The sequence below is a fragment of the Solanum lycopersicum genome, chromosome 7, assembly GCF_036512215.1.
Source record: "Solanum lycopersicum chromosome 7, SLM_r2.1".
Lineage (NCBI taxonomy): Eukaryota > Viridiplantae > Streptophyta > Magnoliopsida > Solanales > Solanaceae > Solanum > Solanum lycopersicum.
This window is the reverse complement of record NC_090806.1, coordinates 31,592,028-31,664,116: the sequence shown is the minus strand read 5'-3', so window position 1 is coordinate 31,664,116 and position 72,089 is coordinate 31,592,028. Positions and strand designations below refer to the sequence as shown.

At 34.5% G+C, this 72,089-nt stretch overlaps 1 protein-coding gene across 1 annotated transcript; it reads left to right on the top strand.

Moving 5' to 3' along the window:
* The first annotated feature begins 20,876 nt into the window (after nucleotides 1-20,876).
* Nucleotides 20,877-33,543, top strand: LOC101255311 (homeobox-leucine zipper protein HDG11-like). The gene is made up of 10 exons (XM_026031941.2): nucleotides 20,877-21,023; nucleotides 22,009-22,126; nucleotides 23,837-24,028; nucleotides 28,625-29,149; nucleotides 29,559-29,651; nucleotides 29,750-29,959; nucleotides 30,703-30,886; nucleotides 31,560-31,828; nucleotides 32,451-32,540; nucleotides 33,027-33,543. The coding sequence occupies exons 1-10, from the start codon at nucleotides 20,920-20,922 to the stop codon at nucleotides 33,393-33,395; spliced, it is 2,154 nt and encodes a 717-aa protein (XP_025887726.1). The 5' UTR covers nucleotides 20,877-20,919; the 3' UTR covers nucleotides 33,396-33,543.
* The last annotated feature ends 38,546 nt before the right edge of the window (nucleotides 33,544-72,089 follow it).

The following is a 72,089-nucleotide window of genomic DNA, read 5'->3' as shown; positions in this document are numbered from 1 at the left end:
ACCAAACAAGACCTATATACTTTTTCAACTATCACAGACTCACCCACCGGAGTAGACACACGAATAGGTATGTCAAGCAATTCACAATGTAAATTAGTACCAGTAGCAAATGAGGAAGATACATATGAAAATGTGAAGCCAGGATCAAATAATACAGAAGTCATACAATCACAAACCAAAAGATTACTTGTGATAACAACATCTGATGTCGCCGCTTTCGACCGCCCAGGAAAAGCGTAACAATGAGCCCTATCACATGTTTGCCCGTTGCCCCTACCATGTTGCGCTGCAGTAGTTCCCATTTGTCCGTCACCCCGGCCGTTTTGGTGACCACCATTACCTCGGCCACCACGTCCTCCAGAATAACGGCCTCTACCATGACCACCTCTACCTCTAGCTATTGGGGGTCTATAACTCTGTTTTGGACATTTCTCCTAATATGTCCAGTCTCCCCACATCCATAACACTCTCTGGAGTCAAGCATAGGTCTCTCAGAGAAGTGTTGACCGGTCTGAGGTGGACCCCTAACTACAGTCTGTAGTGAAGACTGAATTGGTCGGACTGAGTAACCTCCTGAACCCTGTCCTCTAGAGTAAGAACCATTAAACTCACCTCCCTTTCAAAACTTTTTGATGTCGATGCCATGGTGAAGTCATCTGGCTGCACTCCTTCCACCTCTATCACGAAGTCTACCACTTCTTGAAAGGATTTTGCCGTAGCCGCTACCTGTAAGGCTGAAATCCGCAATTCTGACCTCAACCCCTTCACAAAATGGCGAATCCGCTCTTGTGGACTGAAACAAAGTTGGGTGGCATACCTGGATGATGCACGAAACTTAGCCTCATATGCAGTAACCGACATCCTACCTTGCTCTAGGCTCAAGAACTCATCTCTTTTCCTATCCCTCAAAGTCCGGGGGATATACTTCTCCATAAACAAGCTAGAGAATGATGCCCAAGTCATAGGTGGTGCCTCTGTTGGTTGACACTCAACATGTGACCGCCACCATATTATGGCGTTTCCTTGAAACTGATAAGTCACAAACTCAACACCAAACCGTTCTAGTATACCCATCTTGTGTAGTAGCGCATGACAGTCAACCAGAAAATCATAGGCATCCTCAAATTCAGCACCCTTGAAGAATGGAGGTTTCAATTTCATGAACTTACTGAAAATTTTATGCTGATCATTTGTCATTATAGGCCCTGTATTCAGACGAGGAAACGTGCCTATTTCCAATGAGGCATCCATGCGGGGAGCCACAGTGGCTGCATGTTGTACCTCCGGAACCGGAGGTGTTGGTGCAGAAAACACTGGAGGTGTCTGGCCCTGATCAGATAACCCGCTGAGATAAGCAAGAACCTGATTGATCATCTCGGGGGTAGGTTGGGGTGGCAATTCCTCATTCTGCACTTGTTCATTCTCCCCATCCTCACCCTCTCTTACCAGTTACTCACTCGGTGGAGAAGTCACCGCCCTAGTACCAGTTGGGCTAGGTGCTCGTCCTCTTCCCCTAGAGGGCGTCCTCCTACGACCTCTTCCACGGCCTCTTGTCACTATTCCTCTTCGAGCTACAGCCCCAGTGGCTGGCTCAGACGCTTCTTGTCTTGCCGGTGTTGGTGTTTGCGCGGTGTGTGCTCTAGTTCTAACCATCTACGAAATAGAGTGAAGATGGTCAGATACAAATTTTTATCACCTAGATACCAATTGGATTCAAGTAATAGCACGAAAGAAAGAAAGAATGGAATTTTCCTAAAGTCTTATAGCCTCTCTAAGAAAAGTAAACGCGCCCCCCTACCGTTCCTTAAGACACTACTAGACTCGTCCTTGTGTGATGAGAACAATGAACCTAATTCTCTGATACCAAGTTTGTCATGACCCAAAACATGTCGTGAGTGGCACCCACATTTATCCTCCTATGTGAGCAAACCAACCAATCTAAACTCCAACATTTCAAACATAATAAATAGTAAACAATGCGGAAGACTTAAGACTTATCATTATTGAAAATCGATAATCAACTTCTAAAACTCAAACACTTATTATTATTCCTAAAATCTGGAAGTCATCATCACAAGAACATCTATCCTCAAATTACTAATTCTAAGAGTATCTTAAAAGCTAGAATAAATAAAAAGCTAGTCCATGCCGGAACTTCAAGGCATCAAGACAGGAAGAAGAAGATCCAGTCCAAGCTAGAAGCGTTAGCTCACCCTGAAATCCGGTATAATGAAGACTGGCTAGAGTTGCGGTTGAATTGAAGACGACGGTACGTTTGCTGCACTCCACAAAGAACAAAAGGAAAACATACAAGTAGGGGTCAGTACAAACACAAGTACTGAGTAGATATCATCGGCCAACTCAAAATAGAAAACATTATATAGCAGATAATATCATAAAATCAACTACAATACTCAACATGCGGCATTTACAATTACCATAACCCTTGGTCACAACACCAAGCACATCGATGAGGACTCACGTCTCCCCATCATACTCATTTGGGAATTAGGTTCATTAAATTGAGTTTATAACATCTTTCAAGATTCATTATCTTTATTCCTCTTGTGTCGGTACGTGACACTCCGATCCCCTAATTCTACGTGTCGGTTCGTGACACCCGATCCCCTAATTCTACGTGTCGATTCGTGACACCCGATCCCTTAATTCTACGTGTCGGTTCATGACACCCGATCCCCTAATTCTACGTGTCGGTTCGTGACACCCGATCCCCTAATTCTATGTGTCGGTTCGTGACACCCAATCCCCTAATTCTACGTGTCGGTTCGTGACACCCGCTCCACTAATCTCATTCTATTAATTCATCAAGCCTTCTTTTATACCAAGGCATCATAAATCTCATCACTTTAGTTCATCAAGCCTTCTCTTATACCAAGGCATCATCAATCTCAAGGTAAATTTATGATTAGTGATTCAATATACTTATCAAGCTTATTCATCACAATTTTATAATCACATTCATGCAAGCATACAATTAAGCATATAGAAGGGTTTACAACAACACCCAATACATATCGTTCGCTATTAAGAGTTTACTACGAATAGCATAAAAAACCATAACCTACCTCCACCGAAGAATTGTGATCAAGCAAGCTAATCCTCAAAATCTTTTCTTTCTTCTTCGTTTCTCCTCTCTCTCGATCGTTTCTCCTTCTCTTTCTGTTCTTTTCTTTTTCTTATTCAAACCCTCTTTCTTTTACCCTAATTAGCATATAATTAAGTATAAAAGATGGTGAATTAACCCATTAATTAATTCAAGGTTATCTCTTTTAACCCTCAAGTAGTTAAATTATTAACATTAACCCACTAAATTTATAATTATAGCAGGAATAGTCCAAAACGTCCCTTAAAACATTTAAAGAAATCCGACCCCGCCTGGGATTACGCAGCCTGTGACGGACCGTCGTGCCTGCGAAGGTCCGTCCTACTGAGTCGTCGTAAAGTTCAGAGACTGAAATTTACTGAAGGGCCAGTGACGGTCCGTCATGCCTGTGACGGTCCGTCCTGCCACTTCGTCACGAAGTTCAGAGAGTCGATTTCAGTACCCAAATTTCAGAATTCTAAGTGTTTTGGAACGAGACCCCCTCGACAGTCCGTCGTGCCCATGACGGTCCATCGTGGGATCCGTCGTCTCAGCCAGTTTTTTCAGAAATAAAATCTGCTGCTCAAAAAGACTAAATAGGTCGTTAAATTTAGTATCTCTTCAACACACATGATGACACCTCTTGTTGCATCGAAATTCAGTATCTCTTCAACACCTTTATATGAAGTATCAATGCATAGAGGATACGTTCTGAATCCAACCTCATGTTTTTTATTTCTATGTACAATTTTAAACCCATATCAGTTCGAATACACAATGGAGACGAATTACCTTCAACAACATATCTAATATCGATATTTTTTTCGATTAATCAATACCCAGCTCATGCTGAAAATTACTGAAATAAGATTCATGAACGAAATGTTTTCCCCAACCACTATCCAATCACTTTTGTATGCTCATATATAACAACATTTTCCCATATTCCAAAATGTCGTAACAAGATCGAAGTATTCTTTTTTGAATTTTCACACATTGCGTTCTTGATTTGTGTGAACACCTAATTTTTTACCAAAATATAAAAATTTAACACCAATTATAAAAAAAAAGTTATATTGAAAATAAAATAAAAATAAATAAATTGTGTAAATTACTTTAATAATAAAAAATTATGAATTTATGATATTTGTTTTAAATCTTCAACTTTTAATTAGTTTAAAAAATAATGGTAGAAAAAAAAAAGAAAAAGAAAAATCCTAAATATTTAAATTACCTCCTCCTTATCTTAATTAACCTCAAACTCCCAAAAAACTATTTTACTATTATTGTGATTTAGTAGGATAATTATTTAATTATTTTTCAACCATAATTCCCTCAACAATACTTTAAATTATATCCTAATCCCACTCTATTACGTTCCTTTTAATTAGCACCTTACTCTCAACCAAAAATATTTAAAAAAAATACGTTCAGTTGAGAAGAAAAAATATAGAGAGAGATGCAAAAAGAGAGAGAGGAGAACACACAGATGTAAAGAGATAAAGAGAAATACAGAGAGAAAATATATGAAAAAAAGTGAGTCATTCTTTTGAAAATTAGGTCAGAGTTAGAGTTTTTTTGTCGTGGTTCCAAATTCGTGGCTCAAATCAATAGATCATAGAAGTTATTTTTCATGATATCCATCTTCACAGCGAGGTGATTCTAAACTCTCGCATTATTTAAATGTAATGTTGTATGAAAATTTGAATCTAATAATATGAAATTCTTTGAATCGTATTTATTATTATGCAATATCAATATGTGATGTATGTTAAGATTTTTTTTTCTCGATATGAAAAACGAAAAAAAAAAAGAAAATGTTTCTTGCTAACAAAAATAATATAAAAGAAAAGATCTATCATACATTTTTTTTGCATTATTATTTGTGTCTGTTATTTTTTTAGATGCAATTTATATTAGGATTTATTTTGTGATATTTAATAGCTAATGTTTTTCTGGAGCCTAATTTTTCATTAAAAAATAAATAAATAAAATTTATAAACTTGTTAGATTAGAATGTAAACTAAAGTTTTTAATTGATTAAGTAATTTAAAAAAACTTATGTGTAATAGATTTCAAATTTTTTTAACACGTTATTTGAATTAAAAAATTATCTTTAAAATAAGTATAAGTGTCACGACCAAAATCTGGCCACGACTGGCACCCACACTTTCCCTCCTATATGAGCGAACAAACCAATCTAAACCTTAACATTTCAATATAATATCAACAGAAAGTAATGCGGAAGACTTAAACTCATTAAATAAAACCAATTCATTAACTTCTAAAATTCAACATCTATTATTCCCCAAAATCTGGAAGTCATCTTCACAAGAACATCTATGATCAAATTACTAAACTGAGTATTCTAAAAGCTAAAACAAGTAAAAGCTAGTCCATGCCGGAACTTCAAGGCATCAAGACATGAGGAAGAAGATCAAGTCCAAGCTAGAAGCATTAGCTCACCCTGAAGATCCGATGTGACGAAGAATGGCTAGAATTGCGGTTGAGTTGAAGATGACGGTACGTTTGCTGCACTCCACAAATAAACAAGAAGAAAACATAAAAGTAGGGGGTCAGTACAAACACAGGTACTGAGTAGGTATCATAAAGCAATATCATAAAATCAACTAATATCATACAGCATTTACAATTACCATAACCCTTGGTTTCAACACCAAGCTCATCAATGAGGACTCACGCCTCCTCATCATACTCATTTGGGAATTAGGTTCATTAGATTGAGTATATTAACATCTTTCAAGATTCATTATCTTTATTCCTCTTGTGTCGGTACGTGACACCCCGCTCCTCATATACTATCCTAGTGTCGGAACGTGACACTCCGATCCTCATTCTATCCTGGTGTCGGAACGTGACACCCGATCCATATTCTATCCTGGTACCGTAACGTGGCACCCGATCCTCATATACTATCCTGGTACCGGAACGTGGCACCCAATCCATATACTATCCTGGTGTCGGAACATGACACTTCGATCCTCATATACTATCCTGGTACCGGAACGTGGCACCCGATCCATATACTATCCTGGTGTCGGAACGTGACACTCCGATCCCCTAATCTCACTACTTTCATTCATCAAGCCTTCCTTTATACCAAGGCATCATCATTAACAAAGTATATTAGGGTTTCTTTTTCAAGATTTAGGATTCAATAGCTTCATCATGTTTATTTTATCACAATTACATAATCACTTTCATGCAAGCATACAATTAAGTATATAGAAGGATTTACAATACTACCCATACATATCATTCGCTATTAAGATTTTACTACGAATAGTATAAAAACCATAACCTACCTCCACCGAAGACTAGTGATCAAGCAAGCAAATTCCCAAAGCTTTGTTCTTCTTTCTTCCTCGTTCGATTCTCCCTCTCTCTCTTGTTCTTTCTATTTTCTTTATTCAAACCCTCTTTCTTTTACCCTAATTAGTATATAATTAAGAAGAAAAGATGGCAATATTAACCCACTAATTAACTTAAGGTTACCTCTTTTAACCCCCAAGTAATTAGACTTATTAACATTAACCCTTTAACTTTGTAATTAAAGTACGAATAGTCCAAAACGTCTCTTAAAACGTATAAAGAAATCCGACCCAGACTGGGATTTCACAGTCTGTGACGGCCCGTCGCGCCTGCGACGGTCCGTCCTACTGCCCGTCACAGAGTTCAGAGACTCAATTTCTCTGAAGAGTCTGTGACGGTGTGACACACCTGTGACGGTCCGTCCTGTCATTCCATCACAAAGTTCAGAGAGTCGATTTTCAGTACCCAATTTCAGATTTTCTAAGTGTTTTGAAACGAGACCTTGCGACGGTCCGTCGTGCCCATGACGGTCCGTCATGGGTTCCGTCGTCTCAGCCTGTTTTTCCAGAATTAAAATCTGCTGCTTAAAACGACTAAACAGGTCGTTACAATAGATACCAATTTACCCATCGTTCGTCCCCGAACGATCACAAGAAGGAAACAAGGGCGAAAAGGAGTACCTGAATCTGTAAACAGATGTGGGTATCTTTCTCGCATATCTGCCTCCTTCTCCCAAGTGGCTTCTTCAACGGGTCGATTCTTCCATTGAACCTTGATGGATGCAATCTCCCTTGATCTCAACTTGCGAATTTCTCTATCTAGAATGGCAACAAGTTCCTCCTCGTAAGACAAATTCTCATCAAGCAAAATTGAATCCCAACGGATAATGTAGTTTCCATCCCCATGGTATATTTTCAACATCGACACATAGAATACCGGATGCACTCCGGACAGCCCTGGAGGCAAGGCTAACTCATAAGCCACCTCCCCTACTCGCTTAAGTACTTCAAAGGGACCAATGTACCTTGGGCTTAGCTTGCCTCTTTTACCAAACCGCATCACCTTTTTCATTGGCGAAACTTTCAACAAGACTTATTCACCCTCCATGAACTCTAAGTCTCTAACCTTTCGATCTGCATATTCTTTTTTGCCTACTTTTCGCCGCTAGAAGCTTTTCTTGAATAGATTTCACTTTCTCTATCGAATCCCTCAAAAGATCAGTACCCCAAGGTCTAACCTCGAATGCATCAAACCAACCAATGGGGGACCTACATCTCCTACCATACAATGCTTCAAATGGAGCCATATCAATGCTTGAGTTATAGCTATTATTGTATGAAAACTCCGCTAAGGGTAAGAAGTTATCCCAATAGCCACCAAATTCTATCACACACGCACGAAGCATATCCTCCAACACTTGAATCGTTCGCTCAGACTGACCATCGGTCTGAGGATGGAACGCGGTACTAAGGTCCAACCTAGTACCCAATTCCGCATGCAATGTTTTCCAAAACTTAGAAGTAAACTGCGTACTTCTATCTGATATGATGGATAGTGGAACCCCATGCAATCGAACGATTTCTGAGACATAGATTTTGGCTAACTTCTCTGCATTGTAAGTCACCTTGACCGGAATGAAATGAGCGGACTTAGTTAACCTATCAACAATCACCCAAATAGAGTCATACTTACCCATCGTCTTTTGAAGACCAACCACGAAGTCCATTGCGATTCTCTCCCATTTCCATTCCGGAATGGGCATTCTCTGAAGTGTTCCTCCAGGCCTTTGGTGTTCATACTTTACTTGTTGACAGTTTGGACATTTGGCAATAAAATCCACAATATCACGCTTCATTCTACTCCACCAAAAGTGTTGCTTTAGGTCACGGTACATCTTGATTGCACCCGGATGTATCGAATACCTTGAACTATGAGCCTCTATCAGAATAGTGTTGATCAAATAATCGACACGGGGTACACATACCCTTCACTTAATCCTCAAAATACCTTCCTCGTCGATTGTCGCTTCTTTAGCATCTCCTTGCAACACTTTATCTCGGATCCGGATCAATTTTTCATCATTAAACTGCTTTCCCTTAATCTTGTCAAGAAAGGAAGATCTTGCCTCCACAGAAGCCAACAATCCTCCCTTCTCATTTACTTCTAATCTCATCAAGTCGTTAGCTAGAGTCTGAACCTCTCTAGCCAATGGGCGTCTAGAGGCTTGCAAGTGAGCTAGACTTCCCATGCTTCCCGCCTTTCTACTTAAAGCATCCGCTACAACATTCGCCTTCCCCGGATGATACAAAATAGTGATGTCGTAGTCCTTCAGTAGTTCCATCCATCTCCTCTGTCTCAAGTTCAAATGTTTCTGAGTAAAGACATATTGTAGGCTACGATGATCCGTGTATATTTCACATTTAACCCCATATAAATAGTGTCTCCATTGCTTTAATGAAAATACTACCGCGGCCAATTCCAAATCATGAGTTGGATAGTTATGTTCATGCACTTTTAATTGTCTTGAAGCATAAGCAATCACATTCTTCTCTTGCATTAGCACTGCACCCAAACCCGAATAGGATGCATCACAATAGACAATGAAATTCGTACCTTCCACTGGCAAGGTGAGAATTGGTGCAGTAGTCAACAGAGTCTTGAGCTTCTGAAAGCTTTCCTCACACTCATCTGACCATACGAATGGGACATTTTTCTTAGTCAAGTTAGTCAGTTGGGAAGCAATAGAAGAGAATCCCTTGACAAATCGGCGGTAGTAGCTAGCTAACCCAACAAAGCTCCTTATTTCTGACACATTAGTAGGTCTTACCCAATTCTTCACTGTCTCAATCTTAGAAGGATCAACCATCACCCCGTCCTTAGAAACCACATGCCCCAAGAAGGACACTGCATCTAGCCAAAACTCACACTTGGAGAATGTGGCATAAAGCTTTTTCTTCCTCAACATTTCCAATACCCTTCTCAAATGCTCTTCATGTTCCTCCTTACTTTTTGAGTATACCAATATATCATCAATGAATACGATCACAAAGAGATCCAGATATGGCATAAAAATCCCATTCATCAAGCTCATGAAAGCAGTAGGGGCATTCGTAAGACCAAAAGACATCACTACAAATTCGTAATGCCCATACGTGGTTCTAAAAGCAGTCTTTGGCACATCCATTGCCCGTATTTTCAATTGATGATAACCGGATCTCAAGTCAATCTTAGAGAAGACACAAGCACCTTGTAACTGATCGAACAAGTCATCAATGCGAGGAAGAGGATACTTGTTCTTTATGGTTACCTTGTTCAACTGCCGGTAGTCTATGCACATCCGAAAACTCCCATCTTTCTTCTTCACAAACAAAACCAGAGCACCCCAAGGAGATGCACTTGGTCTAATAAAGCCTTTGCTTAGCAACTCTTGAAGTTGTGCCTTTAATTCTCTTAACTCCGCGAGAGCCATTCTATAAGGGGGTATAGAAATGGGGCGAGTACCCGGTTCAAGATCAATACATAAGTCAATATCCCTATCTTGTGGCATACCAGGAAGATCTGCAGGGAACACATCCAGAAACTCACGGACCACCGAAATCGACTCAATCGAAGGTACTTGGGTAGTATCATCCTTGAGATGTGCCAAGAAGGCTAAACACCCTTTACTAACCATTTTCTTAGCACGAAGAAAGGAGATGATACGCACCGGATTGGAAGTGTAGTCACCCTCCCAAACTAACGGATCTGTCCCAGGCTTGGCTAATGTCACCGTTTTAGCATTACAATCCAAGATCGCAAAATTCGGAGAAAGCCAAGTCATACCCAGAATTACATCAAAGTCAACCATTTCTAAGATAACCAAATCTACATAACTATTGCTCCCCACAAAATTCACCAAACAAGACCTATATACTTTTTCAACTATCACAAACTCACCCACCGAAGTAGAAACACGAATAGGTATGTCAAGTAATTCACAAGCTAAATTTAGACCATTAGCAAATGAAGAAGATACATAAGAAAATGTGTTTCCAGGATCAAACAATTCAGAAGCCATGCAATCACAAACCGAAAGATTACCTGTGATGACAGCATCTGATGTCTCCGCTTCTGACCGCCCAGGGAAAGCGTAACAATGGGCCCTTTTGTTTGTTTGTCCGTTGCCCCTACCATGTTGTGATGTAGTGGCTCCAGTTTGCCCATCACCCCGACCGTTTTGGTGACCACCATTACTTCGACCACTACGTCCTCCAGAATGACGACCTCTTCCATAACCACCTCTACCTCTAACATTTGGAGGTTTGTAACTCTGTTTTGGACAATACCTCTTAATGTGTCCGATCTCCCCACATCCATAACACTCTCTGGGTTCAAGCATAGGTCTCTCAGAGAAGTGTTGACCGGTCTGAGGTGGACCCCCAACTACGGTCTGTAGTGAAGACTGAATGGGTGGAATTGAGTAACCTCCGGAACCCTGTCATCTAGAATAAGAACCATTAAACTCACCTCCCTTTCGAAACCTCTTTGACGTCGATGCCATAGTGAAGTCATCTCGCTTCACTCCTTCCACTTCTACCATAAAGTCTACCACTTCTTGGAAAGATTTCGCTGTAGCCGCTACCTGTAAGGCTGAAATCCGCAACTCTAATCTCAACCCTTTCACAAAATGGCGAATCCGCTCTTGTGGACTGAAACACAGTTGGGTGGCATACCGGGATAATGCACGAAACTTAGCCTCATATGCAGTAACCAACATCCTACCTTGCTCTAGGCTCAAGAACTCATCCCTTTTCCTATCCCTCAAAATTCGAGGGATATACTTCTCCATAAACAAGCTAGAGAATGAGGCCCAAGTCATAGGTGGTGCCTCTATTGGTTGACACTCAACATGTGACCGCCACCACATTTTGGTGTTCCCTTGAAACTGATAACTCACGAACTCAACACCAAACCATTCTACTATACCCATCTTGTGTAGTATCTCGTGACAGTCAACCAAAAAATCGTAAGCATCCTCAGATTCAGCACCCTTGAAGACTGGAGGTTTCAATTTCAATAACTTACTGAAAAGTTCATGCTGATCATTTGTCATTATAGGCCCAGTAGTCAGACGTGGAAACATGCCTATGTCCAATGAGGCATCCATACGAGGAGCCATAGTGGCTGCATGTTGTACCTCTGAAACCGGAGGTGTTGGTGCAGAAAACACTGGAGGTGCCTGACCCTGATCAGACAACCCACTAAGATAAGCGAGAACCTGATTGATCATCTCTGGGATAGGTTGGGGTGGCAATCCCTCATTCTGCACTTGTTCATTTTCCCCATCCTCCCCTTCTCTTATTACTTCCTCAGTCGCTGGAGGAGTCACTGCCCTAGTATCAGATGGGCTAGGTGCTCGTCCTCTTCCCCTAGAGGACGTCCTCCCACAACCTCTACCACAGCCTCTTGTCGCTGCTCTTCCTCGAGCTACATCCCCAGTGGCTGGCTCAGACGCACCCTGTCCTGCTGGTGCTGGTGTTGGTGTTGGCGTAGTCGTTGCTCTAGTTCTAACCATCTGCGAAAGAGAGTGAAGATGGTCAGATACCAATTAGTATCACCTAGATACCAATTGGATTCAAGTAGTAGCACGAAAGAAAGAAAGAAAGAATGGAATTTTCCTAAAGTCTTATAGCCTCTCAAAGAAAAGTAAAGGCGTCCCCCTACCGTTCCTTAAGACTCTACTAGACTTGTTCTTGTGTGATGAGACCAACGAACCTAATGTTCTGATACCAAGTTTGTCACGACCCAAATCCGGCCGCGACTGGCACCCACACTTTACCTCCTATGTGAGCGAACCAACCAATCTAAACCTTAACATTTCAATATAATATCAACAGAAAGTAATGCGGAAGACTTAAACTCATTAAATAAAACCAATTCATTAACTTCTAAAATTCAACATCTATTATTCCCCAAAATCTGGAAGTCATCATCACAAGAACATCTATGATCAAATTACTAAACTAAGAGTATTCTAAAAGCTAAAACAAGTAAAAGCTAGTCCATGCCAGAACTTCAAGGCATCAAGACATGAGGAAGAAGATCCAGTCCAAGCTAGAAGCATTAGCTCACCCTGAAGATCCGATGTGACGAAGACTGGCTAGAATTGCGGTTGAGTTGAAGATGACGGTACGTTTGCTGCACTCACAAATAAACAAGAAGAAAACATAAAAGTAGGGGGTCAGTACAAACACAAGTACTGAGTAGGTATCATCGGCCAACTCAAAATAGAAAACAGTATATATTAAGCAATATCATAAAATCAACTAATATCCTTAGCATGCAGCATTTACAATTACCATAACCCTTTGTTACAACACCAAGCTCATCAATGAGGACTCACGCCTCCTCATCATACTCATTTGGAAATTAGGTTCATTAGATTGAGTATATTAACATCTTTCAAGATTCATTATCTTTATTCCTCTTATGCCGGTACGTGACACCCCGCTCCTCATATACTGTCCTGGTGTCGGAACGTGACACTCCGATCCTCATTCTATCCTGGTGTCGGAACGTGACAACCGATCCATATTCTATCCTGGTACCGGAACGTGGCACCCGATCCTCATATAATATCATGGTACCGGAACGTGGCACCCAATCCATATACTATTCTGGTGTCGGAACGTGACACTCCGATCCTCATATACTATCCTGGTACCGGAACGTGGCACCCGATCCATATACTATCCTGGTGTTGGAACGTGACACTCCGATCCCCTAATCTCACTACTTTCGTTCATCAAGCCTTCCTTTATACCAAGGCATCATTATTAACAAAGTAGATTAGGGTTTCTTTTTCAAGATTTAGGATTCAATAGCTTCATCATGCTTATTTTATCACAATTACATAATCACATTCATGCAAGCATACAATTAAGCATATAGAAGGGTTTACAATACAACCCATACATATCATTCGCTATTAAGAGTTTACTACGAATAGTATAAAAACCATAACCTACCTCCACCGAAGACTAGTGATCAAGCAAGCAAATTCCCAAAGCTTTGTTCTTCTTTCTTCATCGTTCGATTCTCCCTCTCTCTCTTGTTCTTTCTATTTTCTTTATTCAAACCCTCTTTCTTTTACCCTAATTAGTATATAATTAAGAAGAAAAGATGGCAATAATAACTCACTAATTAACTTAAGGTTACCTCTTTTAACCCCCATGTAATTAGACTTATTAACATTAACCCTCTAACTTTATAATTAAAGTAGGAATAGTCCAAAACGTCTCTTAAAACGTATAAAGAAATCCGACCCAGACTGGGATTTCGCAGTCTGTGACGGCCCGTCGCGCCTGCGACGGTTCGTCCTGCTGCCCGTCACAGAGTTCAGAGACTCAATTTCTCTGAAGAGTCTGTGACGGTCCGTCACACCTGTGACGGTCCGTCCTGCCATTCCGTCACGAAGTTCAGAGAGTCGATTATCAGTACCCAATTTCAGATTTTCTAAGTGTTTTGAAACGAGACCCTGCGACGGTCCGTCATGCCCATGACGGTCCGTCGTGGGTTCCGTCGTCTCAGCCTGTTTTTCCAGAATTAAAATTTGCTGCTCAAAACGACTAAACAGGTCATTACAATAAGGTGGTTATCTAATTCGAATTATTAAAAGTTTATCATTGAGAGAATATGTTAATATTAATCAGAGTCATAACTAAAATTAAAAATAATGAAAAAGAGTAATAAAAAAAAACCATAATAGTAAAAAAAGTAAAACAGAAACCATGTGTAGAAAAAGTATAAGAAAAAGCAAAGGAAAAAAATTATTACAACAAAATTGAAAATAAAGTGTAACAAAAAAAAAAGTAATAAAAAACAGAATGCTACAATAAAAAAAATATAAAAAAAAATAAGTAAAGATAATAAGACAAAAATAAAGCATAAAAGAGATAATAATAATAATAATAATTAAAAAAATAATAACATGAACCTAAAAAAAATAATAAAAAATAATAGCAAAAAAATAAAATAAAAAGAAAAGAGGAAAAGAGAGAAACAAACTTACAGAAGAAAAAAAGAATAATATATATATATATATATATATATATATATATATATAAAATCTAAAATAAAATAAAAACAAACAAAAATGAAGCGAGAAGCAGAATAAAAAAAAACAAGAAAAAAATGAATGAAAAAAAAAAAGAACGTAACAAAAAGGTAACAACAATTATTGAAAAAAAAAAAAGAAGACAAACTTTATAAAATAATAATAAAATAAAAATAATGATAAAATAAATTAAAAAAAGAGAGAGTCACAAATTTTACAGAAAATTATAATATATATATATAAAAAATTTAAAATAAAACATTCCTAATTTATTTAGAATTTATTTATAAGAACTAACTTCAAATCTTATAAAATTTATTTATTTTTCTTATTTTTTATCTAATAAATAAATATATATATATTCCTAAATTATCTTGAACTCAAAATCTCTTTTCCACACCAACTCTAATTTGTAAAAAAAATCTATAATAACATTAAAAAAATAAAAAATACAAATATAAACAATATATATATATATATATATAGATGTTTCATGATTAAAATTAATAGACGCATAGTAAAAAATAAATAAATTAAATTACAACCATTTAAAATAAATAAGCCAATTTCAAATAAGTTTAAAATAAATTTAAGGTTAAATAACAATTTTATTATTAATTAAATAATATAATGTCCAAAAAATAACTTAAGTCATACTAAAGTCAATAAAGTGAGCGTGCTAGAACCACAGGACTCGAGGGGTGCCTAACACCTTCCCCTCGATCAACAGAATTCCTTACCCGAATTTGTAGTTCGTAGACCAATAAAATAGAGTCAAATTTCCTTTTGATTAGGTATTCAAATAAGGTGACTTGGAACACCAAAACTCATTCCAAGTGGCGACTCTAAATAATAATTATCTCTTTTCAAAATGTCACATTAATTGGAAAAAACTCTTTTTCTTTCAAACAATAAAAAATCAAAATATTGAGAGAGAAGAAAAAAAGGGGCGTGACAGATGACGACTCTGCAGGGGACCATTAGAATTCGAGCTTATAATATTGATTGTGTATAACCATTACTTATTTATTTACGTTTTTGGATATTATATCTATTGTCTTAATGTGATAATTGTATATTTATTTTTATTTTAATATTATTTGAACGGTATATAAATTATTTTCTTGCACACAACTATGAGTATTCATTAATATAATTATGGAAATTGCGACTGCGCACCCCATTTTCGTAAAGATAGCCAGTGGATATTCGCTCCATGGTGAGGGATGTTTAGTCACACCTTTTTAGGATGGGGAGCACCCATGCAAAAAGCCGGAAAGCGCTGCTACTGGTAAGTTGCTACTCTCTGACTCGATTTGTTCGCTCGTTTTATAGCTAGTCTGAAAACATTTCTCCGTCAAGTTTAACGTTAGTAGAACTGAAATCAGATATGATTATCCTCACTAGATTTCAATTATTTGAATCATTTATATTTGACTAATGAGACTCGACATATGATCAAATTCATTTGGGATAAATACTCTAATTTTATTTAGTAACCTAAATTATTCCATATGCTATACAAAGATGTATCTATAAAAACCAAATCTATGGTAACCAATGAAATGCAAGAGAATTTTTTTTTTCTAAACAAAAATCACAATGGAAGAAAAAGTTCTTCTTTTATTATGTATAGTTTACAAAAAGAAACTTGAAAAGTTTTTATATCACCCTAAGTGAAGAATATAGTTGCATTTGTTAATAAATTTTTTAAGCAACTGTTTAATTTGAACGAACTACGCACACCTGATTCTCACGTTGATGAGATACGTAGGCAACCTTCCTTGTGTTCGGTGATCCTGATTCAGAGTTAGAGTTTTTTGTCGTGATTCCAAATTCGTGGCTAAAATCAATAGATCATAGAAGTTATTTTTCGTGATATCAATCTCCGCAGAGAGGTAATTCTAAACTCTCGCATTATTTAAATGTAATGTTGTATGAAAATTTGAATCTAATAATATAAAGTTCTATGAATCGTATTTATTATTATGGAATATCAATATGTGATGTATGTTAAGATTTTTTTTTCTCGATCTGAAAAACGAAAAAAAAAGTTTCTTGCTAACAAAAATAATATAAAATAAAAGATGTATCATACATTTTTTTTTGCATTATTATTAGTGTCTGTTATTTTTTTAGATGCAATTTATATTAGAATTTATTTTGTGATATTTAATAGCTAATGTTTTTCTGGAGCCTAATTTTTCACCAAAAAATAAATAAATAAAATTTATAAACTTGTTAGATTAGGATGTAAACTAAAATTTTTAATTGATTAAGTAATTTAAAAAACTTATGTGTATATTTCAAATTTTTTTAACATGTTATTTGAATTAAAAAATTATCTTTAAAATACGTATAAGGGTTATCTAATTCGAATTATTAAAAGTTTATCATTGAGAGAATATGTAAAAATTAATCAAAGTCATAACTAAAATTAAAAATAATAAAAAAAACAATAAAGAAAAACGATAATAATAAAAAAAAGTAAAACAGAAACCATGTGTAGAAAAAGAATAAGAAAAAGCAAAGGAAAAAAATGATTACAATAAAATTGAAAATAAAGTGTAACAAAAAAAAAAGTAATAAAAAACAGAATGTTACAATAAAAAAACATAAGAAGAAGTAAAGATAATAAGACAAAAATAAAGCATAAAAGAGATGGAAATAATAATAATAATAATAATAATAATTAAAAAAAATAACATGAACCTACAAAAAAATAATAAAAAATAATAGCAAAAAAATAAAATAAAAAGAAAAGAGGAAAAGAGAGAGAGACTTACAGAAGAAAAAATATATATATGTATATATATAAAATCTAAAGTAAAATAAAACAAAAAAAAAAAAGAAGAAGAAGAGAGAACCAAAATAAAAAAAACAAGAAAAAAAATGAATAAAAAAAAGAACGTAACAAAAAGGTAACAAAAATTATTAAAAGAACAAAAGAGAAGAAGACAAACTTTATAAAATAATAATAAAATAAAAATAATGATAAAATAAATTTTTTTTAAAAAAGTCACAAATTTTACAGAAAATTATAATATATAAAATTTAAAATAAAACATTCCTAATTTATTTAGAATTTATTTATAAAAACTAACTTCAAATCTTATAAAATTTATTTATTTTTCTTATTTTTTATCTAGTAAATAAATAAATATATATTCCTAAATTATTTTGAACTCAAAAATTTCTTTTCCACACAAACTCTAATTTGTAAAAAAAATCTATAATAACATTAAAAAAAATAAAAAATACAAATATAAACAATATATATATATATACATATATATATATATATATATATATATATATATATATAGATGTTTCATGATTAAAATTAATAGACGCATAGTAAAAAATAAATAAATTAAATTACAACCATTTAAAATAAATAAGCCAATTTCAAATAAGTTTAAAATAAATTTAAGGTTAAATAACAATTTTATTATTAATTAAATAATACAATGTCCAAAAATTAAGTTAAGTCATACTAAAGTCAATAAAGCGACCGTGCTAGAACCACGGGACTCGAGGGGTGCCTAACACCTTCCCCTCGGTCAACAGAATTCTTACCCGAATTTCTAGTTCTTAGACCAATAAAATATAGTCAAATTTCCTTTTGATTAGGGATTCAAATAAGGTGACTTGGAACACCAAAACTAATTCCAAGTGGCGACTCTAAATAATAATTATCCCTTTTCATGTCACTTTAATTGGAAAAAACTCTTTTTCTTTCAAACAATAAAAAATCAAAATATTGAGAGAGAAGAAAAAAAGGGGCGTGACAATTTGTTTAAAAAAGCTCGACTTTTTTTTTTTATTCACATTCTGAAGTTTTAAATTTTTGAAATTCAATAATGAGATAAATTAGTACATGATGTTTATGCAGATTAGACGCTTAATTTGTTAAACGTCAACGTGAATTGTGGAATAATTCTTATTCCTTTTATTGCGCCGTAACTATTAAAAACAAGCAAATAATTAAAGTATCCGTCCGCTATAATTTAAGTATCGTTATCTTATTTTAAGTTTCCGAATACTCTTAAAAAAAGAGATTTTTGGTAAATATGGATACAATGTAATTTATCTCTTAGAGTATGTGATTTGCCTAATTTTTACTTATAAAAATATCTTTATGGGTCTTTTAAAAGTAAAGACATGTACAGATTCTTCTAGATTTTCATTTTGGTCATTAATTATACAATTATTGTTTGACCGTTAAATACTATTAAAATTACTAAAATCCCATTGTTTATTAGATTTTTTTGGTTTAATGAAAATTTCACACTGTTAAAAAAATCTACAAAAAATGTGCGTCCAAATTAAATTTCACATCATTATTAGGATACACATGTCATTAAAGAAAATATATTTGATTGTATTGTTATTATAAATCTATTACCACTTTTTTGATGCTCTATTTGTTTCATTTTATGTGATACAAGTAATTTTAGGAAAATCAATAAAATTTCTTTTGTGATTCTCACATATTTTTAGTTGTCATTTTACTGTGATTCATAATACTTCTTAGTTTTTACGTTATATTATTTTACGTTATTTTAAAATAATATATGTAACTTTTTTTTTGTTTCGATAAAAATAAGGGAGTCAACCAAATTTCATTGTGTTTTTTAAATATGTTTTTATAAAAATATCTTAAACTTTACATTGCGTTTTTAAGCTTCTTTTTTATGTAATTTTCAAATATGTAACAAAATAGATATTAATACGAAGAGTTAAAGTTTTCAAATCATTATATTTCATTTTTAATATACGACTCCCTCCTTTTCGATTAATATGAACTTATTTTTTAATTTAATTTTAAAAAAATAATTTCTGGATTTTAATTTTTTTTATATCATATATAAAGTCAAAAAATTAAAAATATTTCAATAAACAAAATTTTAATATACATTTAAATTTTAGTTTTAATTTTCAGTGATTTTACCTAATATTATGCTTGATATATAATTATTGAGAATTAAGCATAAACATAAGTTATTTACTTCTATATAATAAATAGATATCATAATAACTAATTAAAAAATGAAGAAATAACAAAAATGAGGTAATAACTAATAAGAATAATCAAAGATATTTCTAGAACTATTTGATTTTCTTGTTATCATTCTTCATAGATTTTTGTTTGCATGAAGCTACATGTTTTCCTTTGATCATTATTCACTTCATATATATAATTTTTTTTTTAGAATTACTTATTCTTGAAAGATTTTTGTTAGTATGAAATTAAATTGTTAATCTTGGTCGTCTTTAATACAAATATATCATTCTATTCATTTTTATTTCTAAAGTTACTTTTTAACATTTTTTTCTTTAATTCCAATCTAATTTATATTATTAATTATATCACACTTATTTATTTTCAAGTATATTAATTAGAACCAAAATAAAGATGACAATAATTAATTCATGATAAATTTTTATATAAAAAGTAATATTTTTAAATAAGCATAATTAATTGAAAAAATATTACAAATTAAATTAAAGTACTAGTAAAATAGAGTAATAATAAAATAGATATCACAATAACTCACAAAAGAAAAAAAGTGAAGTAATAACAAAATAAGTTAATGGTAATAATAATAACTTGAGATGTTTCTAGAACTATTTAATTTTCTTGTTATCATTATTGGTAGATTTTTGTTAGTGTGAAATTACATTTTTTCCCTTCATCATTATTTACTTCATATATAAAATTTATTTCTAAAATTATGTATTATTTTTCTTAAAAGATTTTTATTTGCATGAAATTACATTTATGCCCTTTGTCATCCTTCACTTTACTCTTCTATATAATAGAAAAATAAAAATATATATATTTCTTATATTCATGACTCAAAAAGTCATAATTATATATCTATTTATGGAATTTAACCTATGGCTCAAAATGTCATAATATTATTTCCATTCATGATATTTAATTTATAATGTAAATTGCGTAGACAATATATAAATAGCAAGCCTTACTAATGTTGGAAATCTCATTTTTCCAACAACTTACCCCAAAACAAATATTTTGTAAAAGACAAACGTAATAAATCACAATTCTTATCTTGTGTTCACATTTTAAAATCTATATAATTTCCCCTTTAATTTTTGTAATATCATATTTAATGTACTAATCACAAAGTCAATTTATTTTTTACTATATAAAGAGATCACTAACTATGAACCTATAACATTTCTCTATCTCTACTCATCAATCGAAAGGTGTGTAAAAATCTCTTTTATATAGCTCTTTTTCTCTTTGTCTTAGTTATTTCTTATATAAATTGATTGGTAAACAATTATATTAAGACTTTTTCTTTTTGTGTTTTTTTTTATTAATTTTTTTTATTGAACAAAAATTTAGCAAAGAAAAATGATAGATTCTGGGAAAAAACAAGTTGGAGAATCATCGACCACCCCAAAAAGACAAAGACATTGCCACAAGTATGATGTGGAGAAAACTCAACAACTTGAAGAGTAAGAACAATTTTATTTACAAAACGACAAATAGAAAATTGAACCTCCATGTGTGTTCAAGTTTTTATGTTTCGTTTGCTTAAAGATATGATGTTATTTTCTTAAGAGATATGAGTGATTAAATAAAAACTCATTACCGGTATGATAATTTATTTTTTACTTTTTTTCATTAATTTATATTGATTTTATGTTTTACTTTTTTTCTTTAATAATCTCATTCATATTTAGTAAAAGATCTATATTTGGATTTTGCTATTAAATTGTTTTTGACTGAATTGCTAAAATGATTCAAACATAGTTTTTTTTTGGATGATTGATCTACTGTGTACATACAAAAACGGGTTGGATTATTCTTGATTATTCTTAAAAAGTTTACCATAAAGAGATGTGTTTCTTTAATTTTAATGTCTTAATGTTTTTTGCCAACACATACATAAAAAAACAATTACTTTCGGATTGATATGATACCTTTTTGAGGCTCAACTAATTTAAATTTACATCAAAATATCTTAACTTGGAGTCTTAGTAATTCAGATTTGCAGAGAAAAAATTACTTTAGGTCCAAGTAATCAGTATTTGAATTGGAAAGTCCCATTTTAGGACCCAATTAAGTCATATTTTGTATGAAAAAGTCTCATGTTGGGGGTGGGGGGTGTGGACAAGTTTCAAGCAAATACGAGGCATCTCTTAAAAAAGATAAATCCATAGTTATCACTCCTCAATACCAAGATCAGTATGTAATTCCTACTAAACTAAATTCCATTGGGAATTAGGTTCATTTTAGTGGTAAAATCTTCTCTACCGAGGACAACTTTAATTCTGCCACTAGAACCAGAGATCCTAATTAATGATAGAACTTGCTTACCAATTAACCGTATATTTTATTATATTAAAAAGGGTTTTATTAATCTTTTCATTTTTACCTTTATATTTTTTTAAAAATATTAAGTTAATAATATATTTTCTTGTGAATATTTGAATGAAGATTTTTCGAGGAATGTCAACGTCCAAGCGAGGACCAACAAAACCAATTGGGCAGAAAAGTTGGGCTTGACTCTAAACAGATTATGGCTTGGTTTCAAAACAAAAGATCGCAAACAAAGGTAATTCTAATTAATTAGTCTTTTTATTGATTAATTATACTTAATTGATTTCTGTTTTTTATTTATTATTATTATTATTGTTGTTGTTGTTGTTGTTGTTGTTGTTGTTGTTTTTGTTATTTACTTCCAATGAAGAGTTATTATGTATTTTTTGATAATTGATTAAAAAAAACTAAAAAAATGAGTAGATAAAAGTAGAGACGACTCCATGGAAAGACTATTGAATCGCTTCGGTTAGGCCCCAATTTGCTTCTCTAAATTTTGTTAAAGTTTTTGCATGTGTAATTAAATTCAACAATTTCTTACTATACTAGTTATTAGTTCATTTACTTCCACACCTTTTTAATTTTGTTTCCCTCTTTATACAACTAATTCTACTATTGATGTATTTTATTTTTATTTTCCTGAATCAGTTATTTATTTGTCTTATTGAATTTATCAATAGATTTGAAATAAGTTATTTGCCTCAGTAATATATGAATTTGATTAAAAAAGTCAAAAGTATTTTTATTCAGCCTTCAATTCAATTGGTAACTCATTAAAAAAAGTGATAGAATCATCTTTAATTATTCAAAATGGATAAAGTCCATTAACATTTTCCAAAACATATCAAGAAAATTACTAAATGGTCATCATGTTGTATTTCTATTGGAGTTTGAGAATTTAGTTAAAGAAAAACACATTTTACAACTAGAAACTAATGCTTTTTTTTTTTGGGATTCGTTGATGAATGAAAGTGATCTTAAAATATTAAATGGGTGGGTTGAACTAGTTTGAGACTAGTAAAAGTGGGATGAATAAATAAATGAGAGCGTTATAGATTATTTGGGATGAGTTGAGCTTAAAATGGACCACTACCCAATCTCCCAACTTTAACAAAAAAACTCCTTTTCTTAGTTTATTTTCTTGTTATTTTTCTAATTATCGTATAAACTATATTTTTCTTCTTTATGGCTACATTTAACATCTCAAGTTTTAGTAAAATCTATAAATATTATATCTTTTCCGAATCTCACTTTGTGTGATTTTATTAGATATATATCAACCAACTTCTAAACCTGCTACCTTCAGTAGCACCCCAATTGATCCCCATGAAAATATGGGTAGCCAAATCTTTCAAAAGATGAATGTGGTGGATAGATAATATTTTTTTGGGCTAATTTTTTTGACCCATGTAGAAATAATCTATCAAAAATATATATTACATATGAGAAAGAAAATGTATGTTTGTTCATGTGAGAGCAAAAATTTGAACTTTTAAGGAAAGATGGAGAAAAGATTAATAATTTTTACACATTTTTTCTAAAAAGAATCAATTGTAGTTTTGGTCCTCTAATTAGTATTTACATATACCTTCGATTAATGAAATGTGCACTTTTGATTCTTATTGTAAATATTCCTAAATTTATTATAATTGTTGATCTCCCCATGACTTAATTAATCAACTCTTATATTAAGCTTGTATTGTTAGTTCATATTTAATGATAATATAGTTTTGAAAATAGTTCTTAAGACATACAACTTTACATAACAGAATTAGAAGCACACATATCAATTAAATTTCAATCTAAATGATTTTTTTTCAAATATCAAAAGGACCAAAGTCAAAATGTTTCTAAATTTTAGGAATGAAAAATGATATTATCCCAAGATTTTGTTTGACTTCCTAGATATATGTGATTAATTTGTGTTAAATATATTTTTCCTCAGGCAAAAGATGATAAATTAGACAACTATACTCTTCGAAAAGAAAATGAATTTTTCCGTTATGAGATTATGGCAATGAAAGAGAAGAAGAAAAATAATATGTGCCCACAATGTGATGGTCCATCCATTGGAGAAGAAGAAAGAATGTGTAATTTAGAAAATTTGAAAACGGAAAGTCAAAGGATGAGAGAGGAGGTAAACCTTTAATATTTTTGCTTTTTAATTAACATTTGTCCATGTTTAGCTGCTAATGCTTCTGCTAAATTTGTAGATTCACAACCTTCCTCTTATCACCAAATTTGCAAGAATCATTACCTTTAATTTCATAAATCCCCCAAGATGTAATATAATGTTCAATAACATTATATGATAGTTATGCTTAAACATGGTGCTAAACTAGACACTACATACATACAATGCTCTCAAAATATCCCATCCACAAGAAGTTCAATCAACATCAGCGTACATACAAAGTTTGTAGTCTGAGTTGCGAAGACTTGAAGTTGATGTGACTTTAAGGGTGTGTTGAGAAATAATTTAATTTTGGAGTAGTTTTGAGCCTATGTCGCTATAAGGTGAATTTAACTCCTTTTATAGTTGTATTAGGCCTCTATAGTGAGGTTAAGTCGCAATAAATGCAGAAAATTCCTAAAACAATTCAATATTTTACAACCTTGTGTTAAGGAAGAGCGAGGGGAAACCGAGGGTGAGTTTCTTCTATTTCCATCATTATCATAAGTAAAGGTAATTAAATGACTGCCCTAGGGGTTGATTATTCGATTTATAGGCGTTAGAATAAATGGTGATTACTTTAGGGGAGAGTTTAGGTTGGTAAAATGGTGGAAAACCTGTGGTGTGGGATTAGGATATAATACATGTGTATTTAGGTCAATTGGGTATGATTATGCGTTATATTGATATTTCCTAGACCAAGGATAAGCTAGGTATCATAACAAGCGAAATGCTCAAGTTTTTTAGAGCATTTTGCGGTTTATTTGAGGTAGGTGATGATTGTTTGTTTCCTATTTATGGTCTGTCTTGGTACAACACCTAGTACATGTGATTATTTGTGTGTGGGTTCCATGAGTGAACTAGGTTGGCTATGTTGTAATGATGTTGATCATGTTTATTGCCTATGTCATTTATTTTTGTATGTTATGGTCATCCATTCATATTTTATATCACTAGAGTTGGCCGATGATCTATTAGTACACTTTTGAATTTTGTGTATTGATAGTTCATTTGTTCTTTCTCTTTTTGAGTATATGACAAATTTTGGCGGCTTCTTTTTGATACGCTCAGACTTACTTCTCAAATAAGAAGTAAAGCGGTCGTGTCAAGTAAATAACCCAACTAGTTAGGTTGGAATCGTTCCCACGAGGAAAATAGTCTAGACTTAACTTCAACTTGTTATTACTATTGCTTGGTCAATGACTTCCTTGGAAAGTAAAAACATTAAAAAGGGGGTTTCTATTTCTAAATGAGTGGAAATAAATAACAAACTTGAAAGAGACACTTAACAGCGTTGACAGTCGGATTTTAATCAATAATCAAGGTAACTAGGGTTTACGTGTTCCCGACAGGTTCATAACTTGATAACTCTAACTATAACAATTCTTTCCTAGTATCTTGCATGCAAAGTTATAAATTATGTATTTCTAAATTCTTGGTCCGGCATTTAGAAAATCTCACTCCGTACCTTGGTCCGGCTACGTGTGTTGCTATCCTAACCCTTATCCTTACCTCATAATAAGCATCGTATTCGATATTTGACTAAGTTATTACCTCGTACCAATCAGTACTAGCCTATTAGATAGTATACACTAAATCTATGTTAATAATTCTTTTCCTATTATCTACCTCCTTGGTCCGGCATGTAGCATTAAGGCGAGTTCTAACGTTGGCCATCCGTTAAAAGACTTTTAAGCAAAAGAATTATTAATACATGCAAGACACTAATCTAGAATTGTTATTTTCGTTAGGGTTTATCTCATTATATGCCTATGGTTCCCACAACCCTAGTTATGTAGTTTAGTTACTCATAGCCATAAACACGATATTCAAATATATTAAATACAAATTCATGTACTTAATTCAATGAGAAAGAATAAAATCCAAAGTTTGCTTGATTAATCTCCAAAAATCAATTGCAAGAATCTCAAAATCTAACACTAATACACAAAGTCCAATAATACGGAGTCTAACTATCTGGTGTCTAACCTCAAAAACGAGGTTTTTAAAACTATTTATAATAAAAAACAAAAACCTAATTAAATAAGGATTCGAATTGCTGGAAATCTGCCAAAATGGGGCTGGGTCGACGGATCACGCGACAGACCGTCGTGGACTCCGTCGTCCCATACTTGTGCAATTTCTTCTGCTGCTCTCTTCATTCCCCTCGACGACAAGTATGACGGACCATCATAGGCACAACGGTCTGTCGAGGGTCTTCGTTCAAAAACACTTCAACTCTTGGAATTTGGGTACTGGGATCACTTCTCTGATCTTCACGACGAACCGTCAGAGCCACGACGGACCGTCACAAGCTTCGTAATCCCACACTTAGTCAGACTTCCCTATCTTCCTTCAGCAGCTGCACTACGCTGCCACCTACGGACCTTCACAAGCACGACGGACCGTCATAAGCTCCGTAGGTGGTCTCTTCTGCATTTCTTCGCTCAAAATCTCCGCATTCAGCTTTGAACAGATTTCCTGCAAAACAAAGAGAAACTTATATAAAAATTAGCACAAAAAGGCTTTTGGACACACTAAACTTAAGGAAAAAGTATTAATAATACCGTGAAACCACGGTATATCACTTTGCAACATCAATTGTGATTCTAACACTTGTCAAAACCAAGTGTGAGCAACTTCATCTGAGCTACTATAGATTCCTCTATTCCCTCTAGTTCATTTTCGAAACTTAGACTCTTATTGTTTTGGGGCTTGCATCTCCACATCCTAGACAATGTAGATGTTTGGTACATGAGTTTTAGTTTCTAGGGTGTTATTTCCCAAGGTTTAGGGATAATGGTTTTTATTTATGATATTGTTGAAAACTACTCCCTTTTTGTTGTTTAGTCGATGTCATGTTAGTAGATAGTTGGTTCTATCAATCCAGGCTAGTGTTGGTGCCTCTCATGAAAGTTTAGGTCACAATTTTGTTGTTTCTTTCTACGACTCCATTATGAGAGGAGATCTTGGGAATGATAAAATTGTGAGAGTAGCCTTGCTCCTTACAGAACTTTTCAAATGCCTTATTTTCAAATTCTCCTACATAGTCACTTCATATAGAAGTAATGTAGTATCCAAGTCTTTTTGTACTTTATCACAAAAGAACTCTGATTTTTTCAAAGTATCATCTTTATGATCAACAAATATAACCCAAATAAATCAACAATGATAAATACACATAATTTTTCATCGATGCTCATAGTACAGACAATATCTTTTGAAATAAAAGAATTTCTAGTTTTCTTACCCTTTGGACATGCATGGCAGATATGATATTTTGTATGATATTGCTTGGGCAGTCCAGATATGTGTAGCTTGTTTTTAAATAAGACACATGCATGAATGACCAAATTTCTTATGCTAAAATCCAAGGATTTCCTAATAATTAGGCTAGAAAAATGTGTTCACTTATGCTTTAGATGGAGTCTAGGATGGATACATTTTTTTCTCTAATTCCAGCCTGTAGAGTTGTTTGGGTGTTGCCTTCAATAACACATCATGATTTTTAAATCTTACTTTAAGCTTCGCGTCACATAGTTGTTCTGTTCAGAAGATTGTATTTTGATCTATTCACAAGTAAACATAAGTAATATTGCAATACTCATTGAAAGTAAAATTACCTTATACCAATTACAATTCCTTTAGAGTTATTTCCTCGTTTAAAATCTTCAATAAATTTAAATAGTTTTTTTGTTGCCTGTCACATGATTCGAACATGCACTAAGAAAATATCATTATCTTTTTGACTTGTTGCGGTGGTCCTATAATTACATTTTTGTTAGGTACCCATGTTGACTTGATGAGTTTTTTGGAGTTAGATTTGAAACTAGTAGAAATAGGCTTGAGTCTCCACACTCATCTCGGTATATAAGAAAAATGAAATTTGAATGCATAATAGCAAGACTGAGAAAAGGGCTATTCAGGGGAAAATTTGTCGATAAAATATTTCTTACTAGTTAACTTATTGGTAAGAGGAATAGGGTTGTAATAACTCTCCACACTCTAACATCATAAGATTTTATGGATGTTTCCATTTTTACTTCCCAACGAGAGAAATGTTTCTCATTGAAACAACGACATGTAATTTGTCAAGTTCCTTTTTGAAATAATGCTTCAATATTAACTTAGTTTTTACATGATCTTTTCTCACTTCATGTTAGGAAATAAGTTACGGATCTTGCTCTGATTACTATTAAAAATGCAAGAGGGCGTGGGGGTGAATTGTCGTTATTCTTCCCTTTTATGTCGACTGAGTGTTTTTCGTAGTTTACTTATGATATACGCAAAGCATCTCAACACACATGCAAGAATAAAAATGCGAAATGTAAATTTGAGACCAAATATATTTATACTGGTTGGGATCAAATATTTTCATCTTATTTGAAATGTTGAAGATGGATACTGGGATTTTGTGGCTATCATATTTTTTACAATGCTTCTCATTTCCTCTTTTCCTTGGCTTACTATTAGGATTCTTGCAAAATTTTAAGTGAAAATGATATCCTTCATTTTTGTATTCATGATGAAATATATAGCTTCACTTTTTCTATTTTGCAGCACTTAAGAATATCAAGAATCATCTCAAGTTCTCGTGGAATATCTTTTGGGATAGATTCAAATTTTGCACCACTGAGTTCTACTCTTGGATCTCTACCAGATTCCTCAAATGATTGCTTGTTGAGCCAAATTATATGTGGATCTCCCATTCCTTTTGTTCAAGAAAATAATCATAACGAAGACAATAATGTTCAAGCACAATTAATAAATAATAATAACATCCCAATTATGTCTTCATTACCACAAGGAAATTGTGGTATTCATCATGACAATAGGGGAAAATCAATTTTTGATATTGTTGATGCTGGTATGAAAGAAATGCTTGTACTTTTGGATGTGAATGATCCTATCTGGGTAAAATCATCAGGTGATGAAAGGTGTTTTATACATTGTGAGAGTTATGATAGAAAATTTCCAAATTCATATCGTCCTTATAAATCATCCACTACTCGAATTGAATCATCAAAGCATTTTGGAGTTGTGCCAATGACCGCAACTGAGTTGATCCCAATATTTCTTGACCCGGTAAGTTTTTTTTAACGTTTTCATGCTATAACAATTTAGTTTACGGGTGATATTGTATACTTTGGGCTTAGGCTCATACGAATTTAGGACATGTTAATAATAGGGTCTTAGGTTTGTTTAGTTATACATAGAAGAGTAAAAATTGTGTGTGCTAGCCACTTTCTGGACTATTGTTGAAAACTTCAAATTTTTTTAACGACTTCAAATTTATAATTATTTTTTCAACAGGCCATTTAAGTTTTTAATTTTCTCCCATACAATATTGATTATGCTAAGTTTAAATGGAGCCACCAACATGAGCAAAGAGTATTTAAATAACTACTCTCATTACTTGAAATTATTTTGAGGTGAAAATGTTATTATTTAATCATTAATTATATATATAAAATAATTGAGTTTTTATATGCAGATCAAATGGATGAACATGTTTCCAACTATAGTCAGAAAAGCTAGGAATATTGATGTTGTTAATCCTGCCAATATTGAAGGCTCTATACAATTGGTAAATTATTAATTATTTTGAATTTTTCCACTAAATTCAAATAAATATTAAAATTGCTTCTTAAAATAATATAGTAATATTTTGGTTCTTGAAAACAGATGTATGAACAATTGCATACTTTATCTCCTTTAGTGGAAGCTAGAGAATTTTTCATCATACGTTGTTGCAGAAAACTTGATCAAACAACATGGATAATGTTGGATGTTTCATATGATTTATTCGAAGAGACCCAAACTAATGTACCTTCGTATGCTTGGAAATTTCCTTCTGGTTGTGCAATTCAAGATTTGGGCAATGGAGGAAGTATGGTAAGAATAATATCTCTCTGCATTTTTAATTTAAAGAGGCAATTTAATGTATTGACCTCCTTCCATACCAGGGTCGGCGAAAGGCCAGACCATAGGGAAACACAACTGTACCCTGCATTTTCACAAGAGGTTGTTTGCACAAATCAAACCATTGGAAGATATATCACTATTTACATGTAGCTTATTTTCAAAAAAGCATGTTACATAATTAAAAGTTATAATGTACCGATGCCTATATTATGATGTCTATTTGTCTTCATATGATAGAATTATAATCAAACCTACCTTAATTCTTGATTTATCAAGTTTTAGATCCTTATGCTATGTTGTTCATGTTTCAAATATTTAACTTTTGGACGTGTGATAGGGACTTGTTAAAGTGTCCTCATTATTGGAACAATAAATGATCTTTTTGTCTCATAAATAACATTTCACATTCCCCGCGAACACTCTTAGAAGTTCTATTTAATGCTTTATATTCAATAACTATACTTTTTTACATGTGCTATGAGAGTCAACAAAGCTATGAGTATTATTAATTTACAATGTTGAATCCCGACCCATGTTATACTGTTCAAGCCCTAGATATTTAAATCTAAAGCAAAAGCAGATGAATAGTTTTCTCCTTTTACTATCTTAAACAATTTTCACCTTATAACATACGCTATTATGTTCCAATAAAAAAAATTCCAACGTTCCATCTACTTTTTAATTTACTTTCGTGATTATTCCTTTCCTTATAGGTTACATGGATTGAACATATTCAAGTAGATGATAAAAATCAGGTTTATGATATTTTTAAAGACTTTGTGTATGGTCATCAAACATATGGAGCTGAAAGATGGATTGTTACACTTCAAAGGATGTCAGAGAGATATAATTTTGCAATGGGTGCAATATTTCCTACTGAACATGATCTCAAAGGAGGTTCGATTTTATATCTCCTTCTTCATATATTTATGACTTCAAATTTTATTATATTAGAAAAGATAAGCATCTATGTAAAATAAATTATCACCTCAGAGCGGCTTGAATTAAAAAGACAATCTTGGTGGAGCTTAAATCCATCCCCTTTTCTTTGTTCATTTGAAATATAGCCTTGTTTTTAAAAGTGTGTTTGGTGTGGAAGATAACTTTTTTTAAAACAAAAATGTTATTTGTCTATGTTTGACTAGAGAAAATGTTTTCCAGGTAAAGGGTTTGAAAATTTAATATCTCTTTTATTTTTAGGTAATTATCTCAACTTTTAACTTGAAATAGTAATTTCTAAAGAAAATATTTTTATACCAAAGAAATGGGAAAATGATCTCTTTTCAAATTTTCTTGGGAAGCCTTTTTCTATTCATAATTAATCGAATTTTTAACATTATATCAACACATTAACAATACTTGCAATTACTGTCATCTTCTTACACTCAAATATCATCAAAACACTATCTGGTTTGCTAATATTATTATCAAGGATTAATTTCCATTAAATATTTTAACATACTTTTTTTTCAAAACAAATTATTATCTAAAAATTGATTTTTGTCACACTATGCACACCCTAATTGATAAATTATTAATAATTTTCCTTTTTTTTTATTAATATTTTCAGTGATCTATGATATTCCAAAAGGAGTGAATAATTTGATGAATCTATCTCAAAGGATGGTGAAGAGTTTTTTTGAAATCCTAAGCATGAAAGATGGATTAGAATTTTCAACTTCATCACAATTGAATTGTGGAGAGAGGGTTTCTGTAAGAAAAAATTTAGAAATTACCCAACAACAAGGTTTCATTGCCACTGCTGCTACTTCTCTATGGCTTCCTCTTTCATTTGAAACTATTTTTAATTTCCTCAAAGATGACAACACAAGATGTCAGGTATTTATCAAACCTTCTTTATAATAGGGTGGTTTGTTTCAAATATTTTATTTAGTTGATAAATACAAATTTTATTATACAGAACATGTTAATATAAAATAATATTAATATAAGTTTCAAATAAAATTAGATGTTATAGTGAAATGTTGATGTTGGCCATAGATCTGTCGGTATGCATATTTGCACCGTATATTCAATTTTTGTGCGATAAACCACATCCTATAGAAAATATTTTTTTAATATTCAACTCTTTATAGCTTATTTAATTTCTAACCAAATGGCCCCTAAAAGTATCCTTATCGATTTACTTCTTCAATCCATGTGTTGATTTTAATGTGAAACTTGCAAAATTAAAACAAACATGAGAACCTGAACTTATAACATTAAAATTAGAATAAGTTCAATGTTAAGAATCTTTGAAACCATTAAGATTAAATCGTCATTCTATTTGATATGTTAATATTGGACTCATTATCTACATGTTCAAGTGTTACCATTAATTGTGCATGATTTATTTTATTTTATTATATGGTTTACAATAATCATCTCATGAACAAATTTTTCACAATCAAACAATAAGTTTGTTTATCATCTGATTTTGATTAATATTTTTTATTGCTAGTGGGATGTTTTGTACGGTGCAAATAATGTTTTTGAGAAAGATCGAGTAAAAACAGGAGCTTCTCTAGAAAATAATATAAAAATCATTCAGGTATATCTGTCAAATTTATTTATTTATTCATTTATATATAGTTTTCTTCTTTAATTATCATGATATTTCCCTATATCTAAGAATAAATAAATGTACTTATGAATTGGATTCATCTTGTATTCACATGTAAAAATATCAAAATTTCTAACTGGTCTACTCCCTCCCCCCACCACATTTTTTAATCTGTGATTATTATATTAAAGATAGTTTTACTACACTTTGAAAATCTTCTTCACATTATTATAACTTTGCCTATTATAGCAAGTCTTCATTTTGACATATTTTCTGGATTTATAATCCACTTGATTTTCTTTCTTTTTATTTATAGGTGAACTATAGTTAGCAACATTATTTTATATACATTATTTGATGGAATTAGAGATGAAATTTTTGTTGTTTAGCTTCATAAATTACCCATCAGAAATTCTTATTAATTTTTTCTTAGTGCTTATACTGTTTTTCCTTAAATTGTTGTAATGTATGCAGTGTTATATGCCAACAGAGAACAAGTTACTTCTTCAAGAGTCAAACATCGATGAAATGGGAGCTTTTTTAATCTATGGACTCATAGATTTATCAACATACAATTCAATTGTCGATGGAAGTGATGCAAAAGAATTTGCTATTTTGCCCTCAGGTATCATCATAAGTCATGACGGTCGCCTCGGCTCAGATAGGAACAATAATGGAAATGTACAAAATGGTTCAATCTTGACGGTGGCTTTGCAAGAATTAATTTGTGCCAATAATCATTTGATCTCTCAACAACAACAAATGGAGGCAATGACTTATATTCATAACCTTTTGAGCTCTACAATTTTAAAAATCAAAGCAGCATTATGTTACTCTGATTAAAAATTATGATGGTTTAGTTTGATGTTATTTTATTTTATTGGAGATTCTAAAACTTAGACAAACTAATATGTTTGAAGATTAATGTATTTTATTATTATGACATATGAAAATCTCAAGACCGTGAGATATTTCTATTATATTTCATATTGATAGACAAACTTTTGTAACTTATTATTTGTTTGATAATTTAAGTTTTTGTTGTAATGACCCGGATTCGAAAGGTCATTTTTGAAAAATTTGAATAGTCATTTAACAATAGTTAATTAAATTGGGAGTAATTTGTATATTATTAATAATAATTGCCCATATATATATATTAACATAAGTTATTAGGGTTGACATTTTTAGATCATAATTTAAGGGGAAAAAATTAGAAGAGAACATTTTTATTTATTTTTTTGGTGGCGGCTCTTGCGATTGTATTGCATGCGTACTTCAAGTAAGTCATCAAAATTGTTAACATCTTGTTGTATTGTCTGTATTGATATGAGTTATATTAATGTTATTATTATAATATTGGTTATCGAAGAGAAATCAATAATCTGGTAGTGTAATTATATTGAACTTGAGGGAATAATATTTATGGATATAAGTACGTAATTTCAACAATAGTTATTTCCAAAAAGTGATCCATTATAATGGAATATCACTTGTGGTTAATATACACATGGAAGCGAGGTCGGTGACCATTCTGTATATGTGTAGTATTTTAGTTAATCTTAAGTTGAATTAGTAACTACTTGACATATTTTTCTATTTATTATGTTATTATAATAACAATGTTTGCTTTGATAGAGAAAGTAGAGAAATTGAAATTAATATCTTATGTCAACAGTTTTTTGGTGGAAAATTGTTAATGGTTAATGTAATCAATGGATAATGATTATGGGTAATCATTAGGTAATTTGTGGATTTAAATGGTGGATGGTTAAATTTTTGAGTTACTTACTACATTATAAACTAAAGTTATTGATATATCGAAATTTAATTCTAAGCTTGAAACTTGAAAAATATGAAAGTTGACATGTTAATTGACATTAAATTTAGGAATTTGATTACAAATTTGAGTGAGTTCAGTGTCTAGACTAGAAAAAGAGTAATATGTGTGTTGTTAGTTTCGAAATGTTATTGTTATTATTAATTTGAATAGATTACTTTGATATGAAAGTACAACAAAAGGGAAGACTCAAACCCCGGAGTGATTATTTGACTATTTGAGCCAAGTGGATTTCTAAACTCTAGCTAAGTGTATGAAATATGTGTATTTCCTTGGGATATATGTGTGGGAGTAATGGGACTTGGTGATGAGTTGACTTATCCACATTGATTAATTCTAATGATGAAAACAAAGGGTAACAAAAGGAAATGTGAATAATTGCTTGTGTGTGATGCATTAATAATGGAGAATGGTTTGAAAGGTTTGTTGAATCATTGTTGATGTTGTTGTGAATTGTGCAATGTTATGAAAATGGTCATATTCTCTTTATTTGTGTGAACATGTCATTTGCATTATTTTTAGATATTATTGTGACAAGTGTTATGTGCATAAAGAAAGAATGAGAACTTAAAGAGGATATACCATTTCGAGGGACGTATCGCGCGCCGCGATGGATACTATATTTCAAGGGACGTATTGCGCGCCGCGATGGTTACTATTATCGAGGGCCGTGTCGTGCGCCGCGACAGATGCATGGACAACATATGTCCCCCATGGATCCCGGACTTAGAGACAGCGGATGTGTATCACTAGGTCAGACATGCATCATTATACTTGACATTGCATTCCATTACATTGCACATACTTATCATTAGTGAACTTGATATCGTGTTTTGCTGATCTTCTGATTGCCTTTCTGTGGAACTTGTGATATATCAATATTGAGCTTGTTATTACAGATATATAATTTGTTGAAGGATTGTTTTTGAGGATATGTAATTTGTTAAAGTGTTGTTGTTGAGGATATATAATTTGTCTAAGTGTTGTTGTTGAGCTACGTGCTATGTAAACTATGAGCTATTAGGTTGGGTTGATTTTAATGCATGTTGTAGTTGTGGAGGTTCGGTTGGGGGTGGTAGGAGTACCCGTATTTCATCCCCTTAGCTTGTGTTTAGAGGTTTACTTGCTAAGTACCGTGTGGTTTGGTACTCACCCCTTCCTTCTACAAATTTTTGTAGGTTATGAGCCTGAATTTTTGTTGTACTTGTCATTCTCTTCTTTTCTAAGGCTTCTTGGAGATTTGTGAGGTAGTTGTTTCCATCTTAGCAGACTTTCTTCTCCATAATTATGATCTTGTTCTATTCTAGAAACAAGTTCATTTGAGACTTGAGTTTTTCTTTTGAATCAATTGTAATACTTTAAAGGCTTGTACACGTGACTACCAGGTTTCGGGGGTATAATGTAAGTTAATAGTAAATTTTCTTCATTTTTATTGTAATGGTTGAATTTTAGGCTGACTTCTCTTGATGAGATAAGAGGAGTGCCATCACGTTCATTTATGGGTCTTGACATTTGTTTTTTGGCCAAATTATCGAAGTGCTTAGACTTTTCTGATTTTTAAAAATATTTTTTAAAAAGTAGATATTTGTCTTTGGATCATGAATTTCCTAAAACACCTTTTCTGGTAATTATGTTTGTCCTTTGTCAGGTAACCATTTCAAGCGCTTCTTATTTTGCAACACTCTCTTTGTCTCCCCCCCCCCCTCTCTCTCTCTATCTATCTATCTATCTATCCATATATATATATATATATATATATAATGAGGATCATAGAGGAGGTGATGTGTCACCGCTATGGCCTCCATTCCTTTTTATCTTTTTTTTATTAAGTAGTTTATTTATTAATTAAAAAATTAAAGCATATTTATTATTGTAATTTAAAAAGAAGTGACGTGACACCTCTCAATGGCTTAGGATTCTATTTATTATTTTGGTGTTTTTTTTTAGTTTTTTTCATCAATCCATTTATTAAATAATTATAAAAATTAATCATATTCATTACGAATAATTATATCATATGACAGTTAAAAAAAAACCTCAACCTATTTGTGTTCTCTAATTAAATAACATGTCTCCTCAACTTCGTTCTACTTAATTCCTATATGATTTAGACCATCTATAAATATTGTTCATCTATGTAGTTGTTGCATGTTCGTTTATGATAGATAGGCCGAAAATATATTTCTGGTTTTCTCCAACTTCATATTGATCGTATTATTTTTTATTTATTTTTTAGATTTATGAAAATTATAGATATATTTTATAAAATTTATTTTTGTATTACAATAGCTAAACAAGAGTTTATCAATATGAACAAAGAAAGTTTGAAGGCAGTGTAAGATTCGTCTAAGGAGATTATCAAAACTTAATTTGCTACAAGTCAACAAAATGAAGAAGAAAGTATAATGGCGAGGGAAGATTCATCAAGAGTTTCTTAGATTATAATTTGAATATTTTTTAGAAGTTTCAATAATTTACAAAGGGATAATGCACAAGTACCCCCTCAACCAATGCCTGAAATCAAAGAGACACACATATACTATACTAAGGTCCTATTACCCCCTGAACTTATTTTATTAATAATTTTCTACCCCTTTTTGGCCTACATGACACTATCTTGTGGGCCCAACCTTGGTTGACTTTTTTTTCTTCATGTTAGTCCCACGTGTGTGTCTATGGGATTTCGGGCATATGTTGAGGGGAACTTGTGCATTTTCCCAGTTTACAAATAATTAGATGCATTTATTGTTGATTTTATAAATTTTCAATTAATAATTTATCCATATGTAATCTTCAAGAACAAGATTATATTACAAAGCACATATTTGTATCAAGGGCAATATGATATTCAACTAACTGTTTTGGTTCTTAAATATATTTTTTTGTGATATTTTCATCATACATACAAACTTTTATCTTTTGAAGATATTTTTTATAGTCCATCGATATATATTACGTATATAACGTGTTGATATGACATAATTGCAAGATTTAATAATCATTTGTTAGTTTCATCCACTTCTTTTCATCCAAATTTAGATAACATAACACATTTTTTTCTTTTATAGAATTTGAATTGACTAAAAAAGAGATGAAATCCTCTCCATTAAGTTTTTGTTTTGTATTTGTTAGGACTTATGTAAAATTAGTCTATATATATGATAGTTGGATTCAATTTTCACAAAACATATAATTCTTTTAACTTGATGAAATTTTTTCGAATGAATAAGTTTCTTCTGTCAGTATCCATTTGTAAACATATTTTCTTAAGTTAACAAATCCTAAAAATAGAAATATAATTATACATAGAGAAATATGATATTTGTTAAATTAAATTGATTATGAAACATAGTTTATTTGTTTGATAATTAAATTTTTTATAATATTTATTACATCTCATAAATTACAAATTTTTTTTTTCCTCTATTCACATTTTCTACTTAAATGACATATCTCCTCAACTCCTTTCTATGATTCTCTTCATTTTCTCTACATTTAGTTTTCTCAAAATATAATGACTTCAAATTTTTGTCTATAGTTTACACATCAGATATTCAAGGTTTACATGTAGAACATTTTCACGAATTGATATATTTTTTCTCTATTTGTGGTTGCAAGCTTTTGATAACAAAATATACTTTAATTTTAATTTTTTTTTAAAAAATAGGGAAATAGTACTGTGTTGCGTTGTTATTTTTATTAGTTGGTTGGTCCATCTCATGACTTACAAAAATCATTATCTATTTGTATTTTTACATCAGTAACATTATTTGTATAATAATTCTTTGATAATTAATCAGAAAATTGTATTTTATAAATTGAAACAATTATGATAAATATTTTAAAGTTTTTACCTAAGTATTAAACATATATCTTCTTTTTAGTATGTGCTACTTTATAAGAAAAAAATAACACTAAAATAGTTGTTATGATCGCGCAAAGCGTGAACATGTTAACTAGTTAATATTAATGCAAAAAGATAATAAATTCAACAGTGAGAATGACAATAATATTGATATTTGTGTTTTTTAGTTTTACAAAAATTTAGACAATTAGAATATATGATCTAATTTTACTTTCTTTTAATATTTAGTCATGTAACTAATGATTTATCACTTTAAATTATGATCAATTTCATTATGACTTATTAATTTGCAATATTTTTGTACGAGATTTTATTGTTAATTATTTATTGGATATTTTTGTGTCATTAACCATACCATATATTTTGTTATTTTTTTAAGAAATAATTTAGATAGTTGCATTTTGGTAGGACGGAAAAAATATTTGAAATACAAATAAATTATGTATATGTATGAATACTTTATCAAACAAACTCAAAAATTCAAAAAACCCAAAAAACCCAAAACTCCCCGAAGAAATCCGAAGTTGAAAAATTCGATTTTTATTGGTTTAATAATTCAAAAATCTGACACAAAAGGTTTGGTTTGATATTTGAAAAACTCAAGCCAACCCGATCATGTATACCCCTAAAGCTAGATATTATCAATGATTGCATTAGTTATACATTCTATTGTGTATGCATTAGCATTTTAAAGACACAATTGCTCCTAAAAACCTCTTCTATATCTTTTTTACAATAATTGTGAGGGATATTTTGGTACATAAATTTTTTTATGCAATACATGTTATTTTCAATACATCTAACCAAACAATGCATAAGAAATATTCTATGTATAGATAATGCAAGCATAACCAATACAAATATTACTAATGCAAGCATTGCTAATACAATCTATTTAACATTATTCTTATACACTACCAAATAACCCCTCACTGTGTGAAATTTATATAGGCCTAACTCATGCATAGAAAATATTTGTAATTTGAATCTCCAATTAACTTATTAAAAGAACAATACGATATACATGCCATCATATGCATACAATATGAAAAAAATCCAAACAAAGCAATCTATTATTATTAATAGTAAGAATAATCAATAATTAAAAATTATATAAGAAATATCAGATGATGAAATACAAAAGTCTAATGGATTAACACATTATGTCCAATTTATAAAGAAAAAAATTGTGTACATCAAATTTTTTTGTGTGAATTTAAAATAATAGAGAGAAAAAAAATAAATTTTTCTGATTTTTTAAATGAATATGACTGTCTTAACTATCATAATTAATGTCTATTAATGTGTGCCTAATTATGCCATTCAGTTAGTTGGTTCAATTTTAAGTTAGTTAGTGATGTCAAAGTGTGTTAGTGAACTGATTAGTTAGATATTTTTTTTTCTTTCTTCAGGCCAGTTTTTAAATTCACACATGTATATAAGTACTTCATTGATGATTAATGAAGGAGTGCGTTCTCATTCTACCAAATCACAAGTTTTTTATGTCATTATTTTTCTTATCTGTCAGATATGACTTTCATTGTTTCAACATGATTTAGTTCTCACCATTTGTGTAAATTTCGATATGGTATCAGAGCAAGGTTAATCGATCTTTTCTTCATCTTCTATTAGTTACATTGTTTCTTGAATCACCATTTTGACTGATACGAATTTTTGAACTTTCTATATTGAAGCTCAAGTTTCCTTTCCTATACTAGTCATCTCTAAATCTGAAATAGATCATAAACTTTTTTTGTCAAAAAATTCACAATCAGTTTTTTGAGTACGTACATGGTTGTCGACAATAACACATCCACTTCTGAGGGAACCAACACCACTGGAAGCGATACTCGAAGTTCCATGTATGTGCATCACTCAAATGTTCAATTTTATGGAGCATTATATCGATCCTTGATAGTAGGTTTGATGCAAATATTTTCTGGGAAAAACAAATTGGTCTTCATCGATGGAAGTTGTGAGAAGCCAAATACAAATTTACCTCAACAACATCAATGATAGTGGTGTGATGACATTATGAAATCTTGGATTTTAAATTCATTGATTAGGGAGATCTGCAAAGTGCAGAGTATGTGAAAGGTTTTATTAAACTTTGGAAAGAATTAGAAGATAGATACATTGTGAATGATTTTGTTAAACTTTGGAAAAAATTAGAAGATAAATACAATCAAACCAATGAGGAATAATTATACAGATACAGAAGGAAATCAATGACCTCACATAAGGCCCGTTGGATGTCATTATCTACTATACAAGGATGAAAAAGTTGTTGGAGGAATCGAACAGTTTGAGTACGAAAATTATGCAGTTCTGTGTGTGGCTCCAAGGATGTTATGAAAATAATAGAACAAGATAGATGTTTGATTCAGTTCTTTATGGGACTAAATGAAGTTTACATAATAGTGAGGGTTAACATTCTCATGATCATTCAACTCAATTCCATAACACAAGTTTTTGCCTTGTTGATTCAATAAGATAAATGTAGAATTTAGATAGACTAGTCAAATGCCGATAGATTTAGTCTGTCAAACGCAAACGTTATCAACAAAAAGGTTCATGTAGGAAGGTATGTCAGAATATACTATCATGGAAATAACTATAAAGGTGGCAAATAACTATAAAGGTGGCAACAGTAGTTGAGGAGGAAACTACTATTCATGCAACAATAACAATTCAAGAGGAAACTACTATTATGAAAATAATAGTAGTAGAAATGCAATAGTGAATGCCTATTATAAAAGGACAAGACACACCAGGAATAAGGGCTACAAGTTACATAGATATTCTCAAGGCAATAGTCATAAATGCAAGTCAGGGAACTACAATGGTGGTCAGAACTTTAGGTAACAAAGCTTAAACTTTAAAGGAAAAAGAGTGGTGGAAAATGTGCATGGTACTACAAATGATATGATGTCTGCTCATGGAGACGAACTACCATAAGGTAGTAATCAACCAAGTGTTGGATTTACTGCCACACCTTATTTCCCATTTAGACATACTTATATCTGATTTCTTAAAGTCCCGCGAGAAAAAACATAGCTAATAATATCCCCTCCTCTCCATATTGTATCAAATTACTTCATTATATGTTTATTACTCCACTATTCTGTAATTATCCTTATATGTACAAGTATAGAAGTAGTGTTGAGAAAACAAGTCTGATGAGTTTTCTTCTCAGTCAGTGGATGTTAAATGTGCCATTTAATTGCATAACAAGTCCATTGATAGTACATAGCTCCTTAAATCATCATCACTATCTTAAAGCTATTATTCCAACATCTTATACTACTATATGTAGTTCCAAATATCAAAAATGATTATGACCGCAAAAACAATAATCTCAAATATTAAAGAAACTATGTGAATCAATTTGTATATTTATGGGTTGCAGCCCAGGGTAAAACGCCTAGCATGGGTCGATCCCAATTGATATAGAAGGGTGACTGTAAGACCTCGCAAATGGATTAGGTAAACTAGAGACCAACACGGTTTTCATGATGGTCTAAGATCTTAAATACGCATATTATGTGATATTGAGGAAATGTCTAAGAGTTTAGGTGCATTGGAAGTCAAACGTCAAGGTGCGTCTAAGACGTTTGACGACTAAATCACCTATGTGCCTCATACGTGGTTATATGTGTTTATGTGTAATTCATGATGTTGTAAGGTCCTTAAATGAGTTATTATATCATATATAGGAAGTGTGTTGATTTTCGTGGAGTTTGGATGTCAAACGTACAAGAACGTCCATGACGTTCAAAAGTGTTGCCTTAAAATGACCTTGTGGTCTAGGCATGTTTCGTCGAGTTTTACATGTTTCTTTTGGATGAAATTCATGTTACAGGTTCTAAAATCATATATGATCATGTTTAGGTTTGAAACATCCAGGAAAAACATCCCCAAGGACAATCCAAGGGACCTTGAGGAAGGACCCATGTTAGTGGCCGAAACTACCTAAGGAAGTCCCACCTACATATGACAAACGACGGCCAGTGGCCTGGTCAACGCCCATAGGTGGTGGGCGTCATTTGGTACTTATCCTGGTGATCTAAGATACCAATTTCAAGTGTTTGAACCCATTGACGGAGGACAGGAGAGTCCGTGTGTGGGCCTACGCCCCGTTGATGGGCAACCGTTGTTGGCACCGTCCCTGCGGTTCACTGTTAAGTGAGGGGTGAAATGAGAATTTCACCCCACTTCCAAATAAAAAGGTTTGATGGTTCCTAAGGGGTATATTGGGTATTTTAAATGTGTTTATAAGCCTAAAACACTTAGAAGATTTCATTCTTCCAAAATCAAAACCCAAATCCATTAGAATTCTCTCTAGAATTCCATTAGACTCAAGGAAGGGCTTGGAGTGACGAATTAAGTAGAGATTCTTCATCAAATTGAGGATTAGCTTAATCAAGGTATGGATTTTGATCCTTAAAACTCTCTTCATCAAGGATCCCAACTTTCAAAGATGTTTTCTAAAATTTTCAAGTTGTATTGTCCAATTTAATGATCTATTCCATTGATTCTTGCATTAATGGTTTCTAAACATTGAATCATGATTTAATTGTTATTGTATTATCATTTTAACCTAAAATAACCTATGAAACCATGAATTGGATGAACCCTAGTTTTTGACAAAGTTATAAGTTACTTGATATTGATCTAATGTTGATGAATTCTAATGTAGTTTTACCTAAGCTATTCATTGATGTAGTAAGTGTAGTAAATTGATATCTAGGTTGAATTAGATTGATGATTATGTAGTAATTTTACCTATTTTCATGAATATTGTTACAATTATAATAATTTTTGGTTATGGCCATGGGTAACGACGTTATGATATCGACTGTGGTGAATTGGCATTGGATTGAGGTGTGGAGGGTGATGTGGTGGTAAGCTTCCCTAATTCCTTGGTTTATGATTAATTATACTTCCATTTTATCAGGATTGGTATGATCCACTTATGGTGGCGGTTTTATGTGTTTTACTTGCAATTGATGTGGCCTTGTCGGCGTTATTTTAAGTAATATGATGATCATGGCCTTGTCGGCACTACTTGAAGTAATGTGGTTATTTGTGTAGTTGATTATGTGAAGTATAATGATATCTACCTACATATTAACTAATGTGAAAGTATATGTGTTCTGTTGATTTTATGTAGGTGATCATGTTAGACAATGAATGTGGCTTTGTGTGTATAGTCTTAGGGTTGATGTATTCTAGTCCTACTTGACTATATGAGTCTATGTTGGTCATATTGATGATGATATGATAGTATATAGGATGACTTGAAGATAATAAGAGTTGTTTCTATGTGCTTGTAGAATGACATAAATTATGAGTTAAAGTGAAGTATGTGGTGTCTTGTCTTTGTTGACTTGTGTCCCTTGCTTGATGTATGTATGAATGTGAATATGTGATGTCTTGAATTAGGATACTAAAGTCTCTTAGTCTTGAATGTATGAATGTCATGTGACCTTAAATGAAGTTAAGAGGGTCTTTAATGTGAAACCTTAAACCTAGTGGTAAGGTTATGGATATTGAAGTCGTAAGCCGTAATTGTATCCTGCAAAGTAAAGGAATTATAGACTAAAGGTTAATTTTATGGAACTACATCATATTAATCCTTAGGAAAGTCATAATGAGCTTTTTGTCTCAATTATGAGGTAGCCCTAGTGGACCTTTCTTTTGTAGGGTAAATGTGATTGGATTATGAACTTGTTATGAAACCTTTTTATCTGAACCTTATGTGTGAATTATTCTATGAAAAATAAGGCTAGCACAAAGTAAGTATGGTACGGGAAGTAGTTCTACTTAAAGAATGAGACTAGAGTACAAAGCACCTGTCATATTCCTTAACCATGTGCCTACATGGGATGTGTCCAAGTTCTACCATTGGCAAGTAAAATACCCTCATCGAAGTAGGTTAGAACTTCATATTCATGTTTTGATATCATTGTCTATGTCGGCGATTTCCTATTCTCATCATATGGAATACCTATTAGCATTAGAGAATTTCTATGAAGTTTAGGTGGTGGTATGGGACGCTATCTAGACATTGCACAATAGGCTTTAAAGGTGTTATATGGAGTTCCTAGGTTTTGTCCAAGACCATTACTTGAATGTCCTTTATGTGTTGAATGTCTCCTAAATGAACTAATGAAGTAATTACTTAAGATAAGAAAGTATGTTAAATGAATAAGTACTTATCTAGGTAGTTAAGGGTTGTCTAATTAAGGTGTGAAGGGGGCATAGGAATGGTCACTTCGTATCTTACCTAGATGAGTCTTAAAAATAACTCTAGTTAGGGAAATAGTTGATTATGTGGGAATGATCTAAACTTAGGTAGTCTTAATGATTATTAAGGTAGACTTGAAGAGGTCAATCATGGACATTATCTTCTTGATTTACTTAAGTATGTCTTTTGATAGCCTTTGGTAAGAGAATGTCATATCATCTATATATTGTTATGTTAAGTGAGCATGATTCTATCATAGTTAGTCTATTGGATCTCTTAAGTTTGTGTGTAAGGGATTGTATTGGCGGTTTCTTCACAACTCACTCAAGTGAGACTTATAATCACCTTTGGTAGAGAAATCTCATGTTGATGTGTTTGATGTCTTGTAATTGTGTATGTGTCTTAGTATAAGTATTATTGAGGGTCATTTTGGTATCTAGGGAGGTTGTGTGGGCGATCTCTCTTTGTATTGCTTAAGTGGGTCTTAGGATAACTTTTAGTGAGAAGACTACACGTTAAAAAGTGTCTAAGGGAAAATTACACAAATTCACTGTAACAGTGATTCCTTCACTGTACAATGAGTTGAGCTCACTGTTAAGTTGGCTAATAAATACATTAAATTGATTAATAGTTATATTATATGATTCTAAGTTGTTAGATGTTGTTCTTATGATTATAATATAATTTTAAATGAAAAGATGCATATTTCCAATAAATGTCCGTTTTCATGATTTAATGCGTAATGCCATACTTAGTAAATATGGTTGTACTATTCCATGATTTCATCTATCTCAATAGTTGTTGGTAGGTGAGGAGCATTTGGGAAGTGAAGACTTGGATCGTAGAATCACTCAAGTGAAGTCGATGTATGTCCTCATTTGATTCGAGGGCATAAATGTCTTTTATGTTTGCATTTGAAGTATTGTAATATACTAAGTATTTCTATATTTTGAAGTATGTGCCGTTTCCCAAGTAGTCTCGGGTCTTAAGTTTGATGAGGCCGAGACTTAGTATTTCCTATTGCTTTATATGAAAGAGTTTTTAAAGACTATGAAGTTTGTTTGTGAAAAGTTTTAATTCCGTACTACTTTTCATTATGTTTATGCAATGAATGATATGTAAGGGCTTGTACAAGACCTCTGAGAGTTCAAGTATGCCGGTTGCAATCTGAGATTGACCCTAAACTTCTAGACTGTGGTTTCGGGATGTGACAATGAGAACTCAGAGGAAAGAGCGATCGATCCCAATTTCTATAATTATGAAGAAAAAATCTATTTGTTAATATAAAAAGCATGGGTGATCCTCTTCTACCATTGTGCAGCTATTCAGTGTTATCACATGTCATACAAAGATTATAAAGAACAAAAAAGTAAAGAAAAGAATGTAACATACATAATCCCACAAGGCTAAACAAATGTTGTCATTTTTTCTGATCTATGAACATCTATATTAATACTTGGTTTCATTTGAGTCATTTTTTTACATATGTTACTGTTGTACATAATAAATATTTTTTTTATTGACAGCCCTTGAAAGAGATGATGCATTTTAAGCTGCATGCACATGTACTCCAAATAGTAGACCTCTTTAGTGTAACGACCTGTTTAGTCGTTTTGAGCAGTAGAGTTTATTCTGGTAATAACTGTCTGAGTCGACGGATCCCACGACGGACCGTCATGGGCAAGAAGGACCGTTGAGGGTGTCTCGTTCCAAAACACTTACACCCTGGAAAAATTGGGTACTAAGAATAACTCCCTAAACTTTGCGACGACATGGCAGGACAGACAGTCGTGGGAATGACCGACCGTCACAGACCCTTTAGTTAAATTTAGTCTCTGAACATTGTGACGGAAGCAGCAGGACGGACTGTCACAGGAACGACGGGCCGTCACAGGCTACGTAAGCCTGACTGGGTCGGATTTCTGTTAAAAGTTTTAAGGAGCGTTTTGGACTATTCCTGCTTATAATTATAAAGTTAGTGGTTTAATGTTAATAATTCAATTACTTGGAGGTTAAAGGAGACAACCTTGGAATAAATAGTGGGTTACTTTTACCATCTTTTATACTCAATTATATGGTAATTAGGGTAAAAGAAAAAGAGTTTGAATAAGGAAAAATAGAAAGAGCAGAGAAAGAGAGGGAGAACGATCGAGAGAAGAGAGAAACGAAGAGGAAAGCAAAGCATTGGAGAAGTAGATTTCTTGATCACGATTCTTCGGTGGAGGTAGTTTATGGTTTATGCTATTTCATAGTAAACTCTTAATAGCGAATGATATGTATTGGTAGTATTGTAAAGTCTTCTATATGCTTAATTGTATGCTTGCATGATGTGATTATGTAATTGTAAAGGGGTTGAAAAGATGAGGTTGTGAAGCTTAAACCTAAAACCCTCTCTGTTAATGATGATGCCTTGGTATAAAAGAAGGCTTGATGAACTAAAAGAATGAGGTTAATGGATCGGGTGTCACGTTCCGACACCAGGATAGTATTAGAGGATCGGGTGTCACGTTCCAACACCAGGATAGTGTTAATGGATCGGGTGTCACGTTCCGACACCAGGATAGTGTTAATGGATCGGGTGTCACGTTTCGACACCAGGATAGTATTAGTGGATCGGGTGTCACATTCTGACACCAGGATAGTATTAATGGATCGAGTGTCACGTTCCGACACCAGGATAGTATTAGTGGATCGGTGTGTGACGTTACGACACCAGGAGAGTATGAGGAGGATCGGAGTGTCACGTTCTGACACCAGGATAGTAAAAACAATGAATCTTGGATTATGTTAATATACTCAATTTAAAGAACCTATTTCCCAAACGAGTATAATGTGGAGGCGTGATTCCTCATAGATGTGCTTGAGTTGTGGCCAATGGTTATGGTACTTGTTGTTGTTATCTGTTGAGTATGGTAGTCGATTTTATGTTACTATCTGATATATATATATTTCTTTTTATTTTTAGTTGGCCGATGATATCTACTTAGTACTTGTGCCTTGTACTGACCCCCTACTTGTAATTTTCTTCTTTGTTATTTGTGGAGTGCAGCAAACGTGCCATCGACTTCGACTCAACCACAACTCTAGCCAGACTTCAGCATAATCAGACTTCAGGGTGAGCTATTATTTCTAGCTCGTACTGGATTCTTTCCTTCTCGTATTGATGTCTTGAAGTTCGGACATGGACCATCTCTTTTGCTTGTTTTAGCTTTTTAGATACTCTTAGATTTAGTAATTTGAGGATAGATGTTCTTGTGGTGATGACTTCCAGATTTTGGGGATAGGAATTGATAAATTTTAGAAGTTATTTATTGATTTTGTTAATGAGTTTTAAGTCTTCCGCATTATATTCTGTTTATTATGGTTGAAATGTTGGGGTTTAGATTTGTTGGTTCGCTCACATAGTAGGATAAGTGTGGGTGCCACTCGCGGCTTGTTTTGGGTCGTGACAAACTTGGTATCACAGCATTAGGGTCGTTGGTCTCATCACACAAGAACGAGTCTAGTAGAGTCTTGAGGAACGGTAGGGGGACACCTTTACTTTTCTTTGAGAGGCTATAAGACTGTAGGAAAATTCCATTCTTTCTTTCTTTCGTGCTATTACTTGGATCCAATTGGTATCTAGGTAATACAAATTGGTATCTGACCATCTTCATTCTATTTCGCAGATGGTTAGAACTAGAGCAACAACTGCACCAACACCAGCACTGGCAAGACAAGATGCGTCTGAGCCAGCCCCTGGGGCTGTAGCTCAAAGAGGAGCAGTGGCAAGAGGCCGCGGTAGAGGTCACGGGAGGACACCCTCTAGAGGAAGAGGACAAGCACATGGCCTATCTAATGCTAGGGCGGTGACTCCTCTACCGACTGAGGAAGTAGTAAGAGAGGGTGAGGAAGGGGAGAATGAACAAGTGAAGAGTGAGAAATTACCACCCCAACCTACCCCAGAGATGATTAATCAGGTTCTTGCTTATCTTAGTGGGTTATCTGATCAAGGCCAGACACCTCCAGTGTTTTCTTCACCAGCACCTCAGGTTCCAGGAGTACAACATGCAGCTGCTGTGGCTTCCCGTATGGATGCCTCATTGGAAATAGGCACATTTCCTCGGTTGACTACAGGGCCTATAATGACAAGTGATAAGCATGAACTTTTCAGTAAGTTCATGAAATTGAAACCTCCAGTCTTCAAGGGTGCTAAATTTGAGGATGCATATGATTTTCTGGTTGATTGTGAAGAGCTACTACACAAGATGGGTATAGTAGAACGATTTGGCGTCGAGTTTGTGACCTATCAATTTCAAGGGAACACCAAAATGTGGTGGCGATCGTATGTTGAGTGTCAACCAGCACAAGCACCACCTATGACTTGGGCATCATTCTATAGCTTGTTTATGGAGAAGTATATACCCTGGACTTTGAGGGATAGGAGGAGAGATGAGTTCCTGAGCCTAGCTTTGCTTTAGTCCACAAGAGCGGATTCACCGTTTTGTGAAGGGATTGAGGTCAAATTTGCAGATTCCAGCCTTACAGGTATCTACTGCAGCAAAATCCTTTCAGGAAGTGGTAGACTTTGTGATAGAGGTGGAGGGAGTGAAGCCAAATGACTTCACCATGGCATCAGCAACTAAGAAGTTTCGTAAGGGAGGTGAGTTTAATGGTTCTTACTCCAGAGGACAGGGTGCAGGAGGTTACCCAGCCCGACCTATTCAGTCTTCACTGCAGGCTGTAGCTGGGGGTCCACCGCAGACCGGTCAACATATCTCTAAGTTTGGAGGTTATCCCCAGACTCCGTCGTTCTCGCAGAGACCCATGCTTGAACCCAGAGAGTGTTATGGATGTGGGGAAATTGGACATATTAAGGGATATTGTCCAAAACAGAGTTACAGGCCCCTAATATTCAGAGGTAGAGGTAGTCATGGAAGAGGCCGCTATTCTGGAGAACGTGGTGGCCGAGGTAATGGTGGTCACCAAATCAACCGTGGTGGCAGGCAAACTGGAACTTCTGCAGCACAACATGGTAGAGGCAACGGACAGACAGGTGATAGGGCCCATTGTTATGCTTTCCCTGGGAGATCTGAAGCAGAGACATCTGATGCTATCATCATAGGTAATCTTTTGGTTTGTGATTGCATGACTTCTGCATTGTTTGATCCTGGATCCACGTTTTCTTATGTATCTTCCTCATTTGCTACTGGTTTTGATTTACATTGTGATTTGCTTGATATACCTATTCGTGTTTCTACTCCGGTGGGTGAGTCTTTGATAGTTGAAAAGGTGTATATGTCTTGTCTTGTGACTTTTGTGGGGAGCAATACTCATGTAGACTTGGTTATCCTAGAAATGGTTGACTTCGATGTAATTCTGGGTATGACTTGGCTTTCTCCAAATTTTGGAATCTTAGATTGTAATGCTAAAACTGTAATGTTGGCCAAGTCTGGGACAGATCCGTTTGTGTGGGAGGGTGACTACACTTCCACTCCAGTTCGTATTATCTCCTTTCTTCGTGCTAAGAGAATGGTTAGTAAGGGTTGTTTAGCTTTCTTGGCACACCTTAGGGATGATACTACTCAAGTACCTTCAATTGAGTCGGTTTCGATAGTCCGTGAGTTTCTGAATGTGTTTCCTGCAGACCTTCCTGGTATGCCACCAGATAGGGATATTGACTTTTGCATTGATTTGGAGCAAGGTACTCGCCCCATTTCCATACCCCCTTATAGGATGGCTCCCACTGAGTTAAGAGAGTTAAAGGCCAAACTTCAAGAGTTGTTAAGCAAAGGCTTTATTAGACCAAGTGCATCCCCTTGGGGTGCTCCTGTTTTGTTTGTGAAGAAGAAGGATGGAAGTTTTCGGATGTGCATATACTACAGACAACTGAATAAGGTAACTATTAAGAACAGGTATCCTCTTCCTCGCATCGATGATTTGTTCGACCAGTTACAAGTTGCTTGTACCTTCTCAAAAATCGATTTGAAATCTGGTTATCATCAATTGAAAATACGGGCAACGGATGTGCCAAAGACTGCTTTTCGGACCAGGTATGGACATTATGAGTGCTTAGTAATGTCTTTTGGACTTACGAATGCCCCTGCTGCTTTCATGAGCTTGATGAACGAGATTTTTAAGCCATATCTGGACCTCTTTGTCTTGTATTCATCGATGATATACTGGTATACTCAAAGAGTAGGAAAGAACATGGGGAGCACTTGAGAATTGTATTGGAAAAGTTGAGGGAGAAAAAGATTTATGCCAAATTCTCCAAGTGTGAGTTTTGGCTAGATTCAATTTCCTTCTTGGGGCATGTGGTTTCTAAGGATGAAGTGATGGTGGATCCTTCTAAGATCGAAGCAGTGAAGAGTTGGGTAAGACCTACTAATGTTACAGAGGTAAGGAGCTTTGTTGGTTTAGCTAGCTACTACCGTCAATTTGTCAAGGGATTTTCCTCCGTTGCTTCCCAATTGAAAAATTTGACTAAGCAGGGTGTTCCATTTGTATGGTCAGACGAGTGTGAAGAAAGCTTTCAGAAACTCAAGACCTTGTTGACTACTGCACCAATTCTTACCCTGCCAGTAAAAGGGAAGAATTTCATTGTTTATTGTGATGCATCCTATTGTGGCTTGGGTGCAGTGCTAATGCAAGAGAAGAATGTAATTGCTTATGCTTCGAGGCAATTAAAGGTGCATGAACGTAATTATCCGATCCATGATTTGGAGTTGGCTGCAGTAATATTTGCATTAAAGCAATGGAGACATTATCTATATGGGGTTAGGTGTGAAGTCTATACGGATCATCGTAGTCTACAGTATGTCTTTACTCAAAGAGATTTGAATCTGAGACAGAGGAGATGGATGGAACTACTGAAGGACTACGATATCACTATTTTGTATCATCCGGGAAAAGCTAACGTTGTGGTAGATGCGTTAAGAAGAAAAGTAGGGAGCATGGGAAGCCTAGCTCACTTACAGGTTTCCAGACGCCCATTGGCTAGAGAGGTTCAGACTCTGGCTAATGACCTCATGAGGCTAGAAGTAAATGAGAAGGGAGGATTTTTGGCCTGTGTGGAGGCAAGATCTTCCTTTCTTGACTAAATTAAGGGAAAACAGTTTACTGATGAGAAACTGATCCGGATTCGAGATAAGGTATTGCGAGGAGAGGCTAAAGAAGTAAAAATCAATGAGGAAGGTGTGTTGAGGATTAAGGGAAGGGTATGTGTACCCCGTGTCGATGATTTGATTCACACTATTCTTACAGAGGCTCATAGTTCAAGGTATTCTATACATCCTGGTGCAACCAAGATGTACTGTGACGTAAAGCAACATTTTTGGTGGAGTAGGATGAAGCGTGACATTGTTGATTTTGTTGCTCAATGACTGAATTGTCAGCAGGTAAAGTATGAACACCAGAGGCGTGGAGGGACACTTCAGAGAATGCCCATTCCTGAATGGAAGTGGGAGAGAATTGCAATGAACTTCGTGGTTGGTCTTCCAAAGACAATGGGTAAGTATGACTCCATATGGGTGATTGTTGATAGATTGACTAAGTCTGCTCACTTCATTCCGGTTAAAGTGACCTACAATGCAGAGAAGTTAGCCAAACTCTACATCTCAAAAATTGTTTGATTGCATGGGGTTCCACTCTCCATCATATCAGTTAGAGGTACGCAGTTTACTTCTAAGTTTTGGAAAACATTGCATGCTGAATTGGGTACTAGGTTGGATCTTAGAACTGCATTTTACCCTCAACCGATGGTCAGTCTGAGCGAACGATTCAGGTTTTGGAGGATATGCTTCGTGCATGTGTGATAGAATTTGCTGGTCATTGGGATAATTCTTACCCTTAGTGGAGTTCTCATACAACAATAACCATCACTCAAGTATTGACATGGCCCCATTTGAGGCACTGTATGGGAGAAGATGTAGGTCTCCCATTGGGTGGTTTGATGCATTTGAGGTTAGACCTTGGGGTACTGACCTTCTGAGGGAGTCGTTAGATAAAGTGAAATGCATTCAAGAAAATATTTTAGCGGCTCAAAGTAGACAGAAAGAATATGCAGATCGAAAGGTTAGAGACTTGGAGTTTATGGAGGGTGACAAAGTCTTGCTGAAGGTGTCGCCCATGAAAGGGGTGATGCGGTTCGATAAGCGAGGTAATCTTAGTCCGAGGTACATTGGTCCATTTGAAGTTCTGAAGCGCGTGTGGAAGGTAGCTTATGAATTAGCCTTACCCCCAAGACTGTCAGGAGTGCACCCGGTATTTCATGTGTCTATGTTGAAAAGATACCATGGGGATGGAAACTACATCATTCGTTGGGATTCAGTTCTTCTTGATGAGAATTTGTCTTATGAGGAGGAGCCTGTTGCCATTTTAGATAGAGAAGTCCGCAAGTTGAGATCAAGGGAGATTGCATCCATGAAAGTTCAATGGAAGAATCGACAGTTCAAGAGTCCACTTGGGAGAAGGAGGCCGATATGCAAGAAAGATACCCATACCTGTTTACAGATTCAGGTACTCCTTTTCGTCCTTGTTTTTCTTCTTGTGATCATTCGAGGACGAACGATGGGTAAATTGGTATCTATTGTAACAACCTGTTTAGTCATTTTGAGTAGTAGAGTTTATTCTGGTAATAACTGTCTAAGTCGACGGATACCACGACGGACCGTCATGGACACGACGGACCGTCGAGGGTGTCTCGTTTCAAAACACTTAGACTCTGGAAAAATTGGGTACTGAGAACAACTCTCTAAACTTCGCAACGACATGGCAGGATGGACCTTCGTGGGAATGACGGACCATCACAGACCCTTTAGTGAAATTTACTCTGTGAACTTTGTGACGGAAGCAGCAGGATGGACCGTCGCAGGCACGACGGACCGTCACAGGCACGACTGACCGTCATAGGCTGCATAAACCTGACTGGGTCAGATTTCTGTTAAAAGTTTTAAGGGGCTTTTTAATCTATTCCTGCTTATAATTATAAAGTTAGTGGTTTAATGTTAATAATTCAATTACTTGGGGGTTAAAGGAGAAAACCTTGGAATAAATAGTGGGTTACTTTTACCATCTTTAATACTTAATTATATGGTAATTAGGGTAAAAGAAAAAGGGTTTGAATAAGGAAAAATAGAAATAACAGAGAAAGAGAGGGAGAACGATCGAGAGAAGAGAGAAACGAAGAGGAAAGCAAAGCATTGGAGAAGTAGATTTCTTGATCACGATTCTTCGGTGGAGGTAGGTTATGGTTTATGCTATTTCATAGTAAACTCTTAATAGCGAATGATATGTATTGGTAGTATTGTAAAGTCTTATATATGCTTAATTGTATGCTTGCATGATGTGATTATGTAATTGTTAAGGGGTTGAAAATATGAGGTTGTGAAGCTTAAACCTAAAACCCACTCTGTTAATGATGATGCCTTGGTATAAAAGAAGGCTTGATGAACTAAAAGAATGAGGTTAATGGATCGGGTGTCACGTTCCGACACCAGGATAGTATTAGTGGATCAGGTGTCACGTTCCGACACCAGGATAGTATTAATGGATCGGGTGTCACGTTCCGAAACCAGGATAGTGTTAATGGATCGGGTGTCACGTTTCGACACCAGGATAGTATTAGTGGATCGGGTGTCACGTTCTGACACCAAGATAGTATTAACGGATCAGTTTCACGTTCCGACACCAGGATAGTATGAGTGGGTCGGAGTGTCACGTTCCGACACCAAGATAGTACAAGGAGGATCGGAGTGTCACGTTCTGACACCAGGATAGTAAAAACAATGAATCTTGAATTATGTTAATATACTCAATTTAAAGAACCTATTTCCCAAACGAGTATAGTGTGGAGGCGTGAGTCCTCATAGATGTGCTTGAGTTGTGGCCAATGGTTATGGTACTTGTTGTTATTATCTGTTGAGTATGGTAGTCGATTTTATGTTACTATCTGATATATATATTGCTTTCTATTTTGAGTTAGCCGATGATATCTACTCAGTACTTGTGCCTTGTACTGACCCCCTACTTGTAATTTTCTTCTTTGTTATTTGTGGAATGCAGCAAACGTGCCATCGACTTCGACTCAACCACAACTCTAGCCAGACTTCAGCATAATCAGACTTCAGGGTGAGCTATTGTTTCTAGCTCGGACTGGATTCTTTCCTTCGCGTCTTGATGTCTTGAAGTTCGGACATGGACCATATCTTTTGCTTGTTTTAGCTTTTTAGATACTCTTAGATTTAGTAATTTGAGGATAGATGTTCTTGTGGTGATGACTTCCAGATTTTAGGGATAGTAATTGATAAATTTTAGAAGTTATTTATTGATTTCGTCAATGAGTTTTAAGTCTTCCGCATTATATTCTGTTTATTATGGTTGAAATGTTGGGGTTTAGATTTGTTGGTTCGCTCACATAGTAGGATAAGTGTGGGTGCCACTCGCGACTCGTTTTGGGTCGTGACATTTAGTAGGAGCACAAGTACTCATTTATAATGGTAAGGTGGGGCCTTGTCTAGGTCAATTCGGGGCTTACAAAGTCTTTGATACCTACTTTGTTACTGTAATGGTAAGGTAGGGCCTTGTCCCACCCTAAACTATTTTCTATCACTTAGAGGATTTGTAAACTAATGTATATAGTTTAGTAGTGTCTTATCTCTTAAAAAGTTGTGGCTGTCTTATCTCTTAAAAAGTTGTGGCCTCAACAACCAAGTCTTGTATATAAGTTTTGGGTCTACTCGTGTTAGTTTATTATTGCTGCATCCTGTATAAACTTTCAACAACTTTAATATTGCCATAGTTATATGCACAGTAAGCAGAGGTCATACGTTTGTTCTCTCGGGCCTTTAAGGCACAAGGTGCTAGTCTGTCTTAATGAGAATTGAAGCGTGACAAAGGTGGTACCAGAGCCTCGTTATCCTAAGGAGTCTATAAAGGCATGTCTATGTAGATTCTTGCTTATGGATGTGTTGTGCACCACTTCTATAGGCAGGAAGCTACATGAAATTTAGTAGTTGTCTCAATTATTTCATCTCTTAGATTGTTAAATAGAACCAATATTGTGGGTGAGCCTCATCTAACTTCTGAATTACTTTGTTATAGCAATGTCACGACCCAACAGTACCCTTTGGACGTAAAAAGGCACATAGAACTCCGACAGGCACCATGTAAGCTACTTAGCAGATCGTAACATAAACATAGAACAATAAAGAGTAAAAATACATTAGAAGTCTAAACTTGTCTTAATTAGCCATCTATTACAATACTTCAAGCCAATGGGGTTACAATCCATATAACATAATCCAAAAGTCAAATACAAGAATAAAACTACTAATGAAAACACCCATCCTCGAATCATGGGGACTCACCAACTAGCAAAGATAAATAATCAATTCCAAGCTTTAGCCACAATGAAGACCTCCTTGAGAACCGAACCCTACATATGGTGAAAATGTAGGAAAATATGGGTTTGTACAAAAATTCACTAAGTATGATAGCCATCGTAAAAACCATGAAAACATGTGAAAAAGGGACATTTTAGTTTAATGCATGCAATTTACTAAGTTTAAGAATAATTTTGAAGATAATGGAATAACATAAGTCATATGCATAATCAAATCATAGATCATCATATCATAAGAGGAACACACCATAAATACCCTCAAAGCATACTTATGCAATGCATAAATAAGATCATAGAATCTCACCTATACTAAGTAAAAATTATTGAGTAGCCATAGTTCATAATTCTTCATATTCTTATCATAGTGGGAATAAGCCGTAACAGACACAGACCATGTAAGCTTAACATGGAATCCAGTGTTACCCACACCGAAAATGGTTGTCCTACTTGCCTAAGGTAAGACCATCAACTGTTAGCTTTTAGATGGACCCACTATATGTATTGACCCAAGAGAACCCACTAGTCGTTACTACCGTATTCGACCTCGAATAGGTATCATACAAGGTCTTATCATTCTTCATAGCATGTACCATAGAATAAAACGAGGAAAATTGAAACTTTTAATTTGGAAGTTCAACTTCACTTCATATATGAAAAATAGAATCTAACTTCATGACATCATACAATCTAGACATAGAAGTGTAGAGATAGGGAGTTATCCCTTACATCATTAAGAAGTCTAGACATAGGAAATACAACAATTTTTTCCAACTTAAGCAAATGAACTAAAAATATAGAACATAGGGTCTTGTCCTCAGACTTGAGGACTCACTAACTTGGAGAAGCAAATACAAGTGTCCTAAAAAGTAGCCTTGAAATCTCCTCAAAGGCCCGAACCTACAATGTTTGGTAAAAAGGAAATAAAATATGGGTTAGTATATCAGACATACTAAATATAGCTTCTATGCATAAAAATCATCTATGCATGTATATAAGGACACTTTAGTCAAAACATGGTTTTTACAAAGTAAATCAAATATTCACATTAAGTAAGCATCATAAACCAACCATACATATATTCCTAACATTATCTCATAACTTACCATATACGTAAGGACCATACATAAGTCATAATCAACATAATCAAAAGAGAACACTACTACAACTACCTCTTAGGATCCCACAAGTGCACTGTGTAAGAGAAGTCCCATACCCTCCCTCACACTATGTAGAAACCCCTCAAGAAATCCTTAGTGAGAGTTCATACATTTACTTTATTCATATAATTTTACATTAGGGAAAGAGGTTGCAATAACTGACATTAGACCATGTTAGCTACATATAATCTAGTGTTCTACTCCCACACCGAAAAGAAAGGGTTAGTACTTACCTAAGGTGTAACCTTTCATACATAGCTATCTAGGTGGATCCACTAAGCTAGAGTCCTATTTGAACACATAGTTAAGGGTCAAAGAGAATGTTACTAGAAACCCTAAATTACTAAACGTGGGGGTTTCCATCTCATGAGACAACACATATCTTGGGAATCTGAACTTGCTAAACGTGAGGAAACTCATGTGGGGGTGCCAGACTTACTAAACATGAGACTCATATCTCATTTACATGCCCGGTGATATGAATATATTCCCTTTAGTAATCCTCTTTAGTCATCACATTAGTTCACATTAGCCTTTACTAGACTCTTAAGTAAATATCTTATCATAATAGCTCATAAATGTTCATAAGTGAGAACAATCCTTTCGCTTTAGAAAACTAGAAAGTGAGTAAACCTTTCACTTTAACAATTCATTATAATCATGAGAACTACCTTTCAATCATATATCAATCATACCAAACCATACATATATACTTTATAGCTAATTCAACTGTATAAGGTTTAAGTATGCGTAAACCATATCACTAACACCACAACACTACAATGTATATAACATCATTACTATCTAAGTAATTCATGTTTCATATATGGGTTCAAGTAAAAACCAACATTACATACTTTCTTGCCCTTCATGAAACTTCATACTTCAATTACCAAAGAATGCATAATTAATACATGAAATAAGGGAACTCATGAAGTAACAACATAACTATCATCAATATAAACAATAGATATATTCATCACCTTCAACCAATTCACCATTCAAATCCAAGATATATGAAATTGGGGAAGAACATGGGTCTAAGGGAATTTCAAGAGAAAAACAACAATTATCCATCATTATACACCTAAACAAACTTAAATGATCATAATTCATCACAACTGATTCATAATTTCATTTTCAAAGAAGACCAATGTGTAGAGAAAAAAACCCTAGATATTGCGGAATTTTTAAAACATTTTTGAAAGGACCTCTTGGGGAAAGAAATCCAAAGAGTGAAAGAAACCATACCTTAATTAATACTTAGACATGAAATTGAGTAGAAAACTTGAAGAATTGATTTTCTTCTTGGATTTTCAATGTTCTTCAATGGAGGTTTGGGTAGAGAGAGAATTTAGAGAAAATTTGAGTTTTGAGTTTTTTTTTTGTGAGTTTAGTTAGAATGACTTGGGGTTTTCAATATTATAGTTAGGTTTAGGTAGGTAATTAACTCACTAACCACCCCTCCTAACCACTCTTTAAATAACTAATTTGTAATAAGACCCTTAACTTAAAAGTGAAACTCACTTACCTGGCAGTGACCTACGACCTTCACCTATGGATGGTAGATGGTTCCGTTCTGAAGGTCGTAGGTCTGGTCAAATAAAGGGGAAAGGAGAAGGGTTGGTGGGGAGACTACTCTCAGACCACAATCCTCACTTATTGGGCGTAAGCCCAGTTACGGATCGTCATTGCCCACCACAAGTCAAGCCGTAATTTTACAGCTTTTTGGGTCAATTTGTTGGGTCCTTCAAGAACCCCTAGGGTTGTCCTTGGTGGGTCGTACCCAAAATTTTAGACCCTTAATACTTGGTTTTATACATATTAAAAGTTTTTTTAAAATAAAATTTCATCGTCATACGACACTTGAAATTCCCTTACATTACTTAAGAACACACTAATTCATTTTTTAAAAATCTTCCGAACGTCATGGTCATTTCTTGATGTTTAGACTCTAATACCTTCTAACTAAGTTAATCACACTACTTTAGGTATGGAAACATTACTTTAATTCTTTTTAAGTTATTATTCATTATACAAGGCTCTAGTCTAGGTCATAGAATTTTTGGGGTGTCATAGTATCCCCCTTTAGGAGCATTCGTCTCTGAATGAAACCTCGACCTTCTTCTAGGGAAGACAATGACTTGAACTAGCAGCACAATGAACAACAAGATAAAACATGAGACAAAGCTCATAGGAGGAATTCTCAACTCCTTTAAACACATAATCGTAGCATATAAACATAGGAACTTAATCCACAAGTCATCACATACAAAAACTCATCATTTCATATCACGCAAGGAGGAACTACCTTCTCCATTTAAACATGATCTCCATGTTATCATTAAAGAGTTAACATTCTAATTTCTCCTCAAAATTACATCAAGCATGATCAATAAAACTTTTATGAGAACCATATAACACAATACATATAAGTTCAATCTAATTATGAGGAATATAATTCATGAAAACTAAATTTAAGCATGGATTTCTACAAAGATATGCACATGGTAGAAAACCATGATAAGATCAACATTATTCATAACTCTCATTTAAGAGGAACTACGAACCTCAACTTTTGTTAGGAGTAAGAGGAAAAAGATGATAATAGCGGGACTTCATGTCGGCCTCAACTAGATAGTTTCTCCATTGGACTTTTACGGAGGCAACATCTTTATTCCTCAATTTCCTAACATGACTATCTAATTTCATAACCGGAAATTATTCATAAGAAAGGTTCTCATTCATCCCTAAACCTTCTAGAGGAAGAATGGATATCGGGACACATGTATATTTATTGAGCATGGAAACATGGAATACATGATGAACCGGGGACAATTCATTTGGCAATTTCAACTCATAAGCAACTTTCCCGACTAGTTCCAAGATTCCATAAGGGCTCACATACCGTGGACTAAGTTTCCCCTTTATATTGAACCTCATCACCCCTTTCATGGTTGAAATATTCAAGTAGACCCAATTATCTATCTCAAACTGAAGGTCCCTCTTTCAATGGTCGGCATATGACTTTTGCCGACTATAAGACATTTTAACCTATCCCTTATAATTCAAACTTTTTCTGTGGCTCTATAGACTACCTCGGGAAAAAGAAGAGAAAATTAACCCACTTCAAACCACCCAACTGGAGACTGAAACCTCCTACCTTAAAGTGCTTCAAATGGTTCAATGGTAGCTATTGTTGTAGGAAAATTCTATCAAAGTAAGGTGGTCATGCCAATTACATATGAAGTCAATGACACAGACTCTCAACATGTCTTCTAGGGTTTGGATGGTGCGCTCCGCTTGACCATCCGTTTGGGGTTGAACTGAGGTACTAAGTTTCACTTGAGTAACAAACCCACTTTGAAAAGACCTCCAAAAGTGGGTAGTAAATTGGGCACCTTTATCCAAAATGATTGACAAAGGGCCCCATGCAACTTTAGAATTTCCTTTATGTATAATCTATCATAATCATTGGCCAAATAAGACACCTTGACGGGAAGGAAATGGGATTATTTAGTCAACCTATACACAACAACCCAAATGGAGTCATGTTTCCGATGAGTACCAGGCAAACCTACCACGAAGTCTTCCAAGTGGGGATATCAATATCTTGAGTTTGACCTCCCAGGCCTTGATGCTCGGCCTTGACTTGTTGACCATATGAGAATATAGCCACAAAGTTTTCTATGTCTCCTTTCATTTTGTTCCACCAATAAATGTCTCACAAGTCACAATACATTTTTGTGGCCCTCGGATAAATGAAATATCGGGACCCATGGGATTTTCTAGGATTTCTTACCTTAGGCCATCGATAAACATAAACTTTCTTGGTGCCTAATTACCCCATATTCTAATTGAGAGAATATTTTTATAGATTTATTAAGAACCAATTCCTTCAACTGCATGAATAGGGGATCAAGATATTTCTTAGATTTCACCTCAACCATCAAAGATGACTCAGAGTTATGACGAACCATGAGACTACCCTTTGGAGATTCTACAAGTCGAATAGCCAACTGCGCCATCCTATGTAACTATTTTACTAACTCCTTCTTATCATAAAGAACATGGGTGAAACTACCCATAAATATTCGACTTAAAGCATTTGCAACCACATTAACTTTTGGGTGAGGGGTGGCGTGGGGTGGTAGAGGACACATATATCATAATCCTTTAAAATCTCTAACCACCTTCTTTGACGTAGATTTAAGTCATTTTGAGTGAACACATATTGGAGACTATTGTGATAGGTGAAAACATCTACATGAACTCTATTTAAGTAATATAATTTTCAAGGCAAACACTACGACCGCTATCTCAAGGTCATGAGTTGTATGCACCTTGAATTTTATAGATTCATATGCTATCATCTTACCATGTTGCACGAGGACACAACCCAAACATACTCGAGAAGTATCATAATAAACCACAAACCCTTTGGTACCCTTCAGTAAGTTCAACATCGGAACGGAGGTGAGTTTATCTTTCAATAATTGGAAGTTCTTTCACATGATTCCGACTATTCGAACTCGGACTTCTTTTGGGTCAAGGCTGTTAATGGAGATGCGATGGATGAAAATCCCTCAACTAACCTCCTATAGTTCATGGACAAATGCAAAAATCTTTAGATGTCACTACGACTCAAAGGTCTAGGCCAACTTTTAACCACATCCTTCTTTCTCGGGTCGACCTCTAGCCCTTCAGTGGAGAAAATATGACCAAGGAAAGCAACCAATATCAACCAAAATTCACATTTATTAAATTTAGAAAAAAGTTGGTTATCCTTGAGGACTTGCAACACTATCCTCAAATGGTTCATATGGTCATTCTCACTCTTAGAGTATATCAAAATGTCATCAATAAAGACAATAACAAACAAATCAAGATAACTTCTAAAAACTAGATTCATAAGGCCCATGAAGACGCCGTGTCATTTATTAGACCAAAGAACATGAAAAAGAATTAAAAATGACCATATCTAATTTGGAATGGAATTTTCCAAATATCCACACCTCTAACTCTAAATTGGTGATAACCAGACCTCTAGTCAATTTTTGAAAAGTAACTCACTACTTGGAGTTTATCAAACAAATCATTAATCCTAGGGAGTGGATACTTATTCTTTATAGTGACCTTGTTCAATTGTTGGTAGTCAATACACATATGAAGAGACCCATTTTTCTTCTTCACAACTAAAACCGAAGCACCCCATGGAGATATACTTGGTTGTATAAAACCCTCATCTAGCAAATCCATGAGATGAGTCTTTTGTTCCTTCAACTCGGCTGGGGACATCTGCTTAGGAGGGATTGATATGAGTTTTGTATTCGACAATAAATTAATAGCTAAATTTATTTCCCGTTGAGAGGAATTTTGGGTAAGTCACTGGGAAAGACTTCCAAAAAATCCTTAACTACGGGACTGACTCTAATGGAGGAGTGTCTGACACAAGATCCTTGACTCTTACAATGTGATAGATATATATCTTAGAAATCAACTTACAAGATTTAAGACATGAAATGATTCAACTCTTTGGACCTAAGTTTCCCCCCTTCCATTCAAAAATGGGTTCATTAGAAAATTTAGAATTTACTACGCGAGTTCTTTACAATCAATGGAAGAAAAACACGTATGTCGCTAATCGATCCCAAAAATAACATCAAAGTCCAACATATCAAGTTCTACCAAATCAACCAATGTGACTTTATTGGGCAATGAAATAGGACAACCACTATAGACTTATCTAGAAACCATGTAATCACCCACCAGGGTAGAAACTGAAAAGGGTTCATGCAAGACATCGGGAAGCATATCAAATTTCATATCAACTAAAGGAGTTACACAACGACCAAGTGGCTCCGGGATACATAATGAATAAACATTAATTAAAAATACTTGCAATATACGGGTAACAACATATGGAGAGCTCTGTTGATCAACTCGGGATTGGAGAGCATAAAAGCAATTCTTATTAGGAGCACCATAATTTAGAGCACTTGCTTGTGCTCGAGCATTTTACCTTCCTTGAGCCTTCAAAATAGGTCAATCCTTCATCATAAGGACAATCTTAGCAAAGCCATACCAATTATATGTGCTAACTAGGCACTTGTTTTCATGTTTTCTACCACACTTTGCACAAATAGGCTTATCAACATAAGAACCACCACTTTTCCCTCTTGAGGCTTGGGGGTAGACACTTTAACTTTGTTAACCCTTGGAGTGTTACTAGGACCTTTGTTGGGGAACCTTTTCTTGAACCTTGGCTTATCTTGAACCTCAAACCTAGCCTTGGAAGAATTTCCATCTTCGGCCCTTTCCTCTTCAACTCCCTTCCAACTTGCTTAAGCTTTTCCTCCTCAATTGTTTGACATGAACCATGAGAAGAGAGATGTCCATGCTAGGAATCAACATACCGGACCTACACTTATTAATTACAAAGTCGTATATCCCCATAACAAATTTGTTCATCTTAGCCCTAGAATCCGCCACCGCAGTAGGAACATGTTTGGATAGTTTAGTGAACATGAGACTATACTCCTTCACACTCATACCCCTATGACGAGGATTTATAAGTTCTTGCATTTTCCTCTCGCTTAATTCCGAGGGGGAAAACCTATCAAAGAAAGACATCTTAAATGAATCCCAACTAACCAGACCTTCTCTAATAGGCCTCTCTTCCATCTATTGTTCATACCAAACTTGAGCCATAACTTTGAGCTAATAGGCGGCTAGTTCCGCCTCTCCTGTGAATTCACACCCATAACATCTATCACCTTGAACACTTCATCAATAAAACTTTGAGAGTATTCCTCCACTTTGGACCAAAAAAGCAGGGGGATTCATCATTGTGAAATCCCAAATGCTAGACTTGGTAGTGCTAGAATGGGGGTTCACTTTCACCCTAATGTCCCTAGGCAGTTGATTTGACAACGCTTGAGTCAAAGTATGAATAGCCACCCTTATCTCGACGTTAGACATAAATCCTTCTTCTATAGGAACTTGAGGGTTTTTGAGAAGCTTACGGGGGAACCACCTCATTCACATTCTCTTCCGCGACACTCCTATAATTATTCCTTCTTGTATTCGTTGCCTATAAGAATAAAAAAAAGGATTACAAGAAAGAACTACATAGAGTTAAGACTCTAAGGCACAACTAAGGAATGTCAAAAGAGTGAAAGTTCCTTAGAATCGAATAGCTTCTCATTCATAAGTGTGACACACTTCATACCCATGAACAAGACTCTACTCAATGTGGCATCTTGTGACATCAATCCTACATTATTCTCAACCTTGTGCTTTGATACCACCCCTCAGTTGTTAGCGACATATTGAACCTCACAAAAGGTCTTATACAAGCCCTTAGTATTTGTCATAACATGTATCATAGAATAAAATGGAGAAAAATTAAATATTTTAATTCGGAAGTTCAACTTTACTTCATTTATGAAAAATAGAATCTAACTTCATCAAATCATACAATCTAGACATAGAAGTGTAGAGATTAGGAGTTATCCCTTACATCATTAAGAAGTCTAGAAATAAGAAATACAACATCTGTCTTCCAACATAAGCAAATATACTAAAAATCTTGAACATAGGGTCTTGTCCTCGGATTTGAGGACTCACCAACTTGGAGAAACAAATCTTAGTGTCTTGAGAAATAGCTTTGACATCTTCTCATAGGCCCGAACCTACAAAGGTTTGGAAAAATTGAGGGTTAGTACATCACACATACTATGTATGACTTCTATGTATCAAAAACATCAATGTATGTATAAAAGGATATTTTAGTCAAAACATGATTTTTAACAAGTATATCCAATATGCACATAAAGTAAGCATCATAAATTAACAAAACATGCTATCATCTCGACATGTATACAACCCAAGCAATACTTGTGCAACGCAAATAATAGAATCCCATAACCCTAACCAAAACTAAGTATCACATTATGAAACCCACTTCAACATAAATTCCTAATATCATAACATAACCTATCGTATACTAAGGACCATACATAAGTCATAATTTACATAATGACAAAAGTGCACTACTACAACCACCTCTTAGGTGAAGTGCAATGTGTAAGAGAAGTCCCATACCCTCCCTCACACTATGTAAACACTCCTCAAGAAAGCCCTACTGACAGTTATATATTTCCTTATTCATTTTCTTTTACATCATGGAAATAGGTTTTAATAACAGACATAAGATCATGTGAGCTACATGAAATCTACTGTTCTACTCTTACCCTGAGAAGAGAGGGTTAGCACTTCCCTGTGGTGTAACCTTTCATACATATCTATATAGGTGGATCCACTAAGCTAGAGTTCTAAGTGGGCACATAGTTAGTGGTCAAGGAGATTATTACTAGAAACACTTACATTTTAACGTGGGGGTTTTGCATCTACTGAAACAACACATATCTTGGAAATCCGGACTTGCTAAACATGAGGAAACCCATGTAGGGAGCCAAACTTACTAAACGTGAGACCTCCATCTTATTTACTTGACCTTTCGGTAAAAGCATATATTCACCTTTGTTATCCTCTTTAGTCATCACATTAGTTTACATTAGCATTTACTAGACTCTTATTTAACATCTTATCATAATAACTCATAAGTGAGAACAATCCTTTCACTTTAGAAACACTATCAAGTGAGTAAACCTTTCACCTTAAAAATTCATTATAATAATGAGACCTACCTTTAAATCATATAAGAATCATACAATATCATACATACATACTTCATAGATAATTTAAGTGTATTGGGTTTACATATTAGGAAACCATGTCACCAACACCACAACAACACACTGATATAGCATCATTACTATCTAAGTAAGTAATTATTCATATATGAGTTCAATTAAGAACCAACATTCATAAATTTTTGCCCTTCATGGAAGTTCATACTTCAATCACCCAGCAGTGCATAATTAATGCATAAAATAGGGGAATTCATGAAGTAAAAACATAACAACCATCATATAAACAATTGCTATATTCATCATCTTCAACCAATTCACCATATCAAATCTATAATTCATGAAAATGGGGAAGAACATGGCTCCAAGGGAATTTCAAGTGAACAACAAAAATTATCAATCTTTAAACATCTAAAAAACCTTAAGTGATCATAATTCATCATGATTGATTCAGAATTTCGTTTTCAAAGAAGTCCAATGTGTAAAGAAATAAACCCAATAGTGAAAGAAAACATACCTTAATGAATAAGTAGCCACAAAATTGAGTAGAAAATCTGAGAATTGATATATCTTGGAGCTTCAATTCTCTTCGATGGAGGTTTGGGTAGAGAGAAAATTTAAAGAGAAGTTGAGTTGTATTTTTTATGAGTTTGGTTAAAATGACTTGGGGTCTTGGGGTTGTGGTCTTATAGTTAGGTTTAGTTAGGTAATTAACTCAGTAACCACCCCTCCTAACCCCCAATTAAATAACTAACTCATAACAAGATCCTTGACTCAAAAGTATAACTGACTTACTTGGCAGTGACCTACGACCACAACCTACTGACAATAGGTGGTGTTACGGCTTGTCCTACAGGCCGAAGGTCTAATTAGAGAAGGTTAAAGGAGCAGTCTTGGTTGGGAGACTAAGTCTCAACCCACTAACCTCACTTACTAGGCGTAAGCGCAGTGATATATCATCACGGCCCACTGTAACTCAAGTTGTCATTTGACAACTTTTTGGGTCAAATAGTCCTCCTCAAGGACCCCTAGTGTGGTCTTTGGGGGGTCGTACCCTAAATATTGGATCCTTTGAAACTTGTTTTTATATATATTGAAAGTACTTTATAACATTTCATCATCATACGACACTTCAAAGCCCTTACAATACCTAAGAACACATTAGTTAAAATTTTTACAAATCTTTCACATGTCATGATCGTTTCTTGACGTTTAGACTCTAATAACTCCTAACCAAGTTAATTACACCAGGTTAGGTCTGCAAATATTACTTTAAATCTTTTAAGTCATTATTCATTATGCAAGTCTCTATCCAAGGTCATAAAATATTTGGGGCGTTACATATCCTATAGGGCCACGTAGTTTATGGGATAAAGATATTGTTACTAGAAACCCTGTGTTTCTTAACAGGGAAGCTTCCATCTCATGACATTGCTTCTAGAAATCCGACCTTAACGGGAGAGCTTCCATTTCATACTCAATATCCACTCGGTGGTACGAATTTATCCCATAGAGTACTTATTAAGTCATAACTTGTTTCATTAAGATGGATTATTAGATCATGAGTGAGAATAACCTTTCACCGTCCATGTATACATATGATATTAAATTCAATTAGGTGAGAATAGAATTTTAACCTAAATCTCCATCATGTGACAAAACTATTCACATTTTAGGTTCATTATTTGTTCATGAGAATAGACTTTAAATCAACGCAAAAACATTATCATAATCATGGACACTTCATTGTCAAAGTGTTCTTAAAGCTTATATATAAACCTCATAATCGTGCATAATTCTCATACATTTTCCTTCATATTGTACTTCAAGGATCAAAGTTATATTTCATCAAAACATCTAGAATTAGTACACTAGAAAATGATAATAACATAATTAAAAACAACTCACTTTAAAGCATAATCCCATAAGATTCGTCTTTCATCAATTCACCCATATCACAATGTTATAAATCAGGAATATAGGAATTTCATGTTTTTTGGGGATTTCAACATAAAACCATAATAAATCACCAATTTAATCATAATTTAAAGTAATTAAATCATTAGAATCATTTTTGAAAGGAATCCATTACTTGTAGTCAAACCCTAGGTTTTGGGAATTTCTATCTTTGAAATTGAGTTTTGAAGGGACTCCATGGATGAACATATACCATACCAAATCCATTAATCTCTAAATAATTTCAGTAGATACCCTACTTCTTCAATTCCTAGATCCTACTTCTTTCTTCTTATTCTCTGTTGAAGTTTTAGATAGAGAATTTTTGGAGATGATGAGTTCTTTTGGGGTTTTAGAATAATGACTTGGATGTCTTAATTCGGTGACTTGAAAAGCTTATATAATTAGTCTAATTTAGTGTAAAATGATTTCACTTAATATTATCTAAAGATTGGGAATCCTCATAATTCCCCCAAGTGTAACTGCCAAAAAGCAGTTTCAGGCCTTACCCACGACCCCACGATCATGGTCCTTGGATGGAACCAGACGGAGTGATGGTGAACTATGGGTTAAGGTCCTGAGGCCTATTTTTAAGTCTTGACTATGAACCTCACCCACAAGGCTTAGATCAACTGTATGGGTCATTGCTAAGCATCCAACTAAAGGTTTTCCTTGAATACCTATGGTTAGTCCTTGTGGGTCGTACCTTGATGTTCTAATATAAAAACATATATTTTTAGGTATGGGGAGGTACATTTACCACTCTAACCCTCATATTTATCTCTATCTTATTATGCTAGTTTCTGGAGCATTACTAATATACCGTGGGTTCACGGTATTATTAATACTTTTTCCTTAAGTTTAGAGTGTCCAAAAGCCATTTTGTGCTAATTTTTATATAAGTTTCTCTTTATTTTGCAGGAAATCTTTCCAAAGATGAATGCGGAGATTTTAATCGAAGAGATGCAAAAGAGACCACCTACGGATCTTATGATGGTCCGTCGTGCTTGTGATGGTCCGTAGGTGGCAGCGTAGTGCAGCTGATGAAGGAAGATGGGGAAGTCTGACCAAGTGTGGGGCTACGGAGTTCATGACGGTCCGTCATGTCTATGACGGTGCATCCTGCAGGTTCATCATAATGTTCAGAGAAGTAGTCCCAGTACCCATATTCCAAGAGTTCAAGTATTTTGAAACGAAGACCCTCGACGGACCGTTGTGCCTATGACGGTCCGTCATACCTGCCGTCGAGAGTAATGAAGAGAGCATCAAAAGAAATTGCCCAAGTTTGGGACGACAGAGTCCATGACGGTCCGGCGTGACCACGACGATCCGTCGCGAGTTCCGTCGACCCAGTCGTGTTTTGACAGATTTCCAGCAAATAGAGTCCTTGTTTAATTAGGTTTTTATTTTTTATAAATAGTTCGAAAACCTTGTTTTTTAGGTTAGACTCCGTATTGTTAGACTCCGTATTGTTAGACATCATATTAGTAGACACTGTATTGTTAGACTTTTGAGAATCATTAGACTTTTTGTGAGATTGTTGATTACTTTGAGATTCTTACAAGTGATTATTGGTGATTAATCAAGCAAACTTTTGGATTTTACTCTTTCTCATTGAAGTAAGTACATAAATTCTTATTTAATATATTTGAATATTGTGATTATGAATATGAGTAACTAAACTCCATATATAGGGTTGTGGGAACCATAGGCAAATAATGAGATAAAACTTAACTAAAATAACGATTCTAGAATAGTGTCTTGCATGTATTAATAATTCTTTCTCTTAGAAGTCTTTTTAACGGATGGCCAATGATAGAACTCGCCTTAATGCTACTTTCCGGACCAAGGAGGTAGATAATAGGAAAAGAATTATCAACATAGATTTAGTGTATACTATCTTAAAGGCTAGTATTGATTGGCACGAGGTAATAACTTAGTCAATGATCGAATACGATGCTTAATATGAGGTAAAGATAAGGGTTAGGATAGCAACACACGTAGCTAGACCAAGGTGCGGAGTGAGATTTTCTAGATACCGGACCAAGGATTTAGAAATACATAATTTATCACTTTGCATGCAAGATACTAGGAAAGAATTGTTATAGTTAGAATTATCACGTAATGAACCTGTGGGGAACACGTAAACCCTAGTTACTTTGATTAATTGATTAAAATACAACATTCAAAGCTGTTCAGTGTCTCTTTCAATTTAGGTAGTTTTTTTCATTCATTTAGAAATAGAAACCCCCCTTTTATTGTTTTTACTTTCGAAGGAAGTAATTGACCAAACAAAAGTAATAATAGATTGAAGTTAAGACTAGACTATTTTCCTCGTGGGAACGATCCCAACCTCACTAGTTGGATTATTTACTTGACACGACCGCTTTACTTCTTATTAGAGAAGTAAGTTTGAGCGTATCAAATTTTGGTGCCGCTGCCGGGGAAAGTAGCTTTTAGATTAACTTGAACTTATTACTATAGTTTAGTTGATATTTTCTTGATTTTACTTTGTTTTATTGTTTTTGATTTTTTTCAGAACTATCCTCTTTGTATGCCAAATACACTGAGTGGAAGAGAACCCTTGTTTCCATACGATCACGAAATAGAGCGTACACTGCGCAATATGAATCGAAACTTGGGAATAAGTGATGATGATCCAAAACAGAACATCCCAACTCCGGTTGATGTTCATTGTCAGATGTTACCCGATGCTCCGGGTGAACACCATCAGAGGGGACAAAATCCCGTTCCACGGCCCCAGGCATGCTACAGAGGCTATGATAACATAGCGGACTCGAATGGGCAACTTGTCTTGCCTCCTCTACCCACAGGCCACACCTTTGTGGTAACTAGTAGTCTGATGCAAATGCTCACTGCCACAGGTTTGTTTTCAGGGCTACCTTCTGAGGATCCACATGCCTATATAGCTAAGGTAAGGGCAGTGTGTAAAAGTTGTGTAGGGAGGCCTTATTTGGATTTCGATGTAATAGGGCTAAGATTGTTTCCTCTCTCACTGACGGGAGAGGCTGCTATATGGTTCACTGAGCTCCCATACAACTCAATCTTCACTTGGAACCAACTAAGGGATGTTTTTTAGCACCCTACTATCCAGTCTCCAAGAAACTAAACCAAAAAGATAGAGTGAATAACTTCGTGGAACTACCAGGAGAGTCAGTTAGTAGTTCTCGGGATAGATTCACCTCATTCTTGAGAAGTGTTCCAAATCACCGTATAGATGATGAGTTACTGAAGGAATACTTCTATCGGGGACAGGATGATAATAATAAAGCGGTATTGGACACTATAGCATGTGGATCTTATGGGAATGTCCTTATGCTGAAATTGCCGAAAAATTAGAGAAAATCTCCCGGAATAATAAAGCTTGGAGTAATAAGAAGTCTGATACAGAGAGAAACACATTCATAGTTCAGTCCACTCACAACCCAGCCGTAGATGAGATTCGTGAAGAAATGGCTCAGATGAGAACTGAGCTTGGGTTGGTACTAAAACATGTCACTGGGGGTGCAGAAAAGATAAATGTAATCAACTACTTGTCGAAACGTCCTAATGATGAATGATATTATGCGGAGGACACTTATGCACTAAATGAGCAGACGGGGGGTTTCCGGCCAAGCCCCCAAGAATCAAATCCGGATAATTGGCACCAAGGTCGGAACTATGGTAACTACAACCGTAAGGGTCATTATGTCCGAGATGGTAACCACAACCGCGACAACTTCAATAGGGGTAACTAGGGTAACAGAAATGACAGGAATGTGCCCTATGTCCCTCCCCAAAGTCGTGAAGTTACTCCTAGGGATGGTGGAGATAGTATGGCGCGAGTTGAGGATATGTTGCACAAAATGATGAGGAGATTTGATGCTAGTGATGAGCACATTAAAGAGTTAAGGGGTGATTTAGCTAGTATTGGTAAAAAACATGATACACCTGTAATATCGATTAAACAGATCGAATTGAAAATGACCCAATTATCTGCCACAGTGAACACACGGCAACCGGGCACTCTTCCTAGCAACACTATCCAAAATCCAAAAAATGATGCACACTGTATGTCAATCACTACTCAGGGTGGGAAGCAAGCCATTGATCCACTTATGCCGTCTAATGAGTAAAATGTGAGAAAGGATGATGATAAGGTGGTAAAGGGTAGTGTTAAGGAAGAAGAGAGCAATGTAAAAGATGCAGAAGTCCCTATGAAGGTAATATTCATGCCTAGACCACAACCACTCCTTCCCTCATATATTAGTGATAAAGACCGAGGATGGTAAATATCGGCGTTTTATAACAATGCTGAAACAACTCTCTATCAATGTCCCTTTGGTAGAAGCTCTAGAACAAATGCCCAGTT

Excerpts from the sequence above, each read along its gene's own strand:
- LOC101255311 (XM_026031941.2), top strand. The coding sequence starts at position 20,920 with ATGATAGATTCTGGGAAAAAACAAGTTGGAGAATCATCGACCACCCCA. Across the intron at positions 22,127-23,836 it reads ACAAAAGATCGCAAACAAAG|GCAAAAGATGATAAATTAGA; the intron begins GTAATTCTAATT and ends ATTTTTCCTCAG. Across the intron at positions 29,150-29,558 it reads TCCCAATATTTCTTGACCCG|ATCAAATGGATGAACATGTT; the intron begins GTAAGTTTTTTT and ends TTTTATATGCAG.